Below are 72,089 nucleotides of genomic sequence, written 5' to 3'. Positions count from 1 at the left end.
CTAATCAAACCTTGTGTCCCACTTGCCTGGGAAGCTACCAATAGCAGTAGTAGCAGTAGTGCAAACATAGAATTAGTGCACGATGGATGTTTCCTTCTTTTTAATGGGGTAACCTATTTGGCTTCTCCCTGCCGAAACAAGTCTTTGTTATCTCTTACAGCACTCCACAGGATGGAAGATGGAAATGCTGTGTTCATGTTACTATTCCAAACCCTAACAATACTGCTCCTCCTAATCTATGGTCAAAAAACCCTAGAGTGGCAATAGTCTCAAGCTCATGTTAAGTATACTATGATGGACTCTCTTAAACAAGTAAAACTATTGATGCAAGCTAATATCTCTGCAATCAAACCTGTTCACAATTCCTAAGTATGTCCTATGCAAGACGGTTAACATAGTTACCCAGGTGAACCCTCACCTCTCCAAAACAAACAAGGAGAGATGTGACTGGTATACTAGGGACAGGATGAGGAGTATCAAATAGTATAGATGCTGAAGTGCTCATAAATAAAATAACCACAACAACAAGTGATTTAAACAAATTTGAACATCCATTGCAGTCATCTCTATTAGCATTTGTAACTAGCCAATGGCTCTTATCGGATATATTGCCTCAAGGGGAATGAATTAATAGAAGGGACCACAAACTGATTGTAGATGCACTTGGTGTAGCCCAAGGTAATGTTTCTCTAGCTCTGTTGTATCCAAGCTCAGCTGCGGATGCAATCTATGGTAGCACCTATTATAAGAAAAGGTGAAGGGGGGCACCCTGTCTACTGAAATTTGAAAGGTAATGTGGGATAATGCAACTAAATTTGAATGGAAATACCAACCCTGGTGGAATTTAGTCAATTTTACTTATAACCCCATCACCAATAAGGCCACAGCATTTGTCTTAACGATATGCAATGCTTTGGTATATACCATATACCCAATCCTTGTGTTAGGATTAAATCACAATGGAACTGTACTCTATCCATTATAACATAGACTGTGGGCCTAACAAAATAGAAAAAAAAAGGCAAACTGTTGATGTTAATGCACGTGTTGTATGGGAACAGCAAGGATTTATTTGTGAAAGTAATACCATCACATTTGTCTTGATACTGAACAAAATATATGTCATTTTGAAATAGAACATAATGAAACTCTTGAAACTGTCCTTATATATACTGGAAAAGGATGTGTTTCCATGAGAACTCTTTTGTGTTTTATATTCATAGAATCATAGAATGGCCTGAGTTGAAAAGGACCTTAAAGATCATCTAGTTTCAACCCCCCTGCTCTGGGCAGGGCTGCCAACCACTAGAGCAGGCTGCTCAGAGCCGCATCCAGCCTGACCTTGAATGCCTCCAGGGATGGGGCATCCACAACCTCCCTGGGAAACCTGTTCCAGTGCCTCACCACCCTCTGAATGAAAAACCTTCTCCTAATATCTAACTTAAATCTCCCCATCTTAGTTTAAAACCATTACCCCTTGTCCTATCACTATCAACACATGTAAACAGGTGTTCCCCCTCCTGTTTATATGCTCCCTTCAAACACTGGAAGGCTGCTCTGATCATCTTAGTGGCCCTCCTCTGGACCCATTCCAAGAGCTCCACATCCTTCTTGTGCTGGGGGCCCCAGGCCTGCACGCGGTATTCCAGGTGGGGTCTCACAAGAGCAGAATAGAGGGGGACAATCACCTCCCTCTCCCTTCTGGCCACCCCTTTTTTAATGCAGCCCAGGACATGGTTGGCCTTCCAGGCTGCAAGCATGCACTGCTGGCTCATGTCCAGCTTCTTGTCCAGCAGGACCTCCAAGTCCTTTTCTGCAGGGCTGCTCTCGAGTTCTTCTTCTCCCAGTCTATATAAATACCTGGGATTGTCCCAGCCCAAGTGCAACATCTTGCACTTGGCCTTGCTGAACCTCATTAGGTTCTCATGGGCCCACTTCTCCAGCCAATCCAGGTCCCTCTGGATGGCAACCCTTCCCTCTATTGTATCAACTGCACTGCTCAGCTTGGTGTCATCTGCAAACTTGCTGAGGGTGCACTCGATTACGTTGCCATTGTCATTGATAAAGATGTTGAAGAGCACTAGACCAACCCCTGAGAGACACCACTTGTGACCAGCCTCCACCCAGACATAGAACTGTTGACCTCAACCCTTTGGCTGCAACCAACCAACCAGTTCTTTATCCACCTAACAGTCCATCCTTCAAATCCATACCTCTCCAATTTTGAGACAAGAATGTGGTGAGGGACCATATCAAAGGCTTTGCTCAAGTCCAGGTAGATAGTATCCATCGCCCTAGGGTTAGGTTAGACAAAGGTCCACCGACGCCGTCACTCCATCATAGAATGCCACCAGATTGGTTAGGCAAGATCTGCCTTTGGTGAATCTGTGCTGGCTGTCTTGAATCACCTCTTTATCTCGTGAATGTCTTAACATGTCTTCCAGGAGGATCTAATCCATGATCTTCCCAGGCACGGAGGTGAGGCTCACCAGCCTGTAGTTCCCTGGGTCTTTCTTTCTTCCTTTCTTAAAAATGGGAGAAATGTTTCCCTTTTTCCAGTCACTGGGGGCTTGTCGCATTAAGGGGTGTAGTTGATTAACCGTTATGGGCCCAGTCGGATTCAGGGTACTGAACTATCACAATCACAGATTTCACCAATAACGCATTAACCTCCTGGGGTCCCGTCAGATTCACCAATAACATGTTAACCGTCTGGGGTCTGGTCGGATATTCACCAATAACGGATTAACTGTCTGGGGTCCGGTCGGATATTCACCAGTAATGCATTAACCGTCTGGGGTCTGGTTGGATTCAGAACACTGAACTATCACAGTCATGGATTCACCAATAATGTATAACCACCCTTACCCTAGTCGCACTTAATGAGAGCTATAACAATGCAATCAAGTGTGATTTATTACAGCAACAGGTACACAGGTTCTTTGGATTGCCGGCGATAGTGACTGTCTGCAAAAGCAAGCTAGCATGCATGAAGTACACAGGTGTTACAGGTGTTAGAGGTGCACAGCCTAGAAATAAACGCATTAAAAGGATCAAAGATTCTAGAAAGTTTTATAACCAAGTGTTTAAATCTCACCCAAAGGCATCCCAATGCGGGGGAAGAGAGGCTCAGCCCATCGACTGGTCCCAGGAGTCAGGAGGTCCTCAGGATAGTGTATTCCCTCAGGATGGTATCTCCCCTGACAGTAGTATCTTCCCTAACATCCCCTCTCTCTTAGGCCAATGCATATTATTTTCTATGTTTTAGGTGGAGCTTGAGTGACTCTAGTCAAGCATATCTTAGTTATGATTGGTGAAAAGTTCTCCTGTCTCCTTTTAAAGTAATAGGCTCTGAGAAATTCAGAGTGCATGCTCGGTGAGGGGTGGTCGCACCTTGGAGGCAGGTAGCTTTTGGGATGGAGGTGTCTTTTGGTATTATAATTATATTATAATGAGCAAAAAGTACACTAGGGGACAGCATTTGTCAAAATATGACAGGTCCTTGGCTCAGGGTAGCAAAAAGTGCAGCTTATCGGTCTCGGTGTGCACAAGAACAATAGAGTCCCCACCTGGTTACAGAGCCTAGCCGTGGTGTCTCCACTCCACTCTACGCTCCGTACTGTTCCTTAGAGCTAGCACACCAGGTTTCTCCAGCGCAATAGCATCTAAGGTTGGAAGCCTAGGGAACGCTCAGGTAATGCAGCTATGCCCTACCCTGAAAGCCTCTTCAATGCTGTACATTTTCTTTAAGTTTTATTTTCCTAGTTACTTCAGGCAATTACACCACAGGGCTTCACCCGACAGCCATGATTTTTCAAATATGATGGAGAGCAGCTTGGCAACCACATCAGCCATCTCTCTCAGCACTCCAGGATGTATACCATCTGGCCCCATGGACTTATACACATCTAATTTCATTATGTCGTTCCGGACTTGTTCCACTGTCACAGTGGGACAGAATCCGCTCTTCTCACCCTCTCCTCGAGGTTCAGGGTCCTGACAGACATAGGAAACTTGACCACCAGTGAAGACTGAGGCAAAGCACTTATTGAGTACCTCAGCTTTTTCTATGTCTGAGGAAGCCAGTTCCCTGGGAACATCCTCCTTGGCCTGTCTCCTCCTGCCTATGTATCTGTAGAACCCCTTCTTGTTATTTTTCACATCCAATATTCATAGATAACCACTATAGATTCAAGCAATCACTCAAATTTTTATTTTTTTTTGCAACTTTACTAAAATTATAATATGCTACTTTAATTATTCAGCCCTACACTGGATTTCTGTGGCAAGGGTTTGGTAGCAGGGGGCACAGCAAGGGTGGCCAATGTGAGAAGAGTCCAGAAGCTGCCTCATATTAGTTAAAAGCCAGTTCCACCTGGCTCCAAAAGGGACCCGCTGCTGGCCAGAGCTGAGCCAGTAAGTGCTGCTGTTCGCACCTCTGTGAGACCATATTTAAGAAAGGGGGGGGGGGGGGGGAAATTGCTGCACAACAGCAGCTGGGAGAGTGAGAAGTGAGAAACAGCCCTGCAGACACCCAGAAGAAGGAAAAGGGAGGAGGTGCTCCAGGCACCAGAGCAGAAGTTGCCCTGAAGCCTGTAGAAAGGACCATGGTCACACAGAATCACAAAATTTTCTAGGTTGGAAGAGACCTCAAGGTCATCGAGTCCAACCTCCAACCTAACGCTAACAGCCCTCCACTAAACCATATCCCTAAGCTCTACATCTAAACGTCTTTTGAAGACTTCCAGGGATGGTGACTCCACCACTTCCCTGGGCAGCCTGTTCCAGTGCCTCACAACCCTTTCAGTGAAGAAGTTCTTCCTAACATCTAACCTAAAACTCCCCTGGCTCAACTTAAGCCCATTCCCCCTCGTCCTGTCACCAGGCACGTGGGAGAACAGGCCAACCCCCACCTCGCTACAGCCTCCCTTGAGGTACCTACAGAGAGCGATAAGGTCACCCCTGAGCCTCCTCTTCTCCAGGCTGAACAAGCCCAGCTCCCTCAGCCGCTCCTCGTAGGACTTGTTCTCCAGGCCCCTCACCAGCTTCGTCGCCCTTCTCTGCACCCGCTCAAGCACCTCGATGTCCTTCTTGTAGCGAGGGGCCCAAAACTGAACACAGTACTCGAGGTGCGGCCTCACCAGAGCTGAGTACAGGGGGACGATCACCTCCCTAGCCCTGCTGGTCACGCTGTTCCTGATACAAGCCAGGATGCCGTTGGCCTTCCTGGCTACCTGAGCACACTGCTGGCTCATATTCAGCCGACTATCCACCATCACTCCCAGGTCCTTCTCTGCCTGGCAGCTCTCCAACCATTCCTCTCCCAGCCTGTAGCTCTGCTTGGGGTTATTGCGCCCCAGGTGCAGGACCCGGCACTTGGCCTTGTTGAACTTCATGCAGTTGACCTCAGCCCATCGGTGCAGCCTATCCAGATCCTCCTGCAGAGCTTTCCTACCCTCAAGCAGATCGACACACGCACCTAACTTGGTGTCATCTGCGAACTTACTGAGGGTGCACTCGATGCCCTCGTCCAGATCATCGATGAAGATATTAAAGAGGACCGGCCCCAGCACCGAGCCCTGGGGGACGCCACTAGTGACTGGCCTCCAACTGGACTTGGCTCCATTCACCACGACTCTTTGGGCCCGGCTATCCAGCCAGTTTCTAACCCAGCGAAGCGTGCGCCAGTCCAAGCCAAGAGCAGCCAGAAATGACATGACAGCATGCTTCACCATGGTGAAGCATGCTGTCCCCCTGCATCCCATGGTGAACCACTGCAGAGTAGATATCCATCTACAGCCCATGAAGGAGCCTACAGATGTGGATAGAAAGAAGCTGCAGCCCATGGAAAGCCCCCACCAGAGCACACTCTGGGCCATACCTGTAGCCTGTGCAGAGGGGCCAATGCAGGAGCAGGTGATCTGACAGGAGCTGCTGCCCATAGGGGACGCGTGGGTGGTGGCTTTACTTTTCTGGGCAGCTAAACTCCACTACAACTGGTCTCTTTCTCCTCCTCCTCAAAAGAAGAGGGGGAGAAGAAGGTATTCTGGAAAGAAAGGGAAAAAAAAAAGGCTCACGGGTCAAGATAAGCATAATTTAATTAAAGGGAAAAGGAAGAGTAAAAAATAAATAAATAAATAGGCGAAGGCTGCGCGGAAGCACAGAGAGGAAAAAAATTCTCTACTACCCATCAATGAGTGCTGTTCAGCCATGTCCTGGGATGCAGGGCCTCAATATGCATAGTGGTTGTTTGGGAAGACAGACGTCTTCATAACGAGAGCCCCCCCTCCCTTTTTTTCCCACTTTTTATTGCTGAGTGTGTTACACCCTCATACACTGTTAGTATCTCCTTTTCAGTTGGGGTGTAGTGGGATTCTGCTCCTCGATATCCCCGGCTCCAGAACCTCAGAGGCCAACCTCAAGTTTCTCCTGGGGTTTTCTGCCAGAGGCTCCAGGTGAGGCCATGCTCCCCAGCTCCAGGGTCCAGGTCCATGAGCCCCAGTTCATAGGTCCTTCAAGGTTGGTAAGGAGGGACGAAGTTGGCCTGGCGCCCAGGAACCTTGAGGCTGATGGGAAGGGGGAGAATATCTCCTGTAATAACAATATTGTGACATAATATAACTCACCAGAGCCAAGTACAGGGGGACAATCACTTCCCTAGACCTGCTGGCCACACTGCTTCTGATACAAGCCAGGATGCTGTTGGCCTTCTTGGCCACCTGAGCACACTGCTGGTTCATATTCAGCTGGCTATCCACCAATACTCCCAGGTCCTTCTCTACCAGGCAGCTTTCTAACCACTCATCTCCCAGCCTGTAGCTCTGCTTGGGGTTGTTGTGCCCCAGTTGTAGGACCCGGCACTTGGCCTTGTTGAACTTCATACAGTTGGCCTCAGCCCATCGGTCCAGCCTACCCAGATCCTCCTGCAGAGCCTTCCTAACCTTCAAGCAGATCGACACACACACCTAACTTGGTGTCATCTGCAAACTTACTGAGGGTGCACTCGACGCCCTCATCCAGATCATCGATAAAGATATTAAAGAGGACCGGCCTCAATACCGAGCCCTGGGGGACGCCACTAGTGACCGGCCTCCAACTGGATTTAACTCCATTAACCATGACACTTTGGGCTATCTATTTCACCTGCCCAAGCAATAGGAATCACTGCATCCTCAGCTTCAACCAGGATTTTTACTTCCCCTTGTTCAGTCTCCTGTAATAACAATATTGAAGCTTGGACAAATTTAGATTCAGGCATTAATAACTCTACCTTTAAGTACTGAAAAGCCACAAAGAAGTCTCTCTGGAACCTTCTCTTCTGTAGGCTGAACAGCCCCAGCTCTCTCAGCCTTTCTTCCTGGGAGAGGTGCTCCAGCCCTCTGATCCTCTTCATGGCCCTCCTCTGGACCCTCTATAACAGGTCCACATCCTTCTTGTGCTGGGGGCCCCAGACCTGGATGCAGTACTCCAAGTGGGGCCTCATGAGGGCAGAGTAGAGGGGGATAATCACCTCCCTCGACCTCTGTTGATGCAGCCCAGGATGCAGTTGGCCTTCTGGGCTGTAAGCATGCACTGCTGGCTCATGTCAAGCTTTTCGCCGACTAAAGCTCCCAAGTCTTTCTCTGCAGGACAGCTCTCAAGAAGTTCTTTGCCCAGAAGAGGGGTTGCCCTGACCCAGGTGCAGCACCTTGCACTTGGACTTGTTGAACCTCATTAGATTCACATGGGCCCATTTCTCAACCTTGTCCAGGTCCCTTTGGATGGCATCCCTTTCTTCTACTGTATCAACTGTACCACTCAGCTTGGTGTCATCTGAAAATTTGCTGAGGGTGCACTTGATCCCACTATCTATGTCATTGATAAAGATATTAAACAGTACTGGTCCCAAGACAAACCCCTGAGGTACACCACTTGTCACTGGCCTCCACTTGGGCATGGTGAATGGACCACAACTTTGGCTGCAGCCAACCACACAATTTCTTATCCACTAAATAGTCCACCCTTCAAATCCATCTTGTTCCAATTTGGAGACCAGGATTTCATGTGGGACCATGTCTTACAAGTCTTACGAGGAGCGGCTGAGGGAGCTGGGCTTGTTCAGCCTGGAGAAGAGGAGTCTCAGGGGTGACCTTATTGCTCTCTATAGGTACCTTAAAGGAGGCTGTAGTGAGGTGGGGGTTGGTCTGTTCTCCCATGTGCCTGGTGACAGGACGAGGGGGAATGGGCTAAAGTTGCCAGGGCTGTTTTAGGTTGGATATTAGGAAGAACTTCTTTACTGAGAGGGTTGTGAGGCATTGGAACAGGCTGTCCAGGGAAGTGGTTGAGTCACCATCCCTGGAGGTCTTTAGAAGACGTTTAGATGTAGAACTTAGTGATATGGTTTAGTGGAGGACTTGTTAGTGTTAGGTCAGAGGTTGGACTTGATGATCTTGAGGTCTCTTCCAACCTAGAAATTCTGTGATTTTGTGATTCTGTGGTTCTGTTATATACACTCACTTTTCACCCGTGTTAATTGTTCCCTTCTTGTAATCCTGTTAATATAAGTTGTATATATTGACTGACATTGATTACATGGTCACAATATAATAGCATCACTGTAACAATATTAATAATCCAAATATAAGAGCTGAGTACAGGGGTCAATCACTTCCCTAGACCTGCTGGCCACACTGTTTATTATGCAAGCCAGGATGCTGTTGGCCTTCTTGGCCACCTGAGCACACTGCTGACTCATATTCAGCCGACTATCAACCATCACTCCCAGGTCCTTCTCCGCTAGGCAGCTTTCCAACCACACATCTCCCAGCCTGTAGCTCTGCTTGGGGTTGTTGTGCCCCAGGTGCAGGACCTGGCATTTAGCCTTGTTGAACTTCATACTGTTGGCCTCAGCAAGAAGCTCGGCTCTGGTGAGGCCGCACATTGAGTACTGTGTTCAGTTTTGGGCCCCAGCTCCTGCCGCACCCCTAGCCTGCCCGCTGGCAGGACAGAGCAAGAAGCTGAAAAGTCCTTGGCTTAGTGTAAGCACTGTTCTGAAACAATTAAAACTTGTCTTATCAACACTGTTCTCATCCTTATTTAAATCATAGCACCCTACCAGCTACTAGGAGGAATATTAACTCTATCCTAGCTGAAACCAGGAGAAAGTCGAATCATTTCTGTCCTAAACATTCTTCTCCAGTGAATAACATGCTCAGAATTGACATTTTCCTACACACACACCCTCCCGGAATACAAATTAGGCCTTAGAAAGTGATCTGACTGTTCTGCTAGGCTCTCAATCAGACTTCATTTCCTTCTTAAAACTTCTAACCTCTCTGCTGGTAAGGGGGTGTGGTCACATAACCTACTTGTCATTGTCCCACTGGAACCTCCTTAAGAGGATACACAGTGTTAGTACTGTTAGTGTCAGGGAAGGCGAAATTCTCAGTATCTCTTTTATATTGTTCTAATTCTTGCCAGAGCCTAGAGTGTGCTCCTTCTCCAGGGTCAGTGTCAAGTGCAGTCTCTGTCTCCCCTCCTGGAGCAGCTGCTTCTGCCTCCAATGCAATATTAGGAGTATACGGAGCATAATATCCCTCATGGGACTACAGAACCACAGACTGGGACTCCACACTCACTTCTCACAAAAAGTGCATCTCATTCACACCCCACACAAGAGTCTCACCGAACCCATCCCAAGGCAATATACGGTAAAGTTTGCCTTACCTCGGTCCATGCATGGAATTCCTGATCAGGGTTATCAGCCTCTTCCTCATTTAATAGGTTTCAGTCCCCACCCCTCAAGGGAGACTCGACACATATTCCATCTCAGATTCCTCCAGGTGCATATAATACTTTTCCTGCAACTTTGCTAATTCATCCATAGGGGTGGTTTGTGCTGTAGTACAAACATTGTTATCTCGTTCATTTGCAATTTTGGTTTTGATTAATGGTCGTATAGGTACAGGTTCCCGGTAAGATCATAATCAGAATCTCCCGCCAGTTCGTTGTTATTACTATATCAGTATTGTGGTTTTACCTTGCTGAGCAGTTGAACTCTACCACAAGTGCTCTCTCAGTCCCAGAAACTCTTCCAGGATTCCTGGGCAGTTGGGTTTCTCCATTCAAGCCTGCTGTGTAATTAACACTACCCACTTCTACACATAGCATCCATTGCATGATGTATAGCTGGGGATTCTGCCTTTGAACATACAATGTAGCACAGCTCATTGTAGTACCAAGAGCAGCTGTGCTTCTGTACCAACAACTTCTGAAGTAGCTCGAACCCCCTCATATGCTGTTAGTATGATCTGCTCCATGATCTCGATCGCTGAAATCAGAGGGGTGCACCTTCCTGTCTGTGGAGGCAAGAGCTCTCTGGTAGGCGACAAGATCCCGGACGAGCCCCCAAATTGTGAGAAAAATCTCAATAATTTTCTTCAGACTGGGTCTTCTGTGAAGCTATTTTATTCGCAATTGCAATGGCGGGCGTCCTGCAAACAGAAGCGCACAGTAAAAGTTTATCATAACCTTATATTCCCTATTACCCAACACCTGATTTCTCCCATTTCCTCATTGGCTGAGTACTACAGGTTCACAACCTACTCAATGCACTTCTATACCATATATGTACAATTTTATTTGACCAAACATTAATTTCTCCTTTTCCTTATTTTTTTCCTCCTTCTCTCGTGACTAGAGGGCTCATGATTTTTGTTTTTGTGCCTTTTAAAGTGTTAATTGCCAGGCTGTGTACCTGTGTATTTCATGCATGCTAGCTTGCTTTTGCAGACAGTAAATTATTGCCAGGAATAAGAGCAGGATACAGACCTGTGAGCCACCTTAGTTGATTGATAAAACCCCTCAAATTCAAGGTTGAGTGTGAGCAGCCACTAAAGGGAAAATGGGAAATGGTTAGTCCAAAATCCCCCCTCGTTCCCTCCTTGTATGCATCCTTAAAAATAGGTCCAATTTTGGTGGTGACTCTATGACAAAGGACAAAATGAGGCAATATTGTAATCAGTGGTTGCCTCAATATAAACTGGACTATGGGGAACAATTGTCAGAAAATGGATCCTTAAATTGATGTTATTTTGCTGGCAGGAGGAAAAATGGTATGAGTTGATGCACTTTCATGTCATTGTATAAGGACCCAAAAAATTCAGACTGAGTGTGTATTGTGGAAAGATCATATTATGCTATGTGCCAAAAAGAAAGGGGGTAAAGGGTGTGTTGGGTCTGTCTGGGATGGAGTCACCTTTCCCTGCAGCAGCCCACACAGTGCTGTGCTCTGCACTCGTAGCTGGAACAGCACTGATATCACTCCAGTGTTGTGTCTATTGCTGCATAGTGCTGGCACAGCATCAGGACTCCTTCCAAGCCCCCAAGAGCCAGCAGCCTGGGGGTGGGCGAGTGATGGGGAGGGGACACCGCCAGGGCAGCTCACCTAAACCGACCAAAGGGATATTCCATAACACCTGATGTCACACTCAGCAATAAAAACTCGTGGGGGAGGGGGTTTTTCCTCCTGAACAACCGCTATGCGTTTTGAGGCCCTGCTTCCCAGGACGTGGCCGAACTTCGCTCATTTATGGGAAGTAGAGAATATTTTTTTTTCCCTCTCTCTGTGCTTCCGCGCGGACTTATTGTTTCTTTTGTTTCTTTTTCTCCCCATTCCCTTTCCCTTTAATTAAATCATTCTCATCTCAAACCTCAAGCTCTCTGTGTTGTATTTTCTCCCCCTTCCTCTTTGAGGAGAGGGGGAGTGAGAGAGCGGTTGTGGTGGAGCTCGGCTGCTCACCCGAGTAAAACTACCACAAAGGGAAAGGTAACACCCCTCAAATTTATCCAGATCTAGAACAAGAAGACATTCAGTTATTGGTACCCTCGGCATCACTGCCGTACAATCCATCTTTGGGAAGGGACTCAGATGTTTCCCCTAATTCCGAAGCTTCTGCAGGGACATCAGAGGCCTTTCCTGAGGCCCAGAGTGACTCCAACTTTAGCCCAGTAGCACATCACACTCAACAGAAGATGGGGCCAGTTATCCATGCTCCACTAAGACAGGTGGTGGGACCAGAGGGAGAACCTGCTTTTGTTCATGTTCCGTTTACAACATCAGATTTGTTAAATTGGAAACAATCTGTTGGATCTCATAGGGATAATCAAGCAGTAATGCATCAGTTCTTAGAAACTATTATGATTACCCATAACTCCAATTGTGGGAATATGCAAGCTTTATTAAACACCTTTTTGACTGCAGAGGAAAGGAGAATGGTTCTGGAAAAAGCTCAGGTGGAGGCAAGGCAGAGGTACCCGCGAGGAAAGGTAGAGGAATTAGTAACAATTAAGAAAAATCCTAGGTGAGACCCAAATACCAGCGGGGGTCAACAGTCATTAGGACAATATTGACAATTGATCTTTTGTTGGATTCAACATGGGGTACCAAAAACAAAAACCTTTCTAAATTATATGACGTCCACCAGGACCTAGATGAGAGCCCATCTGTCTTTTTTGAACACCTCTGTGAAATGGCCAGATAGTGGACAGATCTGGAAGCAGAGGAGGAGGAAAATAGGAAAATATTTAACATGCTGTTTACAGGGCAGTTGACCCCGGACATTAGGAAAATCTGCAAAAGGTAGAGGGGATCGGAGGAATGTCAATCTCAGCTGATTGAAATAGCCTACAAGGTTTACAATAACCAAGAAGCAAAGAAAGAAATGAGAAGAAAAAGAAAAAGAAAAAAAAAAAAGAAAAAAAAAAAAAAAGAAAAAGAAAAAAGAGAAGAAGGAAAAGAAATTACAGGTATCACTTTTAGCAGCAGCTATAGTAGACAGACAAGTAGGTTGCGGAAGAGACAAAGGTAGAAGTAGAGGTGAAAGAGGGGAAGGCAAAGGAAGCTGGAAAAGACCACTGGCCCACTTTTCCAAACAGCCAGGGTAGATGAGGAAAGGGATGAAACCTGGGGAGTATTGGCAAGTGGAATTTCTGAATTTCCTAGAAAAGGATCATATTGATATCTCCTAGTGCTGGTGGACACATTCACTGGATGGCCAGAGGTCTTCCCACGCAAAATTAATAAAGGTGTGAGAAAAATCTCAATTTTTTTTTTTTTAACGGGGACTTCTGTGAAGCTATTTTATTCGCAATTGCATTGGTGGGCATTCTGCAAGCAGAAGTGCACAGTAAAAGTTTATCATAACGTTATATTCTCTATTACCCGACGTCTGATTTCTCCCGTTTCCTCATTGGCAGAGAATTACAGGTTCGCAGCCTACTCGACGCCCTTCTATACCATATATGTACGTTTTTTTGACCAACCGTTAATTTCTCCTTTTCCTTTTTTTCCCTTCTTGTCTCATGACTACAGGGCTCATGATTTTTGTTTTTCCTAATTTCGCACTGCTTGTCCTGTTTTTCTTAGCTATCCTCCTTATTTTGGGACAGTGGGACCTTCCCCTTATCTGCTTAACATACTCCACACTACTATGCTACTGTCATGCCTGCACAATCATTTTTGAATATACAAAGTTAGTGGAATTTTCCACTGCAAAAACACTTTCTATTGCAAAAAAACAACTTTTTTTTTTTTTTTTCTTCACAATTCCCCCCCTCTTCTTTTCTTACTCCTACTGTTGTTTTTGTACCTCTTCATATGCCTCACTCTTGAGTTTTTTCCAACATTAAGGCACAATATGCTTCTTCGGATGTCACAGGGGATGACAGATATACAATGCCATTATTATTATAATACCAACAAATAGTTGTTTGAGCCAATTCCATTCAGGTAACCATGAAGTTAGTCTCTCCCAAATGTTTCTAAATCCCCAGGAATTGTCAACTTCAGCCACTCTATGTAGGATCTTGTTTTTGTGTTGTTTTCTTTTTTTTTTTTGGGAAAAAATATTTTCCCAAATATTTTTGAGATCAGTCAAACTCGTCCCATTTTATCTACATACATACAGCAACTAGCATTAATTACAGTGTACGCTCCTTCTTGTGAGGTTAGTAATAAATCTAATACCATTCAATTCTGGAATACTATTTTTGCAAACTTTTTACTTCCCTTTGTAATGCCTGGACTGCATCCAGAGTGTTATCTTCTAGTTCTTCAATTATAGCTGAGATATTTACAATAGCTTTTTCTAATTCACTCACCCCTAACCAAGGTAAAAAACACCTTGAAAGACTGTGAAATGCCCTGTTTCTTTTTACTAGAAGATTATCCGGAGTCCGCTTAATTCTGCGTGTGGTCTCAGGGGGGCTTTGGCTTTGTGGGTCTTCAGTAATAGTTACTTTTGGAATTATTGCCTCCAGAGTACAAGCTCCCTTCCATCCTAGAGGAAACACCTTCCTGGCTTTATGGCCACATAGCCAGTACCACCCCTTGCCATTTCAGACAGGCCATCCGGTTACAGGATTCTCACCTTGTATCTGGTGCGCATTATGTATATTAGCATTCCCATAGCTACCTTATTTGGTACAGTATGGATTATTCCCTACTTCATGGATAATATTTCCACACCCAGGGTCAATATTATTGCCCCGAGTTTCTATTAATGTTGTTTACAGGGCACCTTTGATAACACAGTATATTGTAACCAGGATTATGTGTAGGGAACTCAACTTCAAAATCGATTCCTTCCCGGGACTGAGTATGATCTGTCATTTTTAGATATCTAGAGAATCCAGACACAGTTGCTGCTGGATTAGGAATCAGGGACAAGGCCTTTTCAGTCTTTCTAGGCATCTGGGTGCAAATCCAACAATTATTTCAAGATAGAACTCGAGAGATGTTCTGGATTAATTGGAAATGCTGATTTTTTCCTCCATCCTATCACTAATCCATTGAGAACAGGTATTACTAAGATAAACTTAAAATACATCATTTTTATATATATATATATACCCCTACAATAATTAAGAAATAATAATTAAGAAAGACAATACAAATCACAAACTAATAAGGATTCTTCTGGTGGGGATTATATACCCCCCCTTCTTTTTCTCCCACTTCCAGAGAGTGTTCCCTGGAAACACTCCAATTCTGTGTAATTCAATCCCTTTTACTCATTAATTCATTAAGAATTCTTCTAAGGAGAAGTTAAAGGTTTACAATAGATAGATAGTTTTAACAGTTTTAACCTTAAAAGTCTTTGTTAATGCAGTCTCTCAGGTATCAGGGTTAACTGATGCTTTTACCCAGGTATGAGTCCACCCTTTCTCAGCTGTTCTTCCTGTCATCTCAGTAGTCAGGAACACTTGGAACAGTCCTTCCCACCCAGGTTGCGGCTTCGATTCTCTCTGTGTTCGCATCAGAACCCAATCTCCTGCTCAAAATGGATAGATCAGGGCTTCCAAGGGTGGGGTTTGAGCTAACAGTCCATGGGTCCTGAGAGATGACAAAGAGGACGACATCCTGAGTATATAGTTCTTAAGAAAAGCATCTTTTTTTGTCTCAAATCGAGGTAATTCATCCCCTTTGTCCATGTACAGCAATCCAAATAATATTTCATATGGTGAAAATCCCACATCTTCTCTTGGTGCAGTTTGATTTCGGAGAAGTGCCAAAAGTAAGCATTTCGTTCAGGGGAGCTGAGTTTCCAGAACTTAGTGTATTGCTTCTTTACTGTCTGATCCGCTCCACCCTTCTAGAAGAGGAAGGATGCCAAGGAGTGTGAAATTTCCACTTAATTCAGAGACCAAATTAGCCCTTGTAATATTTCTGACATAAAGTGATTTCCTTGATCAGAGTAATATTTTCAGCAATTTTTCAGCAAATCCTGTTGCTGCCATCGGCGGGAGGCAGAGAAACTGCGTGCGTGAGGTGCGAGCAGGTGGATGATCTGGTCCGCATGGTGGCGGAGCTCAAGGAGGAGGTGGAGAGGTTGAGGGCCATCAGGGAGTGTGAGTGGGAGATAGACTTCTGGAGTAACTCCCTGCAGGGCCTCAAGGGGAGGTGCCGAGGTGAGACTCCTCAAATGGGGGCGGACCCCCTGTCCTGTCCCCGTCGGGCAGAGGGAGGGGATCTGGGAGCTGAGGAGGAATGGAAACAAGTCCCTGCTCGACATCGCAGGCGATCCCCTCCCCTTCCGGCCCCACCTTCCCAGGTGCCCTTACACAACAGGTTTGAGGCCCTAGAGATTGAGAGGCCGGTGTGTGAGGAAGAGGTAGCAAATGTTCCCAGGAGGATGCCTGGGGCGAGGAGGTCAACTCCGCGCCTCAGGACTGCCTCCACCAAGAAAGACAGGAGGGTTATTGTTGTTGGTGACTCGATTCTTAGGGGAACAGAGGGCCCTATTTGTCGGCCTGACCCTACCCGTAGGGAAGTCTGCTGTCTCCCTGGGGCCAGGGTCAGGGACGTTGCCAGGAAGCTTCCTAACCTGGTACGCCCCTCTGACTATTACCCCCTTTTGATAGTCCAGGCGGGCAGTGATAACATCGAAGAGAGAAGCCTCAAGGCTATCAAAAGGGACTTTAGGGGACTGGGTCGGTTAGTGGATGGAGCGGGAGTGCAGGTGGTGTTTTCGTCCATCCCTGCGGTGGCAGGGAGGGGTTCAGAGAGGACACGGAAAGCCCACCTGTTAAACACGTGGCTCCGGGACTGGTGCCAACGCAGAAATCTTGGGTTTTTTGATCATGGGGCACTTTACTCAGCACCTGGCCTGATGGCCGCAGACGGGTCCCTATCTTTTAGGGGAAAAAGGATCCTGGGCCAGGAACTGGCAGGGCTCATTGAGAGGGCTTTAAACTAGGTAGGAAGGGGGATGGGGCTGAGGCTAGGATTGTTGGGGCTGTGCCAGGGGGAACAATGGCAAGGCCGGAGGATAAGGCTATGGCCCAGCTGAAGTGCATCTACACCAATGCACGTAGCATGGGTAACAAACAGGAGGAGCTGGAAGCCATCGTGCGGCAGGCAGGCTACGACTTGGTTGCCATCACGGAGACGTGGTGGGACCAGTCTCATGACTGGAGTGCTACAATGCCTGGCTATAAGCTCTATAGAAGGGACAGGCAGCATAGAAGGGGTGGTGGTGTGGCTCTCTATAGTAGAGAGTCTTTCGAGGTTGTAGAACTCGAGGTTGGGAATGACAAGGTCGAGTCCCTTTGGGTTAGGATCGGCAGGGACAACGAGGCTAGTGTCCTGGTCGGGGTCTGCTATAGACCGCCGAACCAGGATGAGGAGACGGATGAGGAATTCTACAGGCAGCTGACAGAGGTTGCAAAATCATCAGCTCTTGTACTCGTGGGGGACTTCAACTTCCCTGACATATCCTGGAAGCACAACACAGCCCTGAGAAAGCAGTCTAGGAGGTTTCTGGAGAGCGTGGAAGATAGCTTCCTGACGCAGCTGGTTAGTGAACCTACCAGGGGTGGTGCCCCGCTAGACCTTCTCTTCACAAACAGAGAGGGACTGGTGGAGGACGTGATCGTCGGGAGCTGTCTTGGGCAGAGTGACCACGCAATGGTGGAGTTCACTATTCTTGGCGAGGCCAAGAAGGGGACCAGTAAAACCGCTGTATTGGACATTCGAAGGGCTGACTTTGAGCTGCTCAGGACACTAGTTGGTGGAGTCCCTTGGGAGGTGGTTCTGAAGGGCAGAGGAGTCCAGGAAGGCTGGGCGCTCTTCAAGAGGGAAGTCTTAATGGCGCAGAAACGGTCTGTCCCCACGTGCCCAAAGACGAGCTGGCGGGGAAGAAGACTGGCCTGGCTCAACAGAGAATTGTGGCTTGATCTTAGGAGGAAAAAGAGGGTTTATAAGCTTTGGAAAAGTGGGCAGGCCACTAAGGAGGACTTTAAAGAAGTAGCGAGGCTGTGCAGGGACAAAATTAGGAAGGCCAAAGCTCATCTGGAGCTCAATCTGGCTACTGCCGTTAAAGATAACAAAAAACGTTTCTATAAATACATCAACACAAAAAGGAGGACTAAGGAGAATCTCCATCCTTTACTGGATGCGGGGGGAAACTTAGTTACAAGAGATGAGGAAAAGGCGGAGGTGCTCAATGCCTTCTTTGCCTCAGTCTTTAGCGGCAATACCGGATGTTCTCTGGATACTCAGTACCCTGAGCTGGTGGAAGGGGATGGGGAGCAGGATGTGGCCCTCATTATCCATGAAGAACTGGTTGGTGACCTGCTACGGCACTTAGATGTGCACAAGTCGATGGGGCTGGATGGGATCCACCCAAGGGTACTGAGGGAACTGGCAGAGGAGCTGGCCAAGCCACTATCCATCATTTATCAACAGTCCTGGCTATCAGGGGAGGTTCCAATCGACTGGCGGCTAGCAAACGTGATGCCCATCTACAAGAAGGGCCGGAGGGCAGACCCGGGAAACTACAGGCCTGTCAGTTTGACCTCAGTGCCAGGAAAGCTCATGGAGCAGATCCTCCTGAGAGTCATCATGCAGCACTTGCAGGGGAAGAAGGCGATCAGGCCCAGTCAGCATGGGTTTATGAAACGCAGGTCATGCCTGACAAACCTGATCTCCTTCTATGACAGAGTGACGCGCTGGGTGGATGAGGGAAAGGCTGTGGATGTGGTCTACCTTGACTTCAGCAAGGCTTTTGACACCGTCTCCAACAGCATTCTCCTCAAGAAACTGGCTGCTCTTGGCTTGGACTGGCGCACGCTTCGCTGGGTTAGAAACTGGCTGGATAGCCGGGCCCAAAGAGTCGTGGTGAATGGAGCCAAGTCCAGTTGGAGGCCAGTCACTAGTGGCGTCCCCCAGGGCTCGGTGCTGGGGCCGGTCCTCTTTAATATCTTCATCGATGATCTGGACGAGGGCATCGAGTGCACCCTCAGTAAGTTCGCAGATGACACCAAGTTAGGTGCGTGTGTCGATCTGCTTGAGGGTAGGAAAGCTCTGCAGGAGGATCTGGATAGGCTGCACCGATGGGCTGAGGTCAACTGCATGAAGTTCAACAAGGCCAAGTGCCAGGTCCTGCACCTGGGGCGCAATAACCCCAAGCAGAGCTACAGGTTGGGAGAGGAATGGTTGGAGAGCTGCCAGGCAGAGAAGGACCTGGGAGTGATGGTGGATAGTCGGCTGAATATGAGCCAGCAGTGTGCTCAGGTAGCCAAGAAGGCCAACGGCATCCTGGCTTGTATCAGGAACAGCGTGACCAGCAGGGCTAGGGAGGTGATCGTCCCCCTGTACTCAGCTCTGGTGAGGCCGCACCTCGAGTACTGTGTTCAGTTTTGGGCCCCTCGCTACAAGAAGGACATCGAGGTGCTTGAGCGGGTGCAGAGAAGGGTGACGAAGCTGGTGAGGGGCCTGGAGAACAAGTCCTACGAGGAGCGGCTGAGGGAGCTGGGCTTGTTCAGCCTGGAGAAGAGGAGGCTCAGGGGTGACCTTATCGCTCTTTTTAGGTACCTCAAGGGAGGCTGTAGCGAGGTGGGGGTTGGCCTGTTCTCCCACGTGCCTGGTGACAGGACGAGGGGGAATGGGCTTAAGTTGAGCCAGGGGAGTTTTAGGTTAGATGTTAGGAAGAACTTCTTCACTGAAAGGGTTGTTAGACATTGGAACAGGCTGCCCAGGGAAGTGGTGGAGTCACCATCCCTGGAAGTCTTCAAAAGACGTTTAGATGTAGAGCTTAGGGATATGGTTTAGTGGAGGGCTGTTAGCGTTAGGTTGGAGGTTGGACTCGATGACCTTGAGGTCTCTTCCAACCTAGAAATTCTGTGATTCTTTGATTCTGTGATTCTGTAATTCCAGACCTGGGAATTATTTGTTCTACAGTGACTTTAGTTACTATGTTCACAGTAGCAGATACTGTAGGGAAAGCTTCCACCCACCCTGACAAATGATCGACCAAGACTAACAAGTATTTAAATCTCTAAATACTCTAAGGGGTTCTGTAAAATCTACCTGTACATTTTGGAAGGGTTGAATTCCTGGTTCTCACCCCTGCTTTCGGCCGACTGAAGATAATTTTCCTATTTACCTTTTAACATACTACACAACTCCTGCATACTTGCTCAGCCAGGGTATATATATTCCTACACATACATATTTCTATACCACAGCATCACACATTGCTTGAATTCCCCAATTACTCTCTTGATGTAAAACTGTTAACATTTCCCTCATTAGCACTTTATTCGGCGTTTCCCTCCCTTCAGGGAGTATCTGTTTTTCTTTGGACTTTGTGACTCCTAATTCCTTAAAAACCTCTTAAAACATTTTAGTTCTTTTTAGTTTTGGGTAGGGGTAGCTCAACAATTCCCTGAATCCTCTCTGGATTTATTCTTCATTCCCCTTCAGACACTAGATGCCCTAAATACTCTACTTCTCTTTCTACTAATTTTAATTTATTTTCCAATACTTTCAAGCCCTGTTTTCCCAGAAAGTTGAACAGCTTGTTAGTGGCTTCCTTCACAACTGTTTTCTCCTGTCCTGACAATAAAAGATCATCCAAATATTGTAACAGTAACATCTCCTCTGGAGGTTGGAATTGCTCCAAATAAATTTGGTGGTCCTGCAACCCCCAAGGTAAAACTGTCTATCTGTATTGTTGCTTCCGCCCCGTTTCAAGGTCTTTCCACTCAAAGGCAAATATATCTTTGCTCTCAGGTTCTGAGCATACCCCATTAATAACAACGTTATTCCAGTCTAACAATTTACTATTTGAATGCCCAGTTTCATTATCAAATCTTTTCCCAACAAGTTAGTCCCTGCCTCAGGTACATATAATAATTGCCTAGTGTTCTATCCCTTGCCTCAGCTTAGTGTCCCCCAAAAGTAGCATTGTTATTCCAGCACCTTCTACCCCCATCACATTTAGGGTTTCATTAGTTAATTTAAGCCCTGATACTTTACAGGCCAGTAATGACATAGTTGCCCTAGTGTATTGGGTTTACGTGGCAAGGTTCTGGTAGCAGGGGGCCTGCAGTGGTAGCCCCTGTGAGAAGAATCCAGAAGCTGCCCCATGTTAGATAAGGGCCAGTTTTAGCTGGCTCCGAAGGGGCCCTCCACTGCCCAGAGCCAAGCCATGAGCAGTGCAGTTTGTGCCTGTGAGAGCACATCCAAGAAAAGGAAAAAAAAACAAAACAAAACAAAACAAAAAAAAACTGCTGCTCAACAGCATCTCGGGGAGCGAGGAGTGAGAAACCTCCCTGCACACAGTAAGGTCAGTGAAGAAGGAGGGGGAGGAGGCGCTCCAGGTGCCAGAGCCGAAGCTCCCCCATGGCCCACAGAGAGGCCCATAGTGGAGCAGGCTGGCTCCCCCCCCGCAGCCTATGGTGTACCACGGTGGAGCAGATCTCCACACTGCAGCCCATGGAGAGGAGCCCATGCAGGAGCAGGTGATGGGGGGGTGTCCCCAGGGGGTCCCAAGCTGGACCAACCTGCTCCTCACAGATAGACCCCCATGGCATAGATCCACACCTGGAGCAACACCCAAAGAGCCACGGCATGTGGAGAAACCCACACAGGACCAGCCCAGGAAGGTTGGCACCCCTGAGGTAGGGACCCCACACCAGAGCAGGGGAGAGAGCGACCATGAAGGAGTGGTGGATGAGGGCTTGTGATTTTTGTTTTTCCTGATTTTGCACTGCTTGTCCTGTTTTTCTTAGCTATCCTCCTTATTTTGGGACACTGGAACCTTCCCCCTATCTGCTTAACTTACTCCCCACTGCTATGCTACTGTCATGCCTGCACAATCATTTTTGAATATGCAAGGTTAGTGGAATTTTCCACTGCAAAAACACCTTCTATTGCAGAAACACAACTTTGTTTCTCACAAGGCTTTACTGAAAGAAGAAATCCCTCATTTTGGAATACCAGAGGGACTCTCCTCAGATAACAGACCTCACTTTACATCAGAAGTAGTTAGATATTGTATATCACATAGGCAAGTGGACCACTGTGGATAAAGGTCTCCAACATCTGCGGGAATTAGCTGTGCGGGAGATGATTTATAGTGATTTGGACAATGCCCAGACACCTCAAGACCCCGATGAAGTCCAGTGCACAACATCCATGTGGCGTAAATTTGTGCGGAGTGCACCATCAGCACATGCCAGTACCCTGGCAGCAATTCACTGGGATGAGGGGATGGGACCAACAATGTATGATGTGTCCTGCCAGCTTCAAAAATATGAAGACAATCTCTCTGCTCCGCTACAGTCCTGTGTCTCAGCTGTGGAGAAACTGTCTAAAGGACTTGACAAGCTCGTGGAGAAAGTATATTCCCCCTCATTTAGACAGAGTGATACTTCAGCCACTAAGAATCAGCATTCGCCTGCTCAAGAGAGAGAGTACCCAAGACGTACACCACGTGGCACCTTGTGGTTTTATCTGCGTGACCATGGGGAAGATATGAGGAAATGGGATGGTGTACCTACTTCAACCCTAGCTGCTCGGGTACGTGAACTGAAAGGAAATACAGCAGCAAGAAGAGGGGCTCCTAAGAGAAATGCTGCTCCAGTTTCTATTGGGCAGTACCCCAGAGGCAGTAGAAGAGCTGATGTTATTCTTGACCATGATGAAGGGACCTCTACCTCTCATTGGCAAGAATTAAGTGGCAGACGCTCCAGCCAGGACTAGAGGGGCCCTGCCTCTGGCCAGGTAGAGGAGAGGGATAACCGGATTTATTGGACTGTGTGGATCCGATGGCCTGGCACATCAGAACCACAAGAATACAAAGCTTTAGTGGACACTGGCGCACAATGTACCTTAATGCCATCAGGCTACCAAGGGACAGAACTCACCTGTATCTCTGGAGTGACAGGGGGATCCCAACAACTATCTGTACTGGAAGCTGAAGTGAGTCTAACTGGGAATGAGTGGCAAAAGCATCCCATTGTGACTGGCCCAGAGGCTCCGTGTATCCTTGGCATAGACTATCTCAAGAGAGGGTACTTCAAGGATCCAAAAGGATACCGGTGGGCTTTTGGCATAGCTGCTTTGAGCACAGAGAAGATTAGGCAGCTGTCTACCCTGCCTGGCCTTTCAGAAGACCCTTCTGTTGTAGGATTGCTGAAGGTTGAAGAACAACAGGTACCAATTGCTACTACAACGGTGCACCGACAGCAATATCGCACCAACTGAGACTCCCTGATTCCCATCCATGAGTTGGTTCACCGACTGGAGAGTCAGGGAGTAATCAGCAAGACTCGCTCACCCTTTAATAGTCCTATATGGCCAGTACGAAAGTCTAATGGCGAGTGGAGGCTAACAGTGGACTATCGAGGCCTGAATGAAGTCACGCCACCACTGAGTGCTGCAGTGCCGGACATGCTAGAACTTCAGTACGAACTAGAGTCAAAGGCAGCCAAGTGGTACGCCACAATTGATATTGCTAATGCATTTTTCTCCATCCCTTTGGCAGCAGCATGCAGGCCGCAGTTTGCCTTCACTTGGAGGGGCATCCAATACACCTGGAATCGGCTGCCCCAGGGGTGGAAACACAGCCCTACCATTTGCCATGGACTGATCCAGTCTGCACTGGAGCAAGGGGGAGCTCCTGAGCACCTTCAGTACATTGACGACATCCTCGTGTGGGGCAACACAGCAGAAGAAGTTTTTGAGAAAGGGAAGAAAATAATCCAAATTCTCCTGAAAGCTGGTTTTGCCATTAAAAAGAGCAAGGTCAAGGGGCCTACACAGGAAATCCAGTTCTTGGGGGTAAAATGGCAGGATGGACGTCGCCATATTCCAATGGATGTGATCAATAAAATAACAGCAATGTCTCCGCCAACTAGCAAAAAAGGAAACGCAAGCTTTCCTAGGCCTCGTGGGATTCTGGAGAATGCATGTGCCAGGCTATAGTCAGCTTGTGAGTCCTCTATATCGAGTGACTCGAAAGAGAAACTATTTTGAGTGGGGCCCTGAGCAACAACAGGCATTTGAACAAATCAAACAAGAAATAGCTCGTGCAGTAGCCCTTGGGCCTGTCCGTACTGGACCAGCTGTGCAAAATATACTGTACACTGCAGCTGAAGAGCATGGCCTCACCTGGAGCCTTTGGCAGAAAACCCCAGAAGAAACTCGAGGTCGACCTCTGGGCTTCTGGAGTCGGGGCTATCGAGGATCAGAAGCCAATTACACCCCAACTGAAAAAGAAATACTCACAGCATATGAGGGTGTTCGAGCTGCTTCAGAAGTTGTGGGTACAGAGGCACAGCTCCTCTTGGCACCGCGGCTACCTGTGTTACATTGGATGTTCAAAGAGAAAATTCCCACTACACACCATGCAACTGACGCTACATGGAGTAAGTGGATAGCGTTAATTACACAGCGGGCTCGAATGGGAAAACCCAATCGCCCAGGAATCCTGGAAGAGATTATGGACTGGCCAGAAGGCAGAGATTTCGGAGTGCCAACAGAAGAGGTAACCCGTGCTGAAGAGGCACCACCATACAATGAGTTGCCAGAAGACAGAAAGCAGTATGCGTTGTTTACTGACGGATCCTGCCGTGTGATAGGGAGCCATCGGAAATGAAAAGCTGCTGAGTGGAATCCCATACGACGAGTTGTGGAAACCATGGAAGGGGAAGGTGAGTCGAGTCAGTATGCAGAAGTAAAAGCCTTACAACTGGCCCTAGATATCGCCGAAAGAGAAAATTGGCCAGTATTGTATCTTTCTACTGACTCATGGATGGTGGCAAATGCTCTGTGGGGGTGGCTGCAGCAATGGAAAGAGAGCAACTGGCAGCGCAGAGGTAAACCTATCTGGGCTGCTACCCTGTGGCAAGATATTGCTGCCCGGGTAGAAAACCTGGATGTAAAAGTACGTCATGTAGATGCTCACATGCCCAAGAGTCGCACTACTGAAGAACATCAGAACAACAAAGAAGTGGATCGAGCTTTGAAAATTGAAGTGGCTCAGGTGGACCTAGACTGGGAACGTAAGGGTGAGCTGTTTGTAGCACGATGGGCCCATGAAACATCAGGACATCTAGGGAGGGATGCCACATACAGATGGGCTCGTGATCGAGGGGTGGACTTGACCATTGAGGCCATCACACAGGTTACCCATGAGTGTGAGACCTGTGCTGCAATCAAGAAAGCCATGAAGGTAAAATCTCCCTGGAACAGGGGGAGATGGTTAGGGTTTCAATATGGTGAGGCCTGGCAAATTGACTATATCGGACCACTCCCAAAAACTCGCCAAGGCAAACGGTACATACTCACCATGGTAGAAGCAACTACTGGGTGGCTGGAAACATACCCTGTAAACCATGCCACGGCCCGAAACACTATCTTGGGCCTGGAAAGACAAGTATTGTGGCGCCATGGTACACCAGAGAGAATTGAGTCTGACAATGGGAGTCATTTCCGAAACAATCTTGTTACCTCCTGGGCAAAGAGGCATGGTATTGTGTTGGGTCTGTCTGAGCTGGAGTCACCTTTTCCCTGCAGCAGCCCACACAGTGCTGTACTCTGCACTCGTAGCTGCAGTGTTGTGTCTATTGCTGCATAGTGCTGGCACAGCATCAGGACTCCTTCCAAGCCCCCAAGAGCCAGCAGACTGGGGGTGGGCAAGTGATGGGGAGGGGACACCGCCAGGGCAGCTCACCTAAACCAACCAAAGGGATATTCCATAACACCTGATGTCACACTCAGCAATAAAAGGGGGGGCTCTCGTGGGGGAGGGGGCTGTTCCTCCTGAACAACCACTACGCGTTTGAGGCCCTGCTTCCCAGGACGTGGCCGAACACCGCTCGCTGATGGGAAGTAGAGAATAATTTTCCCTCTCTCTGTGCTTCCACGCGGACTGATTGCTTCTTTTGTCTCTGTTTTTTCCTCCCATTCCCTTTCTCTTTAATTAAACCTTTCTTATCTCAAACCTCGACTTCTCTGTGTTGTATTTTCTCCCCCTTCCTCTTTGAGGAGAGGGGGAGTGAGAGAGCGGTTGTGGTGGAGCTCGGCTGCCCACCTGAGTAAAACCACCACAGGTATTGAGTGGGTGTACCACATCCCTTATCACCCACAAGCCTCTGGGAAGGTTGAGAGGTACAATGGACTGTTAAAGACTATGTTCCGAGCATTAGGTGCTGGGACTTGGAAACAATGGGACACAAATCTACCAGAAGCCACTTGGCTAGTTAACAATAGGGGGTCTGACAGCCGTGCTGGTCCTGCCGAAACAAAACCCCTACACACTGGGAAAGGAGCTAAAGTTCCCGTAGTGCATATAGGAAGGTGGATGGGGAAGGCAGTGTGGGTTGCTCCTGCCTCGGGAAAAGGCAAACCCACTCGTGGGATTGTCTTCGCCCAAGGACCAGGGTATACCTGGTGGGTGTCGTGGTTTAACCCGGCCGGCAGCTAAATACCACGCAGCCGTTCGCTCACCCTCCCCCCTCCCTCTCTGGGACGGGGGAGAGAAATGGAAAGTGAAGCCCGTGAGTTGAGATAAAGACAGTTTAATAAGACAGGAAAATAATAATAACAAAATAATAATAACAATAATAATAATAATAATAATAATAATAATACAATGGTGATAATAGGAAAGTAATAATAATATGTACAAACAAGTGATGCACAATGTAATTGCTCACCACCCACTGACCGATGCCCAGCCTAACCCTGAGCAGTCCGGCCCCCTCCCCCCGGCTAGCCACCCCTATATATTGTTTAGCATGACGTCAGATGGTATGGAATACCCCTTTGGCTAGTTTGGGTCACCTGTCCTGGGTCTGTCCCTTGCCAGCTCTTACTGCACCCCCAGCCTGCCTGTTGGCAGGACAGAGCGAAAGGCTGAGATGTCCTTGGCTTGGTATAAGCACTGCTCTGCAACAATTAAAACATCGGGGTGTTATCAGCACTCTTCTCATCCTAAGCCAAAACACAGCATTCCACCAGCTACTAGGAAGAAAATTAATTCTGTTCTAACTGAAACCAGGACATCTATCCACCCCTTATTCCATACCATTTATGTCATGCTCAGGTTACACTCTTTTCCAGACATTCTAATTAGTCACCTACAGTAGTCATAGTAGTGATAACATACAGTATTATATAGTAATTAACATGGTACAATTCAGTTCATGGGCTATTCTCACCCAGTATTATATCTCCTTGCGGTACACACCGGACCTCTCCGTTCTTTTGCATCACCCACCAAGTGTATCCAGGTCCCTGAGCGAAAACAATTCCACGAATGGGTTTGCCTTTTCCTGAGGCAGGAGTAGCCCAGACTGTTTTACCCAGCATATTTTTTACATGCACTACAGGAACTTTATCCCCATCTACAGTACGTAACAGGTTTGATTGGGCAGGTCCAGCTCGGTTGGCAGATCCCCTAGTATTGACTAGCCAGGTGGCCTTTGCCAAATGCGTATCCCAATTTTTGAATGTCCCAGCGCCCATTGCTTTCAATGTAGTCTTTAACAGTCCATTGTATCGTTCAACTTTCCCGGAGGCTGGTGCATGATAGGGGATGTGATACACCCACTCAATACCATGTTCTTTGGCCCAAGTGTCTATAAGGTTGTTTCGGAAATGAGTTCCATTGTCTGACTCTATTCTTTCTGGGGTACCATGTCGCCATAGGACTTGCTTTTCAAGGCCCAGGATAGTGTTCCGGGCGGTGGCATGAGGCACAGGATATGTTTCCAGCCATCCGGTGGTTGCTTCCACCATTGTAAGTACGTGGCGCTTGCCATTGCGAGTTTGAGGGAGTGTGATGTAATCAATCTGCCAGGCCTCTCCATATTTATATTTCAGCCATCGTCCTCCATACCAAAGAGGCTTTGACCGTTTGGCTTGCTTGATTGCAGCACATGTTTCACAGTCATGAATAACCTGTGCTATAGCATCCATGGTCAGGTCCACCCCTCGATCACGAGCCCATCTGTATGTTGCATCTCTACCTTGATGGCCATCGGGCTATAAATAATTCACCTTTATGCTGCCAATCCAGGTCCACCTGAGCTACTTCAATCTTAGCAGACTGATCCACCTGCTGGTTGTTTTGATGTTCTTCAGTAGCCCGATTCTTGGGCACATGAGCATCTACGTGACGTACTTTCACAGCCAGGTTCTCTACCCGAGCAGCAATGTCTTGCCACAAAGCAGCAGCCCAGATGGGTTTGCCCCTGTGCTGCCAGTTGTTTTGCTTCCATTGCTGTAACCATCCCCACAGGGCATTTGCTACCATCCATGAATCAGTGTAGAGATAGAGAACTGGCCATTTTTCTCGTTCAGCAATGTCTAAAGCCAGCTGAATGGCCTTCACTTCTGCAAACTGACTCGATTCACCTTCTCCCTCAGCAGCTTCTGCAACTCGTCGTGTAGGACTCCATACAGCAGCCTTCCATCTCCGATGCTTCCCCACAATACGACAGGACCCATCAGTGAACAGGGCATATTTCTTTTAATTCTCTGGTAACTGGTTGTACAGTGGGGCTTCTTCAGCACGACCCACCTCCTCCTCTGATGATATCCCAAAGTATTTGCCTTCTGGCCAGTCCATAATCACTTCCAATATTCCTGGGCGACTGGGGTTTCCTATTCGAGCCCGCTGAGTGATCAGTGCAACCCACTTGCTCCACGTAGCATCGGTTGCATGATGCGTAGAAGAGACCCTTCCCTTGAACATCCAGCCTAGTACCGGCAATCGGGGTGCTAGGAGGAGCTGCGCTTCAGTACCGACCACCTCCGAAGCAGATCGAACTCCTTCATATGCTGCCAATATCTCCTTTTCAGTTGGAGTATAGCGGGCCTCAGATCCTCTGTATCCCCGACTCCAAAACCCCAGGGGCCGACCTCGAGTTTCCCCAGGTTCTTTCTGCCAGAGGCTCGAGGTGGGGCCGTTCTCCCCGGCTGCAGTGTAGAGCACATTCTTTACATCTGGTCCTGTTCGAACTGGCCCAAGGGCTACTGCATGGACTATTTCCTGCTTAATTTGTTCAAAGGCTTGTCGTTGTTCAGGGCCCCATTCAAACTCATTCTTCTTACGGGTTACTTGGTAGAGCGGGTTTACAATCAGACTGTAATTTGGGATGTGCATTCTCCAAAACCCCACAACACCTAGGAAAGTCTGTGTTTCTTTTTTGTTAGTTGGTGGAGACATAGCTGTTATTTTGTTGATCACGTCCATTGGGATTTGACGACGTCCATCTTGCCATTTTATTCCTAAAAACTGGATCTCCTGTGCAGGTCCTTTGACCTTATTTTGTTTTATGGCAAAACCGGCTTTCAGAAGGATTTGGACTATTTTCTTCCCTTTCTCAAAAACTTCCTCTGCTGTGTCACCCCACACAATAATGTCATCGATGTACTGCAGGTGTTCAGGAGCTTCCCCCTGCTCTAGCGCAGACTGGATCAGTCCATGGCAAATGGTAGGGCTGTGTTTCCACCCCTGGGGCAGCCGATTCCAAGTATATTGGACTCCCCTCCAAGTGAAGGCAAATTGTGGCCTGCACTCTGCTGCTAGAGGGATGGAGAAAAATGCATTAGCGATATCAATTGTGGCGTACCACTTGGCTGCCTTCGATTCAAGTTCGTACTGAAGTTCCAGCATGTCCGGCACTGCAGCACTCAGTGGTGGCGTCACTTCGTTCAGGCCACGATAGTCCACTGTTAGTCTCCACTCGCCATTAGACTTTCGCACTGGCCATATGGGACTATTGAAAGGTGAATGAGTCTTGCTGATCACTCCTTGGCTCTCCAATTGATGAATTAGCTTATGGATGGGAATCAGGGATTCTCGGTTAGTGCGATATTGCCGCCGGTGCATAGTTGTGGTAGCGATTGGCACTTGCTGTTCTTCGACCCTCAGCAACCCCACAACAGAGGGGTCCTCTGAGAGACCAGGCAAGGTAGATAATTGTTTAATGCCTTCTGTCTCTAAGGCAGCTATACCAAAAGCCCACCGGAACCCTTTTGGGTCCTTGCAATATCCTCTTCTAAGATAGTCTATGCCAAGGATACATGGAGCATCCGGGCCAGTCACAATGCGGTGCTTTTCCCACTCATTCCCAGTCAGACTCACTTCAGCCTCCAATACAGTCAACTGCTGAGATCCCCCTGTCACTCCACAAATATAGATGGGCTCTGGTCCTTTATATCTCGATGGCATTATAGTACATTGTGCACCGGTGTCTACTAAAGCCTTATACTTCTGTGCGTCTGATGTGCCAGGCCATCGAATCCACACAGTCCAATAAACTCGATTGTCCCTTTCCTCCCCCTGGCTGGAGGCAGGGCCCCCCTAATCCTGGTCAGAATCTTCTTCATTTCTGTGTTTGAAGGACTGTCTGCTGGAAGTTGGAGCAGCAAACTTTTCAGAGAATCCCTTTTTCTTGATTGTTTTCTTTTGCAACTCACGTACCCGTGCCTCTAGGGTCGCAGTAGATTTTCCATCCCATTTTCTCATGTCCTCTCCATGGTCTCGTAAGTAAAACCACAGGGTGGCACGGGGTGAGTACCCACCATATCGTCTTCCTTGTGTGGATGAACGCCTACCCCTGATAGCTGAGACACTGCTTTGTACAGGTGCGGAGGAGAATAATCTCTCTTCAAGTTGGTGAACCTTTTCAGAAAGTTTCTCCCAAGTGTTCTCTTTTGGTCGGTGGACACTGGTTGGTTCAGGTGGGGAGGATGATAGATTCTCTTCAAGTTGGTGAACCTTTTCAGAAAGTTTCTCCACAGCTGAGACGCAGGCCTGTAAGGAAGAAGAGAGACTTTCTTCGTACTGCCGGAGTTGTTTAGCCGCTTCATCCACTGTGGGTTCCTCATCCTCTTTCCAGGACATTATTGCCAATGAGCTGGCATATGATGATGGTGCACTCCGTACAAACTTCCGCCACATGGGTCGTGTACACCTGACTTCATCTGGATCTTTGGATGTTTGTCTGAGGTCTGGATCCTCATAAATCACTTCCCGTAGGGCTAATTCCCTCAGGTACTGGATTCCCTTCTCCATAGTGGTCCACTTGCCTGGTAGACATAAAAGTTCTTCCTTGAAGGGATACCTTTCCCTCACAGCTGAGAGGAGACGCCTCCAGAGGCTGTGAGATTGTGCTCCATCTGCAATTGCTTTGTCAATGCCTGCGTCTCTAGCAAGGGATCCCAGTCGTTTGGCTTCCCTGCCGTCTAATTCCACACAATTGGCTCCAGAGTCCCAGCATCGGAGCAGCCAGGTGACAAGCTGCTCACCTATACAGCGACCAAAATCTTTTCGCACATCTCGTAACTCACGCTCGTTTAGGCTTCGGGTAGTTACTGTTGATTTTTCGGCATCCTCATCTTCCTCCTCCTGAACCCTTGATGGCCCAGCGTCGTCGTCGTCTCCGTCGTCTCTGTACCTAGATTTGGCAGAAGATTCTCTGCGTTCTAAACGACCTGAATCTCTATACCATTTTTTCACCTTCTCTACAGGGGCAGCTTGCACTGCTACTGCTCGTTTCTCTGACCTTGTTACAGGGTCTGCCACAGAGGTTGGAATACTCTCTGCAGGGTCAACTTGCACTGCTACTGCTCGTTTCTCTGACCTTGTTACAGGGTCTGCCACAGAGGTTGGAATACCCTCTGCAGGGTCGACTTGCACTGCTACAGCTCGTTTCTCTGACCTTGTTACAGGGTCTGCCACAGAGGTTGGAATACCCTCTGCAGGGTCAACTTGCACTGCTACAGCTCTTTTCTCTGACCCAGCCACAGGAGCTGGAGTGGCTGCAGGAGCTGGAGCAGCTGCAGGAACCGGAGCTGGAGTGGCTGCAGGAACTGAAGTTGGAGCAGTTGCAGGAGCTGGGACTGGAGCAGCTGCAGGAGCTGGGACTGGAGCAGCTGCAGGAGCTGGAACTGGAGCGGCTGCAGGAGCTGGAACTGGAGCGGCTGCAGGAGCTGGGACTGGAGCGGCTGCAGGAGCTGGGACTGAAGCGGCTGCAGGAGCTGGAACTGGGGTGGCTGCAGGAGCTGGGACTGAAGTGGCTGCAGGAGCTGGGACTGGAGCGGCTGCAGAGTCCACCATAGGGGTCACAGTGGCCGTTGGATCTGTCACAGGGCTTGGAGTGGCTGCAGGGTCTGTCACTAAGTTGATAGCAGTATCAATGGCAGCTCGATAGGCATGAGCCAGGCCCCAGCATGTTACAATGATTTGTGTTACTTTGGAACTGCCAGAATCATGACACCTTTTTCTCAAGCATTCTGCCAGTTTTTGAGGATTTTGCAGTTGTTCCGGGGTGAATTTCCAAAACACTGGGGGTGCCAACTGCTCTAGATGCCTGCCCATATCCTCCCATACTCCCTGCCACCCACAACTATACTGCCTCTGGGCAGATCTCCGGATGACCTTCCTAAGTAGTTGTTTAACTTTAAGCAGAACCTGAAGTGCATTCAGGAGGCAGAACAACAAGACTATGCTGGTCTGAGTATCCCAAGGATATTCAATATCTTGGAGAGCTATTGTAGCAAGCTCGGAGGGTAAGAGGGTGGTGAAGGAGGAAGGCATAGTGATCCAGGAGGATACAGGGGTGGTGAAGGAGAAAGGGAGAGTAATCAAGTAAGAAAAAATATCTTCTCCTTTCCCCTCCACAGATTGACTCCCTAATGGAGAAAAACAATAGGTATAATTGCTAATAGTTTCCAAGATACAGTTTCCAAAGTACAGAGTCGACGATGTTACTGAGTACAAATACCAAGTTAGAGTCATGACCAGATATCTCATCGTCTCATAAGCCATTGCTACAACACTCAGTACCATAATGATCTGAAACCAGGGTCCGGAGAGGATAAACAACATGACAGAGAGCAAATACGGAAAATAATGTACTATATATATAATATAAATAATGTACTCAATTTGGAAAACAGGCGCAGCAGAGTTGAGATTAAAGCAATCAGCATTATGACAAGTGACTATTAAGCAGGTCTAATACTTATACCAATTTTAGTTTAACACACTCTGGTCAGATCTGCCGTTATCTCAACCTTTCGAGCCCCACGTTGGGCGCCAAAAAGACTGTCGTGGTTTAACCCGGCCGGCAGCTAAACACCACGCAGCCGTTCACTCACCCTCCCCCCTCCCTCTCTGGGACGGGGGAGAGAAATGGAAAGTGAAGCCTGTGAGTTGAGATAAAGACAGTTTAATAAGACATGAAAATAATAATAACAAAATAATAATAACAATAATAATAATAATAATAATAATACAATGGTGATAATAGGAAAGTAATAATAATATGTACAAACAAGTGATGCACAATGTAATTGCTCACCACCCGCTGACCGATGCCCAGCCTAACCCCGAGCAGTCCGGCCCCCTCCCCCCGGCTAGCCACCCCTATATATTGTTTAGCATGACATCAGATGGTATGGAATACCCCTTTGGCTAGTTTGGGTCACCTGTCCTGGGTCTGTCCCCTCCCAGCTCTTACTGCACCCCCAGCCTGCCCGTTGGCAGGACAGAGCGAAAGGCTGAGATGTCCTTGGCTTGGTATAAGCACTGCTCTGCAACAATTAAAACATCGGGGTGTTATCAGCACTCTTCTCATCCTAAGCCAAAACACAGCATTCCACCAGCTACTAGGAAGAAAATTAATTCTGTTCTAACTGAAACCAGGACAGTGGGTCATGCAAAAGAATGGGGATATCAAGTGTGTGCCTCAAGGAGATTTGACATTGAGAGAAAACTAATCTATAATCTAAGTTATATGTTGTAGGAAGATGCTGTAGGATCAACGACAGGTCAACTTTGCAAGGAGCCGGGCAGTGCAACAAGGACTTGAGCTAAGCTGGTGCTGGTGTCCAGACATCCAACTCCGCCTGCCTTGAGTGGCCACTTTGGCAGATGAAGACCTAATCATCAACAGTTCTTATGAACATTTTCCAAGAAAGACCTATGGAATGAAAAGATGCACCTGCCTATTAATCCTGTCCTGTTAAATCCTTGTCCTGTTAAAGGACAAGGAATAATGATGAGAATGCTTGTATGCTAAAGTATGGGGATCTGAGTGTGACACAAATGTTATGGAATAAGGGGTGGAGGTTGTACTGGGTCTGGCTGGAATGTTAACTTTCCCGGCAGCAGCCCATACAGTGCCGTACTCTGTACTTGTAGCTGGAACAGCAGTGTTATCACACCAGTGTTGTGTCTACTGCTGAGCAGCAGTGGCACAGCATTGGGCCTTTCTCTAACCCTCCTAGGGGGTGGGCAAAAAGTGAGGAGAGAAACATCACTAGGGCAGCTGACCTAAACCAATCAAAGGGATATTCCATACCATGTGGTGTCACACTCAGCAATAAAAGGTGGAAACAGGAAGAAGAGGGGAGGGGTGGGCTCTCGTTGAGAAGACGTCGGTCCTCCTCTCGAACACCGGCTGCGTGCGTTGAGGCCTTGCTTCAAGGACGTGGTCAATCATCGCTCATTTGTGGGAAGTAGAGAGTAATTTCTTTCCTCTGCACTTCCATATAGCTTTCATTTATTTTGTTTGTTTGTTTTCCTCCCTTTTTTCCCCTTTCCCTTTTATTTCCCCTTAGTTAAATTGTTTAGTTCATGGTAGTCTTTATTTAATTATTATAATTATTTCCCTTTAATTAAATTATCCTTATCTCAACCCGTGAGTTGTTCTTTGCTTTACTTCTCCCCCTGCTCATCTAAAGGAGGGGGAGTGAGAGAGCGGTTGTGGGGTTTAGCTGCCCAGCACGGTAAAACCACCACACCATGTAAACCCACTACACCGCCAGAGCTAGAGAAAAAAGGTAGCCCATTTGAATTGTTATATGGCAAACTGTACCCTGTAAATGGATTGGTGACATTAGGGAGTCAAATGCATGTAAGGGGGGGAAGATTGGGTAAGACAATATTTGCAGTCTTTGTCTGCCACGTTGTCCTCTCTTCACAGATACATACAGGAATGACTACAGGTTCCATTGGATGTTCTGGTGCATCCATTCTGACCTGGACATCAGGTGCTGATCTGAATGTGGAAAGATGAGCCCCTAAAGCAAAGTGTAAAGGATCTTTAACTGTCTTGCTCCAAACCCACACTGCAATCAAAGCAGAAGGGATCAAACTGTGGATATGTTACAACCACATAAAAGCAGCACCACTGGAAGAGAAGCAAGACATGCCATCAGAAGAAGGAGCACAGAAAGCTTCATGGCAAGTTGAACCAACTGAGGATTTGAAATTTCTGTTTAAAGGGACAAAATTGTTTTTATTCTAGTTATACTTTCCTTAATGTGACTGACTTACGGTTCCAGTCCTTGGACACCTAATTCTCTGACCTAACACTAACAAGTACTCCACTAAACCATATCACTACGCTCTACATTTACCCAGGTATGTAGAGTGTAGAACCCAGGTAAATGTAGAGTGTAGAACTAGGACGCCACTAGTGACTGGCCTCCAACTGGAGGTTCTACTCTTTGTGCAATTTTCTCCATATTGCTAATCACATTATATGAGACTAACTCGAGGAATGAATTGCAAGTTTAATATTATTTTATTGCCTCTTATTTGTATATATACTCTACTGTTGCGCTAGGTTCAGTCTCCAGTCCTGAGAACAGTATTAGTCGTTAGTGTTAACAAATAAAATTAATGTTTTATTTAACATAAAAACAATTTTTTCTGTAACTATGGTGCAGATACTTGTCAGTTCACATAATAAAGGTACCTATTTGCATTCAGGGCAATTCAAAGAGGAGGAAAACAAGAAGTAAGAAGAGTAAAGCAACAAAGGCTGCAAAAATAAAAGAAGAAATAAAAAGTGACTCCTCGTCACCACCCTCAGAAAAATCTGGTGAAGATAACGAGGTAAACATCTTTCATATGGTATGGGTTATTCAGTTCTTTATTAGTAACACTTTCAATTTGATCTTCTGTTTGATTTAATAAAATTGAAACACTTGAATGGCATTCTCCTTCTGTGGCAAATAAAATTGCATCAATATAATCACATGGAAGACTGTATCTATTTTAATTTAATGATAAGTCTGTAGCTGAGGCATTTATGATTAGTTGTCCAAATTATTATGTCCTAAAAGAATGTTGTAGTCCAATTACAAGTGACATCATGCAATTTCAATGCTCTTTAAACACTTGAGCATTGTATCTGCTAGAAATGTAATTTTAATGTAACGTGAAAACTCAATCATCATAAATACTCCAATGTTTCTGACTAATCCGTTATTACTACTGATAATGATTCTTCAGGTAGCAACTTTTTCCAGGCTCAGGAAAAAAAATCAAGCTTGATTAGAAAGCACAGCATGAATAAATGATGTTTTGATACATACAAGTGAATGTTCCTGTATATGTCAAGGGTTTCATTATTCTAATAGACTACTTAACTTTCTTATATTTTTATTACTTCCAATTAATTCCTTTAGGCCTCTGCTTTTGTTGGGTCACTTATTTAAATCTATCACACAGCAGAAATCACGGGGGGGGGGGACAGGGGACAAAACAGATCACAGAATCACAGAATTGTAGGGGTTGGAAGGGACCTCAAGAGATCATCATGTCCAACCCCCCTGCCAAAGCAGGTTCCCTAGAGATGATGAAGTCTAGGGGCTGGCCATGTTGCTCACCTAATTCTGTGACTTTGAAGGTAGATAAAAGAACACCAGATTCTTCAGAACACCTCTGGAAAAGAGCAAGTTGGAACTCTGTTCCCTTTTCCTTTGACTGTGAATGTTTAATTTGTGGTCAGTAAAAAAGTTACTAGAAGAAAGCTAAACAGAACAGAGGTCTTTTATCCTCACCATCACTTGAGTGCCCTCAAAAATCAGCTGTTTTCTGATGCCTACTTCCTTATTGCTTTTAGCTCTTTAAAGCTTAACTACCTTTTACAGGGGCAGATTTCTTTGGGGATATGAAAGTTAAATGGGCTTAATCTCTCATTACTACTGCCCAATCAGTACTTTTTTTGTGTCACATCAAGGAAATTAGTAAGTAGTCCTTATTTTTCTTTGCAACTGTATCCAGATCTAGTTGATAGGTAATAAACCTAAGAAATCACACACACACACAAAAAAAAGTAAATTTTTATTTTATGGTTACAAAACTTGTATAGCTAAGAAATCAGTTTGATGTGATATATATGCTTGTGTATCACAGGATGAGATTGTTTCAGTGAAACATCCGCATAAAAAAGTAAAAGCAGAAAAAGAAAATGAAGAAAAGCATGAGCCAGATATTGGTATAAAAAAGGAAGCTGAAGAAAAAAGAGAGACAAAAGAAAAGGAAATTAAGAGGGATTTGAAAAGGGAGAAAAAAGAAAAGGAGGATAAGAAAGAATTTAAATATATTAAAGAAAAGAGAGAAAACAAAGTAAAGGAATCCACACAGAAAGAAAAAGAAGTAAAGGAAGAGAAGGTAACTAGGTTTACTTTTCTTATAGCACTAGAAAAGGCCACCAGCTTTTGTGAATGATTTTGAGTTGAAAATGTATTTTGGATCACTTCACAGTTGTCATTACATTGAAATCTTTTGCGTCATTTGAAATTTTATTTTTACCACTTGCAACTACAAAGACAGACAAATGAAATGGGAAATTGCCCCTTTAAAGATGCATAGCTTAATGACCGTGAATGCAAGTAATATAAGAAACTCATAACTTTTCCATTCTCATTCTCCATCCCTCAGAGAGAGAAAATAAAATGTACCATAATTGCATGTCAGAATATATTTTTCTTGCTATAACTGAAGAGAATGCAGTAATTATGGTGATTGCCTAATTACAGTATAATTCCAGTCGAAAAATAAGGTTTGCTGATCAGATACATTTTCATATTTATTCTTAGGTAAATGAAATCAAATCTGAAAATAAAGAAAAAAATAAAAAAGTTCCATCGTTGGATATTCCAGTTCATATTACTGCAACTAGTGAACCAGTTCCTATATCTGAAGAATCTGAAGAACTGGATCAGAAGACATTCAGTGTGGTAAGTCTCTTGTTGATAACTTAGAGTTTACACTTGATATTCTAAATGAACACAATTTTGGATGTTCTTGATTCTGCTAATTAGACATTATAACAAAGATATCTATTGTCAGTAAAATCTCAGAACAATGAAGGATTATCTATACTATACTAAAATCAGTTTTGTTTTTGGGCCAGCAGTTTTGTTTTATTCTATTTTTGCAGTATAGTGAAGAATATTTGTCCATTGGCCTGTGCACTGAATAGTTTTAAAATACAGACTATGAAGATCCATAATCAAGAATAACTCGTGTCCTTAAAGGACAGAAACAAATGAGTTTTAACACAGTTGTTGTAGCCACTGGCCTGACCTTATCAAATACCCTTTTGTTCTTTGTAAGCGAATGAGAAAAATTAAGTTTCAAAGTTGATCTTGAAGTATTACAGACTTCCTGTGTTAGACACAGGAAGTAACAAATCCAAAAGTCCTTAGAAATATCTTGTCAGAGTGATTGATCTCTCTGAAATAAAGTAAAATAAAATAAAATAAAATAAAATAAAATAAAATAAAATAAAATAAAATAAAATAAAAACAAAACTATTAAATCACTACTTTTGACTACAACAGTATCAATATTGGAAGAAAAAATGTTAGGTAAACTCAACCTATACAATTTTATAGGTTGATTAGGACCTTTGGAAAGATGTCAAGGAGTTATTCTGAGCAGCTAATTTTCTGCTGTGGAACTTCTATCATTCAGTTTTCAACAGTTGTCTGCTACTGCCAGATGGGTCTACTGGATCTACTGTAATGTTAACTGTGAGAGGCAAATTATCTTGTTTTCACATCAATATGTATGTGGGTTTGGGGGATTTATTTTTGTTTGTTTTGTTGTTGTTTTTTTAATCTAAACATTATAAGCAAATTGTCCATGACTTCCAGGATATCTTATATGTGGCTAGGTGACTGAAAATCACTTGATTCCCATGTATAGTTATGCTTCTCTGATCACCTCTACATTAACTTAAGCAATGCACTCTGTAAACTGTCTTTAAAAGGCTGCTTTAATCTGTGGTTAGTGCAATATATAATGTAACTGTTTAATAAATCAATGGCATGAACTGGCAATGGAACAGCAGCTTCACTGATTTCTGAATTATCCCTTGATGTTGATAGGGGAGCGGAGATGTTCTTCAAATGCCCTCAGTTTTGATTCGGGATCCAGGAGGTTCCTGGAATGCATTGATGATAACTTTCTTCTCCAAGGGATAGAGGAGCCAACAAGGAGAGGTGCTATGCTGGATATCATTCTCACCAACAAGGAGGGGCTGGTGGGGAATGTGAAATTCAAGGACAGCCTTGGCTGCAGTGACCATGAAATGGTGCAATTTAGGATCCTGAGGGCAGTGAGGAAGGAGTACTGTGTTCAGCTCTGGGGCCCTCAGTACAAGAAGGACAGAGAAGTATTAGAATGAGTCCAGAAGAGGGCCACGAAGATGATCAAGGGGCTGGAGCACCTCTCCTATGAAGGCAGGCTGAGAGAGCTGGGGTTGTTCAGCCTGGAGAAGAGAAGGCTCCAGGGAAACCTTATAACAACATTACAGTACCTAAAGGGGACCTACAGGAAAGCTGGGGAGGGATTCTTTATCAGGGAGTGTAGAGATAGGGCAAGGAGTAATGGATTTAAACTAAAAGAGGGTAGATTTAGATTAGATATTAGGAAGAAATTCTTTACTGTGAGCATGGTGAAGCACTGGAACGGGTTTCCCAGAGAAGTTATGGATGCCCCATCCCTGGAAGTGTTTAAGGCCAGGTTGGATGGGGCTTTGATTAAACTGGTCTAGTGGAAGGTGTCCCTGCCCATGGCAGGGGGGTTGGAACTAGATGATCTTTAAGGTTCCTTCCAACCCAAACCGTTCTTTGAATGTATGTTTCTATGATATACAGACTTGCCTCTTTTCCATAGTGGGAACAATTCTAATTTGTTTGTGTATAGAACGTTTTTGGACAGGCCCTCTCTTCTGGAATGTATAATCATCATTAAGCCATAGTCAGATGCAGTCTAATTAGTATGTTTATCTTATCAAATGGAAATATACTGATGAGGGTTGTAGAGGCCAACTCATTTGACTTCTCTGCCATGTGACAGGTAGAATATGCATTTCATCTGTCTGCCTTGCTGTTGTGATTGGATGGTATTTCCAAGCAAGCGTATTTAATTTAAAACATGTTTACTGGTTTATCTCCATCTATTATTAATACATTTGAATTAGTGTGAAAATTCAGGAACACACATATTAAATGTATATATGGGTACATCTGTATTGTACGCTGTTGCTAATTTAGGCATACCTAAAGTAGCTTTATCACAGAATCACAGAATTTCTAGGTTGGAAGAGACCTCAAGATCATCGAGTCCAACCTCTGACCTAACACTAACAAGTCCTCCAATAAACCATATCACTAAGCTCTACATCTAAACGTCTTCTAAAGACCTCCAGGGATGGTGACTCAACCACTTCCCTGGGCAGCCTGTTCCAATGCCTAACAACCCTTTCGGTAAAGAAGTTCTTCCTAATATCCAACCTAAAACAGCCCTGGCAACTTTAGCCCATTCCCCCTCATCCTGTCACCAGGCACATGGGAGAACAGACCAACCCCCACCTCGCTACAGCCTCCTTTAAGGTATCTGTAGAGAGCGATAAGGTCGCCCCTGAGCCTGCTCTTCTCCAGGCTGAACAATCTCAGCTCCCTCAGCCGCTCCTCGTAGGACTTGTTCTCCAGACTCCTCACCAGCTTCATCGCCCTTCTCTGGACCCGCTCAAGCACCTCGATGTCCTTCTTGTAGCGAGGGGCCCAAAACTGAACACAGTACTTGAGGTGCGGCCTCGCCAGAGCCGAGTACAGGGGGACAATCACTTCCCTTGCACTGCTGGCCACACTGCTTCTGATACAAGCCAGGATGCTGTTGGCCTTCTTGACCACCTGAGCACACTGCTGGCTCATATTCAACCGACTATCAACCATCACTCCCAGGTCCTTCTCTGCTAGGCAGCTTTCCAACCACACATCTCCCAGCCTGTAGCTCTGCTTGGGGTTGTTGTGCCCCAAGTGCAGGACCCGGAACTTGGCCTTGTTAAACTTCATACAGTTGACCTCAGCCCATCGGTGCAGCCTATCCAGATCCTCCTGCAGAGCCTTCCTGCCCTCGAGCAGATCGACACACGCACCTAACTTGGTGTCATCTGCGAACTTACTGAGGGTGCACTCGATGCCCTCATCCAGATCATTGATAAAGATTTTAAAGAGGACTGGCCCCAGCACCGAGCCCTGGGGGACGCCACTAGTGACTGGCCTCCAACTGGATTTGACTTCATTCACCACAACTCTTTGGGCCTGGCTATCCAGCCAGTTTCTAACCCAATGAAGCGTACACCAGTCCAAGCCACAAGCAGCCAGTTTCTTGAGGAGAATGTTGTGGGAAACAGTGTCAAAAGCCTTACTGAAGTCAAGGTAGACCACATCCACAGCCTTTCCCTCATCCACCAAGCATGTCACTTTGTCATAGAAGGAGATCAGGTTCGTTAAGCAGGACCTGCCTTTCATAAACCCATGCTGACTGGGCCTGATCGCCTGCTTGCCCTGTAAGTGCAACGTGATGACACTCAAGATAATCTGCTCCATGAGCTTCCCTGGCACTGAGGTCAAACTGACAGGCCTGTAGTTCCCCGGGTCTGCCCTCCGGACCTTCTTGTAGATGGGCGTCACGTTTGCTAGCTGCCAGTCAACTGGGACCTCCCCCGATAGCCAGGACTGTTGATAAATGATGGTAAGCGGCTTGGCCAGCTCCTCCGCCAGTTCTCTCAGTACCCTCTGGTGGATCCCATCCGGCCCCATCAACTTGTGCACATCCAAGTGCCGTAGCAGGACGCCAACCATTTCCTCATGGATAGTGAGGGCCACATTCTGCTCCCCATCCCCTTCCACCAGCTACCTACTTTCAGGGTACTGGGTATCCAGAGAGCAATCGGTATTGCCGCTAAAGACTGAGGCAAAGAAGGCATTAAGCACCTCCTTTTTTTCCTCATCTTTTGTAACTAGGTTTCCCCCCGCATCCAGTAAAGGATGGAGATTCTCCTTAGTCCTCCGTTTTGCATTGATGTATTTGTAAAAACATTTTTTGTTGTCTTTAACGGCAGTAGCCAGATTGAGCTCCAGATGAGCTTTGGCCTTTCTAATTTTGTCCCTGCACAGCCTCGCAACATCCTTATAGGCCTCCTCAGTGGCCCGCCCTTTTTTCCAAAGATTATAAACCCTCTTTTTTTTCCTAAGCGCAAGCTGCAACTCTCTGTTGACCCAGGCCGGTCTTCTTCCATGCCGGCTTGTCTTTGGGCACGTGGGGACGGACCACTCCTGTGCCATTAAGATTTCCTTCTTGAAGAGCGCCCAGCCTTCCAGGACTCCTCTGCCCTTCAGAACTGCCTCCCAAGGGACTCGGCCAACCAGTGTCCTCAGCAGCTCAAAGTCAGCCCTCCGGAAGTCCAATATAGCAGTTTTACTGGTCCCCTTCCTAGCCTCGCCAAGAATAGAGAACTCCACCATTTTGTGGTCACTCTGCCCAAGATAGCTTCCGACCACATCTCCCACCAGTCCTTCTCGGTTTGTGAAGAGAAGGTCTAGCGGGGCACCACCCCTGGAAGGTTCACTAACCAGCTGCGTCAGGAAGCTATCTTCCACGCTCTCCAGAAACCTCCTAGATTGCTTTTTCTCGGCTGTGTTGTGTTTCCAGGATATGTCAGGGAAGTTGAATTCCCCCTCGAGAACAAGCACTGATGATTTCGCAACTTCTGTCAGCTGCCTGTAGAACTCCTCATCCGTCTCCTCATCCTGGTTCGGCGGTCTATAACAGACCCCCACCAGGATGCTATCCTTGTTGGCCTTCCCGCCGATCCTAACCCACAGGTTCTCAACCTTATCATTCCCAGCCTCGAGTTCCACAACATCAAAAGATTCTCTAATATAGAGAGCCACACCACCACCCCTTCTGTTCTGCCTGTCCCTTCTGAAGAGCCTATAGCCAGTCATTGCAGCACTCCAGTCGTGAGAGTGGTCCCACCATGTCTCCGTGATGGCAACCAAGTCGTAGCCTGCCTGCTGCACGATGGCTTCCAGCTCCTCCTGTTTGTTACCCATGCTGCGTGCATTAGTGTAGATGCACTTCAGCTGGGCCATTGCCTTCTCCCCTGGCCCTGCCATCGTTCCCCCTGGCACAGCTCCAACAAGCCTTATTTCAGCCCCGTCCCCCTTCTTACCTAGTTTAAAGCCCTCTCAATGAACCCCACCAGCTCCTGGGCTAGGATCCGTTTTCCCCTTAGAGATAGGGACCCATCTGCGGCCATCAGGCCGGGTGCCGAGTAAAGCGCCCCATGGTCAAAAAAAAACAAAATTTCTGTGCTGGCACCAGCCTCTGAGCCACGTGTTTATCAGGTGGGCTTTCCGTGTCCTCTCTGTACCCCTCCCTGCTACCGTAGGGATGGACGAAAACACCACCTGTACTCCCGCTCCCTCCACTAATCGTCCCAGCCCCCTAAAGTCCCGCTTGATAGCCTTGAGGCTTCTCTCTTCAACGTCGTCACTGCCAGCCTAGACTATCAAAAGAGGATAATAGTCAGAGGGGCGAACCAGGTTGGGAAGCTTCCTGGCAACGTCCCTGACCCTGGCCCCAGGGAGGCAGCAGACTTCCCTATGGGTAGGGTCAGGCCGACAAATAGGGCCCTCTGTTCCCCTGAGAAGGGATTCAGTCGCCTACAACAATCACCCTTCTTTCTTTCCTGGTGGAGGCAGTCCTGAGGCGTGGAGTCGACTTCCTCGCCCTAGGCGTCCTCCTGGGTAGGCTTCCTACCTCATCCTCACCCACGGGTCTCTCAAGCTCCAGGGCCTCAAATCTGTTGTATAAGGGCACCTGGGAAGGCGGGGCCGGAAGGGGAGGGCATCGCCTGTGAGATCGAGCATGGACCTGTGTCCATTCCTCCTCAACTCCCAGGTCCCCTTCCTCTGCCCGACGGCGACAGGGCAGGGGGTCCACCCCCATTTGGGGTGTCTCACCCCGGTACCTCTCCTTCAGGCCCTGCAGGGAGTTGCTCCACCAGTCTATCTCCCGCTCGCACTCCCCGATAGCCCTCAACCTCTCCACCTCCTCCTTGAGTTCTGCCACCATGCGGACCAGGTCGTCCACTTGCTCGCACCTCATGCACACAGTCTCTCTGCCTCCCGCCGATGGCAGCAACAGGCTCAGACACTCCCCGCATCCAGTGACCTGAACTGCTGCATTTTTGGATGGGCAGTCGGTCTGGGTGTGTACTGACTTCCTGGAGAGAGCACCGTGCCTGGTGGAGACCACTGCAGCCTAGCTAACGGGAGACTGCCGTCAGAGGAGTTGTTCGTATGTCGTTCATATCTTTATCCTAGATATGTTAGTTTCTCTTAATATCTGCATAGAACAAGGGCTTATAAACTGCTCAGAGAAGGAATGCTTATCTTCTGCTGAATGCCAAGTTTAATTGTTTCAGAAAGTATCTACTTGAAATATACTGAATCTTGACACTGAGTTTGTATAGCTTTCAAGGTCCTAAAAAGTAATATAAGTCTTGTCTGATATACTCGTGCTGTTAAACCCATGATTTTAAAAATGCATTATAATAATTCTTTTCCCTTTTATTTTTTTATATTAAATTAGCGTTTTATTTAATATCTGTGTTGCATATAATCTAATGTATATAATCTAATATAAGAATAAATTTTCTACTTGGTTTCAAATACTTTTTTTTTCCAAATTAAACCTCTTGTAAAACTAAATGTAATGGGCTGTGAGTGAAGTCTTTTTCATTTGGCTTAGATCAGTACTGTTTTTGCCTGTATAAATAGCACAGTAAGGGTGGGTCATGTTTTAGATTTTTTTTCCCCTTTGAATTAATGTATTTCTTTTTTTCCATTTTACAGTGCAAAGAAAGAATGAGGCCTGTCAAAGCAGCATTGAAACAACTGGATCGACCAGAGAAAGGCCTTTCTGAAAGGGAACAGCTAGAACATACTAGACAGTGCCTAATCAAAATTGGGGACCATATTACTGAATGTCTAAAGGAGTACCCAAATCCTGAACAAATTAAACAATGGAGAAAGTAAGTTATTCTACAAAATTTTTATTGGAAAAAGGAAAATCCATAATATGATTTCAGTTTACTGAAGTAAAGTTGAAATAATATGTCTGCGTTCTCTTGTATTGTACATGAAAAACTAATATATGGAAGAATTATAACCTCTCTTTCTTTCTCCTCAGAAACTTGTGGATTTTTGTCTCCAAGTTTACAGAATTTGATGCCAGAAAGCTGCACAAACTGTATAAACATGCAATCAAAAAACGCCAAGAATCTCAGGTAATACTTTAAAACTCTCTCTATACAAATATGTATTCTAATTATTATAACTTTTTTTAGATTATCAATTTAATAGATAGGATAGAGTTAATTTTCATCTTAGTAGCTGGTAGGGTGCTCTGTTTGGGATTTAGGATTAGAATAATGTTGATAACACACCGATATTGTAATTGCTGCAGAGCAGTGCTTACACTAAGCCAAGGACTTTTCAGCTTCTCATGCTGTCCTGCCAGCGAGGAAGCTGGGGGTGCAGCAGGAGCTGAGAGGGGACCGACCCAGGACAGCTGACCCAAACTGGCCAAAGGGATATTCCATACCATCTGATGTCATGCTGAACAATTAATATGGGGTGGCTGACCAGGGTGGGGGGAACTGCTGCTCGGGGATAGGCTGGGCATTGGTCAGCGGGTGGTGAGCAACTGCATTGTACATCTCTTATTTTGTACACATTGGTAGTAGTAATACTATTATCATTATCATTATTATTATTATTTTCTTTTCTTTTCTGTTCTAATAAACTGTCTTTATTTCAACCCACAAGCTTTTACTTTTCTCCAATTCTCTCCCCCATCCCACTGCGGGGGGAGGCTGTGTGGTGATTAACTGCTGGCTGGGTTAAACCACAACAAAGGAACAATAACAAAATGATTACTTGAAGTGTATTTTTCTGTTCATTGTAAACTAGTCTATTTTGTTAGGATATTTTCTGAAGAATTCAGATGCAACTTTGGGATTTATCAATTACAGTTTCTGTACTTGTCTCTTTCAGCAACATAATGATCAGAACATTAGCAGCAATGTGAATACACAAGTAATTAGAAATCCAGGTAAGAAATCTTAAGTGTATTCTTGTGCTATGTACCTTAAATGTGGGATGTAAAATGAAATAAGTTTTAAAAATGTTTCCTAGAACTCCCATATTCCTCGATATAATAGGGATAGACAGTCTTGGCATAACTTCACTAATTTGCTGATGAAATTCAACTGAGCAGAGACTGAACCTGGTACTTACTGATTTTAGTAGCAAGTTATTTGGCCGTTCTTTTAAAATAAATAAAAATTTAAAAAAAAAAATTTAATTTTGGCAAGGGAGAGAGGCCTACTCAAAACTTGTAAACTTCTTGGAGGCTCTGTGCATATTTGTAGCAGTTGTAATGTCACCATGGCTTCAGGAAATATGGGATGTCTTTTATTGTTGACAAAATCAGTTTTTCTATGCTCCCACACTTACCTTCTTTTAATACTTATTTTTATATCATGTCATGTAAAACTTGAGTATGTTATCATTGGTTTAAAATGAACATAATATGTTTCATTAATAAGTTGTACCTTTAGAACTGACGTTCATGCTACGGCTCTCTCTCCTTAGAGAGGAACTTCCAACCATTCTGTCTAAAAGTGCACTGTTGAAGGCCTCTACTCACCTCTCATTTGGACCACACTCATACTCTCCATTCAGTTTATAAGGCTGAAAAGCTTAGCTTCTCAGCCCTACATATTCCTAGCTTGCATGCCTTCTATTTACTTCTGAGGTCTCTCTGAGTTCACTCACATTAGTGCATTTGTCTTTAAACTGTTTAGATCTTGTTTCTGTCAAATGATACTGTCATTTTCATATTGCTTTAAATCTGACAGGTAGAAATGCTGTTTGAATTAGGTGAAGAAAAATGTATAGTGTATAAGACTTCCTTATAGAATCATAGAATCATTAAGGTTGGAAAAGACCTCCAAGATCATCTGGTCCAACCATCACCCTACCACCAATATCACCCACTAGACCATGTCCCTAAGCACCACGTCCAACCTTTCCTTAAACACCTCCAGGGATGGTGACTCCACCACCTCCCTGGGCAACCTGTTCCTAAGTCTGACTACTCTTTCTGAGAAGAAATGTCTCCTAATTTCCAACCTGAAACTTCCCTGGTGCAACTTGAGGCCATTCCCTCTAATCCTATTGCTAGTTATCTGGGAGAAGAGGCTTACCCCCAGCTCCCCACAACTGCCTTTCAGGTAGTTGTAGAGAGCAATAACGTCTCCCCTGAGCCTCCCTCTTCTCCAGACCAAACAACCCCAGTTCCCTCAGCCGCTCCTCAGAAGACTTGTGTTCCAGACCCTTCACCAGCTTTGTAGACCTTCTCTGGACATGCTCCAGGGCCTCGATGTCTTTCTTGAAGTGAGGGGCCCAAAAGTGAACACAGTACTCGAGGTGCGGACTCACCAGAGCTGAGTCCAGAGAGATGAACACCTCCCTGGTCCTGCTGGCTACACTATTCCTGATAGTAGCCAGGATGCCATTGGCCTTCTTGGCCACCTGGGCACACTGCTGGCTCATGTTCAGGCGAGCATCTACCAACACCCCTAGATCCTTTTCCTCTGCACAGCTTTCCAGCCACTCTGTCCCAAGCCCATAGCATTGCATGGGGTTGAGGTGGCCAAAGTGCAGGACCTGGCACTTAGCCATGTTGAACCTCATCCCACTGGCCTCTGCCCTTCGATCCAACCTGTCCAGGTCCCTCTGCAGGCCCTTCCTACCCTCTGGCAGATTGACACTCCCCCCCAAATTGGTGTCATCTGCAAACTTCCTGAGGGTTCCTTTAAGGCTTATAACCTTTGTCTACTTTATTAAACAGATGTTGAAAGAATTAAAGAGAATACAAACCATGATGACAGTAGCAGGGACAGTTATTCTTCTGATAGACATTTGTCACAATACCGTGATCATCATAAGGACAGGCATCAGGGAGCTGCTTATAAGAAAACTGACTCTAGGAAAAGGCCGTATTCAGCCTTCAGCAATGGAAAAGATCATAGAGAGTGGGATCACTACAAACAAGACAGCAGGTAAGTTGCTTCAGCTATTGTAAAGTCTCTTAAGAATTCCCTTCCTGTAGCCTGCTTGTAGTAAGCAACAAAGTGTTTTGTTTTGTTTTGTTTTGATTAATACAGAACTGCAAAGAAAGCTCTCTAATGCAGTTCTGTTGAATTGACATAATTGTAGTTCTTACCGTGTATTCAGTAATACTAATATACTGGTGTTTTGTTTGTTTGTTTCAGATACTATAGTGATAGTAAACATAGGAAGTTGGATGACCACATGAGCAGAGATCACAGGTCAAACCTAGAAGGAAGTTTAAAAGATAGTAGGCCTTATTCAGATCACCATTCCCATTCAGACCACAGGATGCATTCAGATCCCTGTTCAATTTCAGAGTACAGCCATCATAAATCTTCCAGAGATTATAGGTACCACTCAGACTGGCAAATGGACCACAGAGCTTCTGGTAGTGGCTCAAGGTCACCATTAGATCAGAAGTCTCCTTATGGTTCAAGATCTCCATTTGAACACTCATCAGATCACAAAAATACACCTGAACATACATGGAGTAGCCGAAAAACATAACAAAGACTGACATTTTCTGGACCTTCTTTTAGCCATATACAGTAAGCTAACACAGTAATTGCCTTATGTGACTTGAAAGACTGGATATTCTATCAGTAACAGTATTGTTACTTCTTCCCAGGATGCAAGGTCTGTTATCCCAACAAAAGAAAAATATTTTTGTATTTAAAGTTTATGCTGCACAGTGCTGCAAATGTTGTGGCACTTTTTCTCTTTTTTTATTTTTTATTTTTTTTATTTTTTTTACAGGGACCTCAACACTATCCCATCAAGACTGGATCTTATAAAACTGTTTTTAGGCTGAACACAGTTTAAATTGTTTATAAATGAATTTTTAAACACTGACATATGGTCATGTTTCAAGAAGGAATGAGGAGTTTGCTTTGTTTTCTTAGTAAAGAATTCTCACTTTCCAAAACTGTATGTTTACATTTTACACTGCAACCACCTTGCCACTTTTCATAACAAGCTCGAATATTTAAATTCTTTATCTATAACTGTAACATAGCCAGGATTTCTTCTGTGATCAGTTGTAATAATGCCTTTTTACAATAAATAAATGAAAATAAATCACTGCAAATTAATTAAATTAACTTTTTTTTTCTCTTGTTCCTTTCCCCACCAGCTCAGGCCTTCTTGTCACAAGTATGAAAAAAAAAGTCAGTGTGCTAATTCTTTTTAATAAAATATCTTGATGAAACCACTGCTCAGAATGTAGAAATGGGGAAAGGGAACATTTTTATTCCTTTTGTGCCCCTTTTTTATTTGATAATTCAGATACATTTTTGTTTGTTTGTTTGTTTCTATTAAACTGTCAATATCGTGATTTGTTGTAATGAAATGATGAGAAATATTGAATTAAATTGTGTTCTGGAAAGTTTTTTTCCGGTCCATTAGTTTTAAAGGAGGAGTGTTCAATATCTGAACACTTAAGAATCAAATTAGCCAAAATTTATTGTACATCCATTTGTTTTCCCTCTTAAAATGGGCAATAACATCAAATGTGCTATGCAGCCAGATAATATTTTAGAAGATTTGAATTACTTTATTAATAGAATTGTTACAATGCACACTGATTGTACATAGATAACATCTATCTGACAAATTAAATTTAAACTAAAAGTGTGTGTGGGCTCTTGTTTTTAGCTGGTATTTTTCTACAGTGTACGTTTCTCATATTTAACCATAAAAATATTAAACTCTATGTACTAAATTTTAATACACAACATAATTAGGGAAGATAAATGTCTACACTGGCATGTGGTTGGAGCTACTCTGTTGCTTCAGTTTTTCTTGTTTTACAACTTGTTGAGCATTTTTTCTGATTAACTGTGTTTACAGGAACAAATTGACAAATCTGGTGGCCTTCTACGATGGGATTACAGAATTGGTAGATAAGGGAAAAGCAACTGCTGTCATCTACCTGGACTTGTGTAAAGCATGCAGTGCTTTCTCACACAATATCCTTGTCTCTAAATTGATGGACGCATCACTCAGTGGCTAAGGAATTGGCTGGATGGTCGCACTCAAAGTTGCAGTCAGTGGCTCAATGTCCAGGTAGAGAACAGTGATGAGTGGTGTCCCTCAGGGGTGAGTATTGGGACCAGTGCTGTTTAACGTATTTGTCAGTGACATGGATGGTGGGATTGAGTGCAACCTCAGCAAGTTTGCCGATGACATCAAGCTGTGTGGTGCAGTCGATGCGCTGGAGGGAAGGGATGCCATCCAGAGGGACCTCGACAGGCTTGACAAGTGGGCCTGTGCAAACCTCATGAAGGTCATGTGTAAGGTCCTGCACCTGGCTCAGGGCAATCCAAGTACAAATACAGACTAGGTGGAGAATGGATTGAGAGCAGCTCTGAGGAGAAGGATTTGGGAGTGCTGGTTGATGAGAAGCTCGACAAGAGCAGGCAATGGGCACTCGCAGCCAAGAAAGCCAGCTGTATCCTCAGTTGCATCAAAAGAAGCATGACCAGCTGGTCAAGGGAGGAGATTCTCCCTCTCTACTCTGCTCTCGTGAGTACTGTGTTCAGCTTTGGGGCCCCCAATATAAGAAGGATATGTACCTATTAGAATGAGTCCAGAGGAGGGCCACGAGGATGATCAAAGGGCTGGAACACCTCTCCTATGAAGACAGGCTGAGGGAGCTGGAGCTGTTCAGCCTGCAGAAGAAAAGGCTCTTGGGAGACGTTATAGTGTCCTTCCAGTACTTTCAGGGGGCTTACAGGAAAGAGGGGGATGGCCTCTTTGTCAGGGCATGTAGTGATAGTGTGAGAAACAAAGTTGTATTTTTGCAATAGCAGGTGTTTTTGCAGTGTAAAATTCCACTAACCTTGCGTATTCAAAAGTGATTCTGCAGGCATAACAGAGGCATAGCAGTGGGGAGTATGTAAAGCAGGTAAGGGGAAGGTCCCACTATCCCACGATAAGGAGGATAGCTAAGAAAAACAAGATGAGCAGTGCCAAATCAGTTAAAAAAAAAAACACAGGCCTTCTAACCATGAGATAAGAAGGAAAAAAAAAAAAGGAAAAGGAGAAATTAACGGCTGGTCAAATAAAATTGTACATATATGGTATAATAATAAAGGTCAAGTAGTTTGTGAACCTGTAGTACTCAGCTTATGAGGAAACAGGGGAGGAATCAAGCATCAGGTAATAGGGAATATAAGGTTATGATATACTTTTGCTGTGCACTCCTGCTTGCAGAACATCCACCATTGCAATTGCGAATAAAAATGCTACTTCACTGAGATCCTTGCCTGAACCTGTGTTATTGGCTACAGATTGTTTCTCACAAATTGGGGGCTCATCTGGGATCCAGTAACCTTCTGGGGAGCCCCATTACCACCGCAGCAGGATGGCACGCCCCACTGATTTCAGCGGTCCTGTGCCTTGGTGATGGTGGTACTGCAGAGAACTGACAAAGGAACCGAGACTGGTTAAGAAGGCAGGATCGGTGAAGAATTAGGGAAGAAAGGAAGGTAGGCACTCCGGTTTTGAGAACTGACCCGGTAACTCTGTGCACAGACTGAGGTAAGAAATATTAAATATTGCCTTGGTGGTCAGGTAAGACTCTTGTGTGAAGTGTGATGGGGATGTACTTTTGTATGAAGTGAGTGTGGAGTCCCAGTCCCTGATTCTGTAGCTCTGTGATGGGTGTGGCCGGAGACGTACAAAGCGAAAGTTAAAAGTGAGAAAGGAAGAGTCTTGGGGAAGTCTGGAGTACGGTACCCCCTTGCACAGTAAAGTGCTTGGCAGTACACCCCCATTTTCTAGAACTGGAATGTTAAATCTGACAGGTAGAAATGCTGTTTGAATTAGGTGAAGAAAAATGTATAGTGTATAAGACTTCCTTATAGAATCATAGAATCATTAAGGTTGGAAAAGACCTTCAAGATCATCTGGTCCAACCATCACCCTACCACCAATATCACCCACTAGACCATGTCCCTAAGCACCACGTCCAACCTTTCCTTAAACACCCCCAGGGATGGTGACTCCACCACCTCCCTGGGCAACCTGTTCCAAAGTCTGACTACTCTTTCTGAGAAGAAATGTCTCCTAATTTCCAACCTGAAACTTCCCTGGTGCAACTTGAGGCCATTCCCTCTAATCCTATTGCTAGTTATCTGGGAGAAGAGGCTTACCCCCAGCTCCCCACAACTGCCTTTCAGGTAGTTGTAGAGAGCAATAACGTCTCCCCTGAGCCTCCCTCTTCTCCAGACCAAACAACCCCAGTTCCCTCAGCCGCTCCTCAGAAGACTTGTGTTCCAGACCCTTCACCAGCTTTGTAGACCTTCTCTGGACATGCTCCAGGGCCTCGATGTCTTTCTTGAAGTGAGGGGCCCAAAAGTGAACACAGTACTCGAGGTGCGGACTCACCAGAGCTGAGTCCAGAGAGATGAACACCTCCCTGGTCCTGCTGGCTACACTATTCCTGATAGTAGCCAGGATGCCATTGGCCTTCTTGGCCACCTGGGCACACTGCTGGCTCATGTTCAGGCGAGCATCTACCAACACCCCTAGATCCTTTTCCTCTGCACAGCTTTCCAGCCACTCTGTCCCAAGCCCATAGCATTGCATGGGGTTGAGGTGGCCAAAGTGCAGGACCTGGCACTTAGCCATGTTGAACCTCATCCCACTGGCCTCTGCCCTTCATTTTTGGATGGGCAGTCGGTCTGGGTGTGTACTGACTTCCTGGAGAGAGCACCGTGCCTGGTGGAGACCATTGCAGCCTAGCTAACAGGAGGCTGTCATTACAAGAGGTGTTTTTATGGGCGGTGGGGAAAGCTCTGCCCTTCCTGCTCGCCCTGCCTGCGTGAACTGCCACGCCACTCCCTTCTGACGTGCCACGCCCTTTTTGCCCACCTTGGTGATGTCATCTTGTTGGATGTGCACCCATGTAACTGTCTTGGTAAATGAGGGCACTCCCATCTATGCTATACCACTCACTGTGAATAAGACAAATGTGTGGCAATTAGCAAACTCAAGCAATGCTAGTATCTCTTATCCATCAGATTCCCTCCATCCCTGCATATCCTACTGAAAAGGAAAATCTGTCATGTATATACTCAGTTAATAGGAACAATAAGGAGAATGCCACCCAGGGATTAGATGTACCCCAGCTCAAGAAGTATATAGACGTATTAGAACAAGTCCAGAGAAGAGCCACGAAGATGATCAAAGGGCTGGAACACCTCTCCCTCCAAGGCAGGCTGAGGGAGTTGGGGTTGTTCAGCCTGGAGAAGAGAAGGCTCCAGGGAGACCTTAGAGAGGCCTTCCAATATCTAAAGGGGGCCTACAGGAAAGCTGGGGAGGACGTCTTTGTCAGGGCGTGGAGTGATAGGACAAGGAGTAATGGCTTTAAACCAAAAAATGGTCGATTTAGATTAGATGTTAGGAATAAATTCTTTACTATGATGGTGGTGAGGCACTGGAACAGCTTGCCCGGAGAAGCTGTGGATGCCCTATCCCTGGAGGTGTTTAAGGCCAGGTTGGATGGACCTTTGAGCAACCTGGTCTAGTGGGAAGTGTCCCTGCCCATGGCAGGGGAGATGGAATTAGAAGATCTTTAAGGTCCCTTCCAAATCAAACCATTCTATGATTCTATGTACATTCCTGGAATCTGACCAGGCAATGTAGAACTGTTAATGCATTTGAAACTACCAATTATGCTGTCTTTAAAGATTATGGAAATAGCAGTGGGCCCCCATTGGTGAATAGCTCCAGAAGGAGTATATCAGCTATGTGGTCCACAAGCACGTAAAGCATTTCCTCCTGGATAGTATGAGACCTCTGCCCTGGGAGCCTTAGTTTCAGATGTTAATCTTAGTTTCAAACACCAGCCTCCAGGAAAATCAAGCAATATAATGGATTGTTAAAGACTACAATTGAAGGCAGTGGGCACTGGGACATTCAAACATTGGGACACACATTTAGCAAAAGCCACCTGATTAGTCAACACTAGGGGATCTGCCAACCAAGCTGGACCTGCCTGTTATAAATGGCTAATTCCCAAAATAGGATTATAATCAAAGTTTACAATTTATTATAAGAATAGAGGTAAGCAAACAGCGCTGGGTGCGCCGGGAGTCTTCGCTCCACCTAGTCGCACACCTGTTACATCAAGATGCTGATTTTTATGCTCCTAGACTAATATATATTCATTACTACTTCTAAAAAAACCCAGGGTTATTATAATTAGTTTCCGGAATCTAAACCCTCCTACTGGAGCATGCGTATCAGTCTCTGGTGGTGTCTCTGGGGGTCTCTGGGGGTCTCTCATGCTGAAGGCTCATAGTCTTCCTCTCAGGCTTTTTTTCTTGTCCTTCTCCTTTGTCCTTTTTGGCTGCATGTTAAAAGCTTGCACAGCGTTCCCTGCAAGCTTTGCCTTTTAGCCGTCCTTCAGCTTTCCCCTTCTCCTTAATCTCCTGGCCAGATATCAGGGGCTTGCATAGTGTCCCATGCAATAGTCATAATAGTTAGCAGTTGTTCTGAAACCCCCAGATATCAGAGACTTCAAGGAAAAAAACTACGAATACATTTCCCTTCAAGCTCTCTATTGACACAAACTGTTAAAACATTCCTCACAATCCCTTATCTTCTTTTTAATATCCTCAATTTGTGTCTCTTTTTCAACTTTTGTCAGTAATAACTGGATTTCATCAGTCCGTTCTTGGAGGGTCCAATTCTTAAGCATCATAATTGACATATCCCCTTCCTTTTTGAATGAAGTCATTACAAATGTACTATTTATTATCCGGCATATCAATAATGCAAAGCAAAGTATCATACAAGGTATGAAGGTATGAATAATAACATCATTACACCACATAAAAATAAAAATAACATCCTTTTAACCCATGGTCCACCAGGCAGTCATGAAAACAAATCCCAATCCATACCCTTCTGAGTTTCTGCTGGGACGTGGGCTAATTTTCTAATTTATTTTGTTATCTGTTTAACCACTTTCCCGTTATCATCAATTTGTAAGCAACAATTAGAATCATTTAGTTTCCCCCACACACACCCCTCTTCTGCTAGTAAATAGTCTAAAACCATTCTATGTTGAAAGATAGCATTCCTCATCTGGGTGGACTGATCAGCTAAAAGATCCAAAGCTGTTGCTGTTTGATTGGTTATTATTTCGAGGACAGCTTGCAACCTAATTATTCGATTCAAATTATAAATAGGTTCTTGAGCTCCAGATATTACCTCATTCGGGTTCCAGGTAGCTGGTCCATAATACTGTATGATTCTTTCAGGGGGCCATTCATTTTCTCTCCATTTTTGAGCACTACCCCTGGCTAAGGAAGCATCAATAGATCATTTTTCTCTATTCAGATCATCATATAATTTTATTCCTAAATGATTTCCTTGTATTTGTGACAATAAAAAGAACAAGGGTCTTATGTACCCCACATAGCATATTCCTGACCAGTCCTTTGGTAGCCTTTTGTAGGCCTGTTTGCCACACACCCAATAATGTCCCTTTAGAGCCCACATCCCATTTGGAAAAGGACCGTCCCATTCCCTTTTATTCCTTGGGGCGTGAAAATACAAAGTGTTTTCATTACCAAGTGGTCCTGTTACAATGTTTGCCCCATTAGTACTCGTATATATACACCTCCAAGCTCCCGCACTAGATTCCAACTCACAATTACAACCAAGTTCTCCTTGGCGGCTTGTCATATTACGAGCTGACCAGAAATGTTTAAAGAACACTTGTGTCCCATTCTCATCTTGCCACCTCCAGCGGTAGACCCTTACCACATGCTGCTCCCTAGTGGTGTTATCACGCTGACAACTCAGGATTTGAACGTCGAATTGTCCCTTTGATTGTGCTCTTGCCATGGCTTTACATCCAGGTCCAAAAAATTCTTTATATGAGCATTTCAGCCAAGTCCCATTTTTCAGCTGGACGTGTGTAGCGTTCTATTTTCCTTTACTTGCTGTACAGTTTATAGGTCCACATTCAGGATCAGTACAATCATATCCGGGAGATAGAGTCCAATTACAAATACTTTTTCCCACCTCTACTGTTCCTGTTCTGTTTAAACAGTATATACCCTGCTCTGATGAGTGCAATTGTGACGGGCTTTCTTCCTCTTTCCAAAATTGTGTTCCATTATGAACTTCACTCAAATTACTAACCCACCACTTAGGTTCAACCGGGCTAGCTACCCAGGGCCAACTTTCAGTTCCCCTTGGTCCCTCACAAACCCAGCAATTGCTAAGGTTAAAAGCCTTGGCCACTTCCTCCCCCAGAATGAAAAAGTTATTCCTCCATTCTTGCCCATGGCTTAATTGCCCCTGTAAAAATAATACCAGGAAGTATAACATCCTTCTGTGTCGTCCAGGGGGTAGTGTGGGGGCATGAGAAATGCCTTCAATCAAGGGGTTGGGTCCACTTCCAGGATCGATTTGAGCTTGTGTTACTGTTCAGCCTTTGAGGGTGATCCAGCTCCTGGAAAACTAATTACAACAGGGTTTTTTTTTTGTTTGTTTGTTTGTTTTTTAAAAAAAACAATCTTATTTATTATATACATATATTTTTGTTTGTTTGTTTGTTTCTTTTCCCTGGGACAACCTGGCTTTAGTACGGGAGAAGTCCGGTCGAGGCCCTCTCACTCGGCAGTCAGTACCCATAGGGGTTGCCTCCCTCGGTAGACTATACACACCGCAGTGGAGGGTCCTGCCCTGGTCTTGCCATCTCCCTTTCCTCCCTTCAGGCTTGTCCCCTTTATTTGGCATCTTTAATTCATGCAGAGCCTTGTTGCCAGAATATTAGTTCTTCCTTAGCTTGAGTTTCAGTTTCCCAGGAGCGGACTCAACCCTCCAAGTTTCAGTAGTTACTGGTCCTTTTACTCTGGATGTGTGGGTCCAACCCCTTTCTGCTGTTCTCACAGCTGTTTCAGTGGTAAGTAAAACAAGGTACATTCCCGGGGGTGTAATGATTCTTCCCTCGAGCTTTTTATTAAGACCTTGTCTCCTGGTTGTATTCGATGAATAGCAAATCCTAAAGGAGGTGTTTGAGCCATCATTCCAATTTCTCTTAGCTCTTGCAATCTTCTTCCAATAGTAATTATATATTTCTGGATGCTATGATCCTCAACTACATTGTTTCCCAGAGGCATCCCCTGTGAATAAGGCATACCATATAACATTTCATATGGTGATAATCCAGTCTCACTGTGTGGTTTAGTTCTTATGTTTAGAAGTGCCAATGGTAAGCATTTTGTCCAGGGCGTTTGTGTCTCGATCATTAATTTAGTCAATTGTTGCTTTATTGTTTGATTCATTCTCTCTACTTTCCCTGAGCTTTGTGGGTGCCACGGAGTATGATAGTCCCACTGAATACCTAATGACTGACATAATAATCTTATTATTTTAGAAGTAAAGTGTGTGCCCTGATCAGAATCAGTGTACTGGATTATCCCATATCTAGGTATCAGGTGTTCTGATAAAATTTTTGCCACCATTTGTGCCATAGCTCATGCTACAGGATAAGCTTCTACCCATTGTGTTAAATGATCTATTATTACCAATAAATACTTTATCCTCCCTACCTTGGGCAATTCAGTGAAATCAACTTGTACTTTCTCAAAAGGCCTATAAGCTGTTTTCCTTCCTCCCGTGGCTGCTTGTCAAAACACTTTCTTATTTATCTTCTGACAAGTTAAACAACCTTGTGTAATTTGCTTTGCTATTTCAAAAACCCCTATGCAACCAAATTGTTTAAGTAAATGATTACTTAATGCTTTTGTACCCCAATGTGTTTGTGTATGCAAACGTTCCAATATTTGCCTTGCATAAGCTTTTGGTAATATCTCTCGCCCGTCTGGCAATGTCCATTTTCCTTGTTCTAATTTAGCACCTATTTTCTCCAGTTTTGTCTGTTCTTCAGGAGTAAACTTTTTTTCTTCTCCCTCTTGCCTTTCTTCCTCCTGTACTATAATAATTTTAGCAGCCTGAGTTCTCAAGGCTGCTTCTTGAGCTTCTTTATCTGCTAGATTATTCCCTCTGGTGTGGTAATCTAATCCCTTTTGGTGTCCTTTTACATGTACCACTGCTATTTCTTTTGGTTCTCTTAATGCCCTTAAAATTTTTATTATTAATTCTTGATGTATAAGATTCCTCCCTTGAGTATTAATTAAACCTCTTTCTTCCCAAATTTTCCCAAAGGTATGAACCACCCCATATGCATATTTAGAATCTGTATATATAGTTCCACTTTTCCCCTTTAATAGTTCCAGGGCCCTATATAGGGCATACAGCTTACAAGCCTGAGCTGACCATGATGGACTCAAGGGTCCTGATTCCACAGGTTCTAGGTGTTTATTAATTATTGCATATCCTGATTTTCTTTTTCCCTCCACTACTCAGGAGGAGCCATCTATGAATAGTGCTTCTCCTTTCTTTAATTCAGTATCCCTTAAATCGAGTCTTACTTTAGTCTGGGTCTCAATTACCTCTAAACAGTTATGTTGTAATTCCTCTGATGGTTTTCCAAATAAAAATTGTGCTGGACTCTGAGCAGAAGTTACCCTTAGTTCTAAATCAAGGGAGTCAATTAGTATTGCTTCATACTTTAGGATCCGGCTGTCTGTTAACCATTTCTCCGCTTTCTGTTGTAAGACACTTCTGATATTGTGTGGAGTATACACTTTTAAGGGAGCATTAAAGGTGATCTTTCTAACTTCCTCTATTAATAATGCTGTAGCGACCAAAGCTTGGAGACAAGCAGGCCACCCTCTACTTACTGGATCAAGTAATTTAGAACAATACTCCACGGGTTTCTTAATTCCTGCCCAGTCTTGAGTAAGAACTCCATATGCCGTCTGGTTTGATGTGTTCACAAAGAGATAAAAAGTTTTTTCCAGATCTGGGAGGCTCAATACAGGTGCTTGTATTAATGCCCTTTTTATTTCCTCAAATTTTTGATCATCTTCTGCAGACCACTTAAGTTGGTTATTAATTAATTTCTCATATAAGAATTTAACTTTTTCACTGTAGCTTTCAAGCCATGGTCTACAATATCCTAATAATCCCAATATTTTCCGGATTTCCTTTTTAGTTTGTGGGGTTCTTAAGGATAGGATTCCAGATACCCTGTCAGGATCTAACTTCTTTTTTCCCTTACTTAACCAATGTCCTAAGTATTTTACTTCCTGTTCCACAAATTGTAATTTTGATCGAGACACCTTTAATCCCTTTTCTCCCAGGAAATTTAACAATTTAATAGTAGCTTCTCGGGTTCCCTCTTCAGTTTCTTCTGCTACTAATAGATCATCCACATATTGCAATAATTTTACTTCCTTGGGTAATGTAAAATCTTGTAAAACTTTTTTCTAAAGTTTGTCCAAATAGATTTGGCGACTCTGTAAACCCCTGTGGTAGCACGGTACACCTTAATTGTTGTTTCTGTCCCGTTTCAGGGTCCTCCCACTCAAAAGCAAAATAATCTCTGGGTTTTTCATCCAGAGAGCAGGCCCAAAAAGCATCTTTCAGATCTATTACGCTATACCAAGTATGTTTGGGAGAGATATGACTTAGTAAAGTATAGGGATTTGCCACCACAGGAAATTTAGTGATTGTTCACTGATTTACAGCTCTCAGATCCTGTACCATTCTGTATGACCCATCTGATTTCTTTACAGGGAGGATGGGTGTATTATGAGGTGACATACATGGTTCTAGAGTTCCTTTTTCCAGAAGTCTGTCAACTATAGGTTTTAATCCTTTTCGACCCTCCATTGGTATAGGGTATTGTTTAATTCTAATTGGACGGTGTGGATCCATTATTTGAACATTTATGGGGTCCATTTCCATTTTTTCAATTTCCCCTTCCTTATACCACACTGAAGGGTTAATGAATTCTTCATCTTTTTGTGTTAAAGTGTATAATTTAATCTGCAATTTATCCCCTTGGCTTTGAATGCTTAAGTTTAATTTTAAAATCAAATCCCTTCCTAGTAAATTGTACTCCGCTTCAGGGAGCAAAAGTAAATCATTAAGACAAATTTTTTTATCTGTTTCTACTTCTACATCTTTCAAAACAGGTACCTTAAAGGGCTCTCCTTTTGCCCCTATTACAGACATATAACTCTTCCCTTCTTCTATTCCTTTTGGAAGTTTTTGAATAGTGGATTTTTCAGCCCCTGTGTCTACTAAAAATAAAACTTCCTCTTTATGGGGACCAATTAATAGTTTTATCAAGGGCTCTGTTGATGTTGAAGTCCCCAGAAGATATAGCCCCTGACACCCCTATTCTTCTTTGAACATTTTCTCATCTTGTTCCTGCTTACGACAGTTCCTCTGAACATGTCCCTTCTTGTTGCAATAGTAACAGATGGGAATTGTCGATTTCCCTCGACAAGGCTGACCCCTAGGGTTTTGTTCTATTGTTTTTTTTTCTCCTCTCCCCGGACAAGGTCTTTTTCTGACTTTCTCTTACTGCCGCTACAAAGATCTTGGCTTTTGCTTTTTGTTTTTATTCATCTCTCCTAACATATACTTTCTGTGCTTCCCTAAGTAATTCTTCTAACCCTCTCTCTTGCCAATCTTCTAGCTTTCCTAATTTTCTTCTTATGTCCCCCCAGGATTTAGCTACGAATTGTGTTCTAAGGAGTGTGGTTCCAACTACTGTATTCAGATCAATTCCCGAATACATTTGTAGGCTTTTCTTTAATCTCTCCAACCATTCTGTTGGAGATTCATCTTTTCCTTGTTGTTCATTAAATGCTTTATTAATGTTTTGTCCTCGGGGAACCGCTTCCCTTACTCCCTGTATGATTAATGTTCTCAAATCCCTCATATTCTGTCTTCCCTGGGGTTGTTGATGATCCCAGTGGGGATCCACATTTGACCATTTTTGGTCTCCTGGGGGTCCTGCTTGATTTTGTCTTTCCCAAATCCTCATTCCGGATTGCCTGATCATTCCCCTTTCCGCAGCAGTAAATAAGATTATTAAAATGGACTGTATTTCTCCCCAGGTATAAGTATTAGGGCCTAGGAATTGGTCCAGTTTTTCAGCTACTCCAAGGGGGTCATTTAATAGGATCCCCATTTCTTTCTTAAAATTCCTTACATCTGTGGTATTTAAGGGGACTGCCATGAACCTGATGCCTCCCTGATTGCCTCCGAGGTGTACCTCTCTTAAGGGATATAGAGAAGCTCTCTCAGATACAGCAGTCCTACTTCTTGTACATGCAGCCGGAGGCAGGTCTAATTCCGGTGCAGTGGTGGAGGCAGGGACAACGGTGGTACTGCTGGAGATATTACAGCCACTGGAGGGGGAGCTGCCGGGGGTGTATTGTTAGGATATAGAGGTGGTAAATTATCCAATGGCTCCCATTCATCATCTTTTTCTTTTTCCTGTTTTTCTTCTTCTTCAAAATTCTCATTTGTTTTTAGTGTAAATATTGAGGCTGGGCGTGAAGACCTAATTTACTTTAATTTACTTTTTCCCTTTCTGTGGCCCCTATCATTCCAATTTCCAATCATTATTCCTAATGGACTGTCGTGGTTTAACCCGGCTGGCAGCTAAACACCACGCAGCCGTTCGCTCACCCTCCCCCCTCCCTCTCTGGGACGGGGGAGAGAAATGGAAAGTGAAGCCCGTGAGTTGAGATAAAGACAGTTTAATAAGACAGGAAAATAATAATAATAATAATAATAATACAATGATGATAATAATACTACTACTAATAATATGTACAAACAAGTGATGCACAATGCAATTGCTCACCACCCGCTGACCGATGCCCAGCTTAACCCCGAGCAGTCCGGCCCCCTCCCCCGGCTAGCCACCCCTATATATTGTTTAGCATGACGTCAGATGGTATGGAATACCCCTTTGGCTAGTTCGGGTCACCTGTCCTGGGTCTGTCCCCTCCCAGCTCTTACTGCACCCCCAGCCTGCCTGTTGGCAGGACAGAGCGAAAGGCTGAGATGTCCTTGGCTTGGTATAAGCACTGCTCTGCAACAATTAAAACATCGGGGTGTTATCAGCACTCTTCTCATCCTAAGCCAAAACACAGCATTCCACCAGCTACTAGGAAGAAAATTAATTCTGTTCTAACTGAAACCAGGACATCTATCCACCCCTTATTCCATACCATTTATGTCATGCTAACATGGTACAATTCAGTTCATGGGCTATTCTCACCCAGTATTATATCTCCTTGCGGTACACACCGGACCTCTCCGTTCTTTTGCATCACCCACCAAGTGTATCCAGGTCCCTGAGCGAAAACAATTCCACGAATGGGTTTGCCTTTTCCTGAGGCAGGAGTAGCCCAGACTGTTTTACCCAGCATATTTTTTACATGAACTACAGGAACTTTATCCCCATCTACAGTACGTAACAGGTTTGATTGGGCAGGTCCAGCTCGGTTGGCAGATCCCCTAGTATTGACTAGCCAGGTGGCCTTTGCCAAATGCGTATCCCAATTTTTGAATGTCCCAGCGCCCATTGCTTTCAATGTAGTCTTTAACAGTCCATTGTATCGTTCAACTTTCCCGGAGGCTGGTGCATGATAGGGGATGTGATACACCCACTCAATACCATGTTCTTTGGCCCAAGTGTCTATAAGGTTGTTTCGGAAATGAGTTCCATTGTCTGACTCTATTCTTTCTGGGGTACCATGTCGCCATAGGACTTGCTTTTCAAGGCCCAGGATAGTGTTCCGGGCGGTGGCATGAGGCACAGGATATGTTTCCAGCCATCCGGTGGTTGCTTCCACCATTGTAAGTACGTGGCGCTTGCCATTGCGAGTTTGAGGGAGTGTGATGTAATCAATCTGCCAGGCCTCTCCATATTTATATTTCAGCCATCGTCCTCCATACCAAAGAGGCTTTGACCGTTTGGCTTGCTTGATTGCAGCACATGTTTCACAGTCATGAATAACCTGTGCTATAGCGTCCATGGTCAGGTCCACCCCTCGATCACGAGCCCATCTGTATGTTGCATCTCTACCTTGATGGCCTGAGGTGTCATGGGCCCATCGGGCTATAAATAATTCACCTTTATGCTGCCAATCCAGGTCCACCTGAGCTACTTCAATCTTAGCAGCCTGATCCACCTGCTGGTTGTTCTGATGTTCTTCAGTAGCCCGATTCTTGGGCACATGAGCATCTACGTGACGTACTTTCACAGCCAGGTTCTCTACCCGAGCAGCAATATCTTGCCACAATGCAGCAGCCCAGATGGGTTTGCCCCTGTGCTGCCAGTTGTTTTGCTTCCATTGCTGTAACCATCCCCACAGGGCATTTGCTACCATCCATGAATCGGTGTAGAGATAGAGAACTGGCCATTTTTCTCGTTCAGCAATGTCTAAAGCCAGCTGAATGGCCTTCACTTCTGCAAACTGACTCGATTCACCTTCTCCCTCAGCAGCTTCTGCAACTCGTCGTGTAGGACTCCATACAGCAGCCTTCCATCTCCGATGCTTCCCCACAATACGACAGGACCCATCAGTGAACAGGGCATATTTCTTTTCATTTTCTGGTAACTGGTTGTACAGTGGGGCTTCTTCAGCACGACCCACCTCCTCCTCTGATGATATCCCAAAGTATTTGCCTTCTGGCCAGTCCATAATCACTTCCAATATTCCTGGGCGACTGGGGTTTCCTATTCGAGCCCGCTGAGTAATCAGTGCAACCCACTTGCTCCATGTAGCATCAGTTGCATGATGCGTAGAAGAGACCCTTCCCTTGAACATCCAGCCTAGTACCGGCAATCGGGGTGCTAGGAGGAGCTGCGCTTCAGTACCGACCACCTCTGAAGCAGATCGAACTCCTTCATATGCTGCCAGTATCTCCTTTTCAGTTGGAGTATAGCGGGCCTCAGACCCTCTGTATCCCCGGCTCCAAAACCCCAGGGGCCGATCTCGAGTTTCCCCAGGTTCTTTCTGCCAGAGGCTCCAGGTGGGGCCGTTCTCCCCGGCTGCAGTGTAGAGCACATTCTTTACATCTGGTCCTGTTCGAACTGGCCCAAGGGCTACTGCATGGACTATTTCCTGCTTAATTTGTTCAAAGGCTTGTCGTTGTTCAGGGCCCCATTCAAACTCATTCTTCTTACAGGTTACTTGGTAGAGCGGGTTTACAATCAGACTGTAATTTGGGATGTGCATTCTCCAAAACCCCACAACACCTAGGAAAGTCTGTGTTTCTTTTTTGTTAGTTGGTGGAGACATAGCTGTTATTTTGTTGATCACATCCATTGGGATTTGACGACGTCCATCTTGCCATTTTATTCCTAAAAACTGGATCTCTCGTGCAGGTCCTTTGACTTTATTTTGTTTTATGGCAAAACCGGCTTTCAGAAGGATTTGGACTATTTTCTTCCCTTTCTCAAAAACTTCCTCTGCTGTGTCACCCCACACAATAATGTCATCGATGTACTGCAGGTGTTCAGGAGCTTCCCCCTGCTCCAGTGCAGACTGGATCAGTCCATGGCAAATGGTAGGGCTGTGTTTCCACCCCTGGGGCAGTCGATTCCAAGTATATTGGACTCCCCTCCAAGTGAAAGCAAACTGTGGCCTGCACTCTGCTGCTAGAGGGATGGAGAAAAATGCATTAGCGATATCAATTGTGGCGTACCACTTGGCTGCCTTTGATTCAAGTTCCTACTGAAGTTCCAGCATGTCCGGCACTGCAGCACTCAGTGGTGGCGTCACTTCGTTCAGGCCACGATAGTCCACTGTTAGTCTCCACTCGCCATTAGACTTTCGCACTGGCCATATGGGACTATTAAGCAGGTCTAATACTTATACCAATTTTAGTTTAACACACTCTGGTCAGATCTGCCGTTATCTCAACCTTTCGAGCCCCACGTTGGGCGCCAAAAAGACTGCCGTGGTTTAACCCGGCTGGCAGCTAAACACCACGCAGCCGTTCGCTCACCCTCCCCCCTCCCTCTCTGGGACGGGGGAGAGAAATGGAAAGTGAAGCCCGTGAGTTGAGATAAAGACAGTTTAATAAGACAGGAAAATAATAATAATAATAATAATAATACAATGATGATAATAATACTACTACTAATAATATGTACAAACAAGTGATGCACAATGCAATTGCTCACCACCCGCTGACCGATGCCCAGCTTAACCCCGAGCAGTCCGGCCCCCTCCCCCGGCTAGCCACCCCTATATATTGTTTAGCATGACGTCAGATGGTATGGAATACCCCTTTGGCTAGTTTGCGTCACCTGTCCTGGGTCTGTCCCCTCCCAGCTCTTACTGCACCCCCAGCCTGCCTGTTGGCAGGACAGAGCGAAAGGCTGAGATGTCCTTGGCTTGGTATAAGCACTGCTCTGCAACAATTAAAACATCGGGGTGTTATCAGCACTCTTCTCATCCTAAGCCAAAACACAGCATTCCACCAGCTACTAGGAAGAAAATTAATTCTGTTCTAACTGAAACCAGGACATGGACTTTCTGGTGGTATATCTGGTATTTCACTCCCTTTCTTCTGGTCCTTGGTCTTTGACTTTGTCTGACCCATCTAGGAATTTTACTATGGCAATTCCCACAGCCCTTGGTTACCTTAGTAAGAGTGTCTTGCAGGGGGTTTAGGAGGTCTCACCCACCCACAAATCCTATAGGAATCGCTTCGGTCCTTCACTGGCCAAGTCCTTCGCGGGAGATTGGGACCACGGTTAAAAGACCTCCACACTCGCTTCGGAACTACGTTCTGTCTCAGTCACACTCTTACACACACAGGCAACCGAATCCCACCCAACCGAATGGTATACGCCTTAAATACTTACGGCTCTGTCGTCTTCGTCCGGATCTTCGCGCACAGAATTACGGGCAAAAAACAATGCTGAAGCCAGCAAGGGAGCTCATAAAAATCAAAATCTTTGCTTACCTTTATTCAGGTTCAAGATGGCATTGGTTCCGGACAGGAGCCACCAAACGGTGGGGCGCCTCTCCTAGATTAAAATCCAGGAACCAAAACCCTCCCGGACGAGCCCCCAAGTTGTTATAAATAGCTCAGTCCCAAAATAGGATTATAATCAAAGTTTACAATTTATTAAAAGAATAGAGGTAAGCAAACAGTGCTGGGTGTGCCGGGAGTCTCCGCTCCACCTAGTCGCACACCCGTTACATCAAGATGCTGATTTTTATGCTCCTAGACTAATATATATTCATTACTACTTCTAAAAAAACCCAGGGTTATTATAATTAGTTTCCGGAATCTAAACCCTCCTACTGGAGCATGCGTATCAGTCTCTGGTGGTGTCTCTGGGGGTCTCTGGGGGTCTCTCATGCTGAAGGCTCATAGTCTTCCTCTCAGGCTTTTTTTCTTGTCCTTCTCCTTTGTCCTTTTTGGCTGCATGTCAAAAGCTTGCACAGCGTTCCCTGCAAGCTTTGCCTTTTAGCCGTCCTTCAGCTTTCCCCTTCTCCTTAATCTCCTGGCCAGATATCAGGGGCTTGCATAGTGTCCCATGCAATAGTCATAATAGTTAGCAGTTGTTCTGAAACCCCCAGATATCAGAGACTTCAAGGAAAAAAACTACGAATACATTTCCCTTCAAGCTCTCTATTGACACAAACTGTTAAAACATTCCTCACAATCCCTTATCTTCTTTTTAATATCCTCAATTTGTGTCTCTTTTTCAACTTTTGTCAGTAATAACTGGATTTCATCAGTCCGTTCTTGGAGGGTCCAATTCTTAAGCATCATAATTGACATATCCCCTTCCTTTTTGAATGAAGTCATTACAAATGTACTATTTATTATCCGGCATATCAATAATGCAAAGCAAAGTATCATACAAGGTATGAAGGTATGAATAATAACATCATTACACCACATAAAAATAAAAATAACATCCTTTTAACCCATGGTCCACCAGGCAGTCATGAAAACAAATCCCAATCCATACCCTTCTGAGTTTCTGCTGGGACGTGGGCTAATTTTCTAATTTATTTTGTTATCTGTTTAACCACTTTCCCGTTATCATCAATTTGTAAGCAACAATTAGAATCATTTAGTTTCCCCCACACACACCCCTCTTCTGCTAGTAAATAGTCTAAAACCATTCTATGTTGAAAGATAGCATTCCTCATCTGGGTGGACTGATCAGCTAAAAGATCCAAAGCTGTTGCTGTTTGATTGGTTATTATTTCGAGGACAGCTTGCAACCTAATTATTCGATTCAAATTATAAATAGGTTCTTGAGCTCCAGATATTACCTCATTCGGGTTCCAGGTAGCTGGTCCATAATACTGTATGATTCTTTCAGGGGGCCATTCATTTTCTCTCCATTTTTGAGCACTACCCCTGGCTAAGGAAGCATCAATAGATCATTTTTCTCTATTCAGATCATCATATAATTTTATTCCTAAATGATTTCCTTGTATTTGTGACAATAAAAAGAACAAGGGTCTTATGTACCCCACATAGCATATTCCTGACCAGTCCTTTGGTAGCCTTTTGTAGGCCTGTTTGCCACACACCCAATAATGTCCCTTTAGAGCCCACATCCCATTTGGAAAAGGACCGTCCCATTCCCTTTTATTCCTTGGGGCGTGAAAATACAAAGTGTTTTCATTACCAAGTGGTCCTGTTACAATGTTTGCCCCATTAGTACTCGTATATATACACCTCCAAGCTCCCGCACTAGATTCCAACTCACAATTACAACCAAGTTCTCCTTGGCGGCTTGTCATATTACGAGCTGACCAGAAATGTTTAAAGAACACTTGTGTCCCATTCTCATCTTGCCACCTCCAGCGGTAGACCCTTACCACATGCTGCTCCCTAGTGGTGTTATCACGCTGACAACTCAGGATTTGAACGTCGAATTGTCCCTTTGATTGTGCTCTTGCCATGGCTTTACATCCAGGTCCAAAAAATTCTTTATATGAGCATTTCAGCCAAGTCCCATTTTTCAGCTGGACGTGTGTAGCGTTCTATTTTCCTTTACTTGCTGTACAGTTTATAGGTCCACATTCAGGATCAGTACAATCATATCCGGGAGATAGAGTCCAATTACAAATACTTTTTCCCACCTCTACTGTTCCTGTTCTGTTTAAACAGTATATACCCTGCTCTGATGAGTGCAATTGTGACGGGCTTTCTTCCTCTTTCCAAAATTGTGTTCCATTATGAACTTCACTCAAATTACTAACCCACCACTTAGGTTCAACCGGGCTAGCTACCCAGGGCCAACTTTCAGTTCCCCTTGGTCCCTCACAAACCCAGCAATTGCTAAGGTTAAAAGCCTTGGCCACTTCCTCCCCCAGAATGAAAAAGTTATTCCTCCATTCTTGCCCATGGCTTAATTGCCCCTGTAAAAATAATACCAGGAAGTATAACATCCTTCTGTGTCGTCCAGGGGGTAGTGTGGGGGCATGAGAAATGCCTTCAATCAAGGGGTTGGGTCCACTTCCAGGATCGATTTGAGCTTGTGTTACTGTTCAGCCTTTGAGGGTGATCCAGCTCCTGGAAAACTAATTACAACAGGGTTTTTTGTTTGTTTGTTTGTTTGTTTTTTTAAAAAAACAATCTTATTTATTATATACATATATTTTTGTTTGTTTGTTTGTTTCTTTTCCCTGGGACAACCTGGCTTTAGTACGGGAGAAGTCCGGTCGAGGCCCTCTCACTCGGCAGTCAGTACCCATAGGGGTTGCCTCCCTCGGTAGACTATACACACCGCAGTGGAGGGTCCTGCCCTGGTCTTGCCATCTCCCTTTCCTCCCTTCAGGCTTGTCCCCTTTATTTGGCATCTTTAATTCATGCAGAGCCTTGATTTCAGCGGTCCTGTGCCTTGGTGATGTTGGTACTGCAGAGAACTGACAAAGGAACCGAGACTGGTTAAGAAGGCAGGATCGGTGAAGAATTAGGGAAGAAAGGAAGGTAGGCACTCCGGTTTTGAGAACTGACCCGGTAACTCTGTGCACAGACTGAGGTAAGAAATATTAAATATTGCCTTGGTGGTCAGGTAGGACTCTTGTGTGAAGTGTGATGGGGATGTACTTTTGTATGAAGTGAGTGTGGAGTCCCAGTCCCTGATTCTGTAGCTCTGTGATGGGTGTGGCCGGAGACGTACAAAGCGAAAGTTAAAAGTGAGAAAGGAAGAGTCTTGGGGAAGTCTGGAGTACAGTACCCCCTTGCACAGTAAAGTGCTTGGCAGTACACCCCCATTTTCTAGAACTGGAATGTTAGTGTGTGGTACCCTGCAGGAGGAAAAAAATTCTGTAGCAGCACACTGACAAGGACTAGGAAAAATGGGAAATAAGGTTTCCAGGGGACAGGGAGATATCCCTGGGGGAGTGCCTACTGACAGTCCTTCAGGAAGAATGATAAGATATTGGAAAAATAATCCCCAAATTAGGGGAAATTTTAAAAAGAAAATGATTAAATACTGTGTATTAATCTGGACAAAGGAACCAATTAAGAAAACAGCAGTATTCTGACCAAAATTCCGGTCTGATGAATATTCGGGGTTTAAATATATATGTAAACAATAAGACTCCTTTTTTGGAGGAGTTATGCTGCTTGCTGGGTGCAGGGGGTAAGTCAGTTAGTGAAAATGGGTCAGGACCAGGAGAAAGAAGAGTCAGAAGGAAGGATGGGAACCCTTGGATAATTTACCCCTTCCCTCTAATCCTAATATTGCACCAGTGGCAACAGCAGCCGCTCCAGGAAGGGAGCCAGGGACTGAATTAACGCTGTCCCTAGAGAAGGAGTGCACTCTAGGCTCTAGCAAGAATTAGAACAAGGTAGAAGAGAGATTTAGAGTTTCCCCTTCCCTGATACTAGCAGTACTAACACTCCTATGTATCCTCTTAGGGAGGCCCCAGTAAGGCAAGGACAAATAGGTTATGTGAACTCCCCCCGCCCCTTACCAGCAGAGAGGTTAGGAGTTTTAAGAAGGAAATGAAGTTTCTGTCTTGATTATCAGCTAACCATTATTATTATTAACCATTATTGTCTCCTTCTCTGGAGATATTTAAGGCCCGTCTGGACGCCTACCTGGGCAGCCTGCTCTAAGGAACCTGCTTTGGCAGGGGGGTTGGACCTGATGATCTTTCGAGGTCCCTTCCAGCCCCTTCAATTCTGTGATTCTGTGATTATTATCCACAATTAAACTGCAGTTAGTTTGTGGCAAGTACCCCAATGGAGGCCAATATCTTGCCAGTTAACTACTGGCAGTTCAAATCTCCAGTAAAAACATACTCTGAGCAAAGTTTAATGGCACTAGGAGTTTATTTTTATCTGATTTACAATAATGCTACCTAGAAATCTTGACTGACATGAGGGACCCACTGACATGAGGGCCTGGCAGTGAGGGACACAGCAGCCTTGTCCAAAGATTAAATGAGAGATTACCAAAAACATAAAAAGTAGAACAGAAACCAAGTGCAATGAGGAAAAAATTATTTGCCCAAGATTACACAGTGTCCTCTCCACAATGGCAGAGCTAGATCTGGGTCATCTGCTTTTGTGTTATGTTGAGCATTTTCTTCTTTTTTACTTCTTGTAATTTGACTAACCAGTTCACTTACAAATGAGGTGCTTTTAGGCTATGGGTTTGATTTTTGTTATTGCTTCTTTTTTACTCAGGGAGCTATAATAGAGCATGTTGATTTTAAGGATTGTAAGAAAATTGTCAGCACTACCAGGCAGGTGATCTTTTCCCACTATTGAAAGAGTTTACAAGATTTTTACTTTTGAAGTGAAGTGATTATTTATTGTCACCACTCACCATGATTTGGTTCACATCTTGGACTGCATGAAATAGCTCCTTTCAGATGAAACTATATCGGAAGTGCTCTAGAAAAGTATATAATACACTATTTGAATCAGAGTAGTGCTTGTACAAAGCAAAATCCTCCAAAACATGCAGGGGTGGGCACTAGATCTTCAGAATCAAAGATTTCACTCTACACTTCTGCTCCCATTGAGCCAATATCCTAGTACTTTTTTGAACATAAGTCCATTATTTGGTGTATGTTTCTTAACTGTGAAGCTAGTTAGATATTTTACCATACAGTCCAAACCCAGACATAGAAAGCATTTCCATTTGCGAGGCTCCTTTTTTTTTTTTTTTTTGGCTTTTGGTGAAACAGTCACATCAAGTTATCTAAATAAATCAACAATACAAAAATAGAGCAACTACAGAAAGACAAACAACAACACATGATCTTACAAGGAATAGTTGAAGCTATGCTGATAGAGAATGCCATCTTATTTGTCACTGAACATGCATGTTTACTTATAGAAAGCTTTCAAAGATTCAAAACATGGATAGCACATCACTGAAAAATTCAATATGTATTTACTGAAGAGCTTAAAAAAGTCATGGGGGAGGGGGAAGAATGAGATTGTTACGTAAGTAGGCACACCTGAAATACAAATAGGTTATGTGAACTCTCCCCCCCACCCTTACCAGCAGAGAGGTTAAGAGTTTTAAGAAGGAAATGGGAAATGAAGTTTCTGATTGAGGACCCTATAGGACTAGTGGAACAGTTGGATCAGTTTCTAAGGCCTAATTTGTATTCGGGGGGGGGGCACAGAATGTCAATCTTGAGTATGTTATTCACTGGAGAAGAAGAGAAAAATGTTTAGGAGGGGAATGATTAGGTGGGCAGCTATGCAAGAATGTGAAAAAAACACCACCACCCCAGATTGGGAGTAATTTCGATAGGCAGAAATATCCGCTTATCCAGCTGGGTTAATAACAACCCACAACACAGAAATCATATGAAAGACTTGGGTTCAGAATGAGAAAGTACTCGGGGATGAATCCTGAGGACCTAGTAGCCCAAGGGATCTTGAAAGTTCATTTTGTGATTAAAGCCTGGCCAGATAGACAGAAAAAGCTCCAGAAGGTGGAGTGAACAGTCACTGGAGGCCCTCCTGCAGGAGGGCCTGAAGGTGTATGTCAGGAGGAGAGATGAGAAGGAAAAGCAGAGAGCGAAACTAATGGTATTCA

General features: G+C 45.0%; 1 protein-coding gene across 1 annotated transcript; it reads left to right on the top strand.

Moving 5' to 3' along the window:
• Positions 1–35,630: 35,630 nt before the first annotated feature.
• LOC311220785 (chromodomain-helicase-DNA-binding protein 1-like) lies at positions 35,631–49,045 on the top strand. Its single transcript, XM_084304366.1, has 8 exons — positions 35,631–35,690; positions 36,996–37,253; positions 37,682–37,822; positions 44,801–44,979; positions 45,138–45,234; positions 46,004–46,061; positions 47,865–48,075; positions 48,289–49,045. The coding sequence occupies exons 4-8, from the start codon at positions 44,813–44,815 to the stop codon at positions 48,632–48,634; spliced, it is 879 nt and encodes a 292-aa protein (XP_084160492.1). The 5' UTR covers positions 35,631–35,690; positions 36,996–37,253; positions 37,682–37,822; positions 44,801–44,812; the 3' UTR covers positions 48,635–49,045.
• The last annotated feature ends 23,044 nt before the right edge of the window (positions 49,046–72,089 follow it).

This window comes from Netta rufina (assembly GCF_964035555.1).
Source record: "Netta rufina genome assembly, chromosome: W".
NCBI lineage: Eukaryota > Metazoa > Chordata > Aves > Anseriformes > Anatidae > Netta > Netta rufina.
The sequence above is the reverse complement of the archived record's forward strand: the minus strand, read 5'-3'. Positions and strand labels throughout refer to the sequence as shown.

What these genes read in the sequence shown, in the direction of transcription:
- LOC311220785 (XM_084304366.1), top strand. Translation starts at nt 44,813, where the DNA reads ATGAGGCCTGTCAAAGCAGCATTGAAACAACTGGATCGACCAGAGAAA. An exon ending in AAAAACGCCAAGAATCTCAG is followed by an intron (nt 45,235 to 46,003) that starts GTAATACTTTAA and finishes TGTCTCTTTCAG; the next exon opens with CAACATAATGATCAGAACAT. An exon ending in CACTACAAACAAGACAGCAG is followed by an intron (nt 48,076 to 48,288) that starts GTAAGTTGCTTC and finishes TGTTTGTTTCAG; the next exon opens with ATACTATAGTGATAGTAAAC.